Below are 72,089 nucleotides of genomic sequence, written 5' to 3' on the forward strand. Positions count from 1 at the left end.
AAATACTAAGGTGCCATCCTTTAGTGTTGCAGGTCCTGTGCTGGGAAGGGTGGGAATGAATAGTGGGCGAGTCAGGCGTTAAACAGCTGTGACTGTGTGTACAGCTCTACATATTATGCACCACACATGCTAGCCTCACACAGCCCTCAGATGAGTTGTGCGTTACCACACACACACTCACATAGTGGGGCCAGATCATGCTCTGACAAACCGTGACATAGGATAAAGAGTGAGAGAGAGTTTTGGTGGGGCAGGGAGGTGGGATTGGCGTCTCTATAGGGTTACCAGATGTTAGTGACTTTCTGGTTGCTATGATGTTTCAGCTCATGGTTTCAGAGAGTTCGGTCCAAAGTCTCTTAGCTCTGTGCACATGGGCTGATCATGGAGGGGGAAATGTGTACAGAAGGAAAAGCTACTCACATCACAGCAGACAGGAAGCAGATAGCAGCAAGCCCCAGAGGACTGCATCACTGTATTCAATGCCCTGCCTCTAGGGATCTGCTCCTTCAGGTAGGCTTTACCTCCTGCAGTTTCCACAACCTCCCGAAATAGTGCTACCAGCTGGAGGCCAAGCATTCAAAAAATGAGCCCATATTTATTCATATTTAAACCCATGATACTGGGGACACCTGTTGGATGAGCTGGCGTGAGTTGAGTCACAAGCAAAGAGCACAGTCTGGAAGGAAATGTAGGCTGTGCCCTGGACTTTGACAGAAGTGTGGGGGGGCAGGATTCACAGCAAAGGGGCTTTGCTAGAATCAAATTTTTAATAGAAGAGGAGTTTGGAGTTCAGTCCTAGGTCCATGTGATGTGAGGGAGGTGACGCTGTGATTATGTATAGAGGCATGAGGATAGCAACTTTAAGACCACTTGGGGCCCCACAGTGAGTATAAGGTAAGTCTGGGCAATTAGGTGAGACCCTGACCCAGTATCAAAAGTGAAAAGAGGGGTGGGGTAATAGCTCAATGGGAAGGTTCTTGCCTATCTAGCCCATGTAAGGCCCTAAATTCAATATTCAATACCACTTGAAACAGGCATCAAATGAAACAAAAAAAAAAAATTGGGAGATACTGAGTCCCATGGAGCATTATGAAGAAACCCCAGGAAATTCTATTGTTAGGGGCCAGACAATTTTTTCATAAAGAATGTCCTAAACAAATATTCAGAGCCATAAATATTTATTGATAAAGATGCTCACTATAGGATTAGTCAAAAGTGACAAAGGGACAGTGACATAAACAAAGACAGCTGGTCAGAGTGAGCCTGCCAGACTGTAGTGAAGTGGGTAAGCACAGCTTCTCTGGTTTTAACCCACCTACTTGCAAGACCCACCACACTACTCAGACCTGCGTGTGTCTTAGGGAGCAGCTCTCCCCACAGACACTGTATAGACGGGAATCTTGAGAAGGCACTCATGCGCGTGAACTTCTGGAGACTGATCGCTTCCTCAAAATCCCCACCACAGTTGAAGTGACCCCTCTGAAGACCTTTGGGTGACATGAGAAAGTGGAGGCTGTGGTGTCATATGCCTTCAATCCATGCACTCAGAAGACAGAGGCAGGAGTGCAAAGCCACCTTGCTCTACAAAGTGAGTTCCAGGTCAGCCAGGGCTATATATTGAGACCCTGTCCCCAAAACAAAACAAGGACAAAGAGAATTTCCATATATAATAATCCCATGATCTAAACATGAAAGACACTTGCTAAAATAAAAGTCTTCCTTTCTAGATGGTGTGGGGCCTATTCTTTTTTCTTTCTTGTTTTCAAACTGTGTAGAGCTGATCATTACTAACTTTTACTCCCCTCCCCAAGTAGACAATAATCAGTAACAAGATAACAGTGTCCCCCAAACCACATCTAGATATTGGTGGAAACAAACACAGACTGTGCCCTGAGCTCAGTCCTCAACCTACAATAGTACAAAGGAGGCATAAAACCCAAACCATGAGCCTTTTCTCGTGCACCATCCTCCCAAGGAAAGGGTAGGAAGTCCTCTGTTTCATTGCAGAACTACGTGTGTATGCCAGCAGATCTAAGTTCTCCTCAAATAATCCAATAGCGATTTTACAATCAGAAAATTAAAACACACATGTATTTAAGATGCGGGCAGTTTTATTGTCAGTCCTTTGAGGGGCAGGTTTGGGTTACATTCACTGTCATCCTGATCACCCTCAGGAGGCCAGGGAGCTTAGACAGTTACTAGGAGTGGTATCAGTTTGGGGATGGCTGCTGTAATATTGCATTTCTCACCCCTCTGCAGGCTTCCATCCTGATACCTCCACTGCTTTCCACTTCCTCAACTCTTTCGAAAATGCATTTAGTTTCCTTTTACTCTCCCTCTATCTCCTTCTTGCCCCACCCCCAACTTCTTTAGAATTTAGGTCAATTGCACAAAAAACAGGGAACCATGGGGCTCAACACTCATATTGGGTAATAACATAGAAGATTCATAAAATTAACTGGAAGCTGAGTCTCTCTGTGCAGTTTCCTATTTACTGAACTTGTGACTTTCGGATAAATCACTATTTTTTTTTTTTGTTGTTGTTGTTCCATGAATGGAAGCCAGGAAATTGTATGTTCCAGGAAAGTATTCTACCACTCTTGCTGAACCCCACCCCCCAAACGCTCTTGAGTTTCCATTTGCTCTAGGTGCAAAAAAGAAAGTGTTCTGTTGTATTTGATTCAAAGTGCTCAGGGATGTCTCTGTTCTGGACTCTTCTATCCCTGAAAACAGGGTAGAGAAATAACAGGGACTTGTGGCAGCATTTAGAACCAGCAGTCACAGGCTGACAGGGAGAGCTGACGAATGCCACAGGTGTACAGCATGGAATGGCAGTACTGTCTTGTCCTGCAGTCCTGTGCTGGACACAACATCAAGAGTCATCTTCAGACTTGAGCAGTCTGGTTTTCTGTGGAGCATATGCATGGCACAGGTTCAAGATCATAAAGACTGTTTTGGAACTCCTGGTTTTATGTAGCATCTAAGTGAGTCTGAGAATGCGTTTGTTTTGGTTCATTCTTCTGTTTCATGGGTCTACTCTTCCTTTCTAGTGTGGATGACACTATTGTGGTAGCAATGTCCCTGCACTAAAGCACTTTGAAGACTCCAGGATGTTGGGGATGTGCATGGAACATTTTGAGCCCAGGGATTGTCACGTGATCAGTGAGATTGAAAAGATCCAGGCCTTCACTTAATTATATAACAAACGGGAGACATACAGAGCCTTTGTTATGTGTCACATAGTCTTCTGAGTTCTGCCCACACAGTGAGAGAGATGTAACTACTGTCCCCAGTTTACAGGTGAGAAAACTACAAAGAGTGGCAGTAACTTGCCTCTGGTTGTTCAAATAGCCAGTGTCAAGGCCAGGATCTAGACCCAGGAAGTCTGTCTCTAGAGTCCACACTCATCACCCTTATGCCATAACATTTCTTCTTCATTTGTGATGCTTTACATAGTAAAGAAGAAATTGTGAGAATTGGGACAGACTAGGCATGGCTCTTAGACCCTGCCTCTTTATTGTGTAGTCTTGACATGGTTTATCAACTCCTCTGAGCCCTGATGTCTTTATCTATAATATGGGTCTAAAAATGCCCATGTCACACTGCTCCACAGAGGCATGCTGTGGTCTTCAGGGACACAGTGACTTGCATGCGGGATGTGAGTTAAATTTGTATGCTGGGCCTTACTGAAGCCAAGTCTCAGCCACTTTGTTTCTGGTTGATTTCAGACATCCCCACCCTCAGCTGTCCTTTTTTTTTTCTGAGCGACAGCCAGTGATGACACATGTTCCAAGTGGAAAAGGGCTCTTCATACACCCCGCCCCCCAGACACTAGGGTGCTTGCCTTATGGATTGGGGTCTGCAGGCTCCTGTTCACACATCCTGGCCAAGTCAACAATTAGTTTTTCAAGTCCCAAGGCGTTAGTTTTCAGACTCACATTTCCTTTTGGCCCCAACCAGCAAATGCAATCCCACACTTTTCTGTCTATTTCCCAAACCTTGCCAGCTAATTTTAGGGTTGAGGGGAGGTTCTGATGAGCCTCCTGCCCACGTGGAGTTAAAGTTACCAGTGGCCTCTGCCTCTGGTCAGACCCTCTGGGAACAGTAGCAATCACTTCCCGAAGCTTGGTGTGGGCAGGAACTGAGCCAGGCCAGTGGGCCACAGCTGGGCATAACATTTCCAAGACGATGGGAGCCTCGCCTCAACAGTCCGGACCCACAGCCCATGTTTTCACAGAAGAGGCATTGCCTCTAATTCAGTGTGGCCTGATGCGATCCTGATTTTCATGTCATTTTGGCACTAGAAAGGTCTGACATTTGCTACTGCGAGAAAAATCCTGACCATAGAGTCTGTCTTACTAGAGGCCCCTTTAAAGGATAAATGCTGACAGATGATTTCGACAATAAGGAAAGAGTCCAGCCAGAGTTCTTTACTCTCCACTAAAGACATCACAAACCACATATTGATTTTTTTGAAAGAAAAGAACTAGGAAGAAGCATTGGCCAATTAAGAATAAAACTAATAGTTTGTTACTCTCTGATCTTTCAAGCAAGTAGCAGTAGGAGCACATTTGCCTTCCCTTCCCCTGTAGAGTGTAGTAATAACCAGGCAAATATGTACATAACCTCACATTAAAACCCAGCCATAGCCATTTACTCAGATTTCTTCACTGGATCATAAAGATTGGCCCGCCCTTACTCTCTGATTTTGCAAACATTTCTTCCCTTTTCTGAATGGTTGTTAGAAAAAAACCCAAACAGTTCCTTTCTCCTCTCCTGCTTTCCTAGAGGCCCTAAGAAAGGCCATGTTCCTTCTTTCGTGTTGGCAGGTGGGTGAATCAGATCTTGACAGTCAATTCATTTATCAGCCCTTTCCACCCACCCCCATGGAGCAGACTGTGTCTGCTACTTTTTTGTAATAGATGGAGAACAATGTTACAGAGAACACTGAGCAGAAAAGCCGGCATGGAGGAATTGCCAGGACAGTCACTCTAAAACATTGGGGGTTTGTATGATATGTTGGGATCTGGAGAGGTTAATGAACACATTCAAATAACTCTTCATCTCACTTTGAAGGTGTCTTAGTTAAGGTTTCTATTGCTGTGAAGAGACACCATGAGCATAGCAACTCTTATGAGGAAAACATTTAATGGGTGGCTTACAGGTCAGAGGTTCAGTCCATTATCATCATGGTAGGGCATGGTGGCATGCAGGAAGACATGGTGCTGGACAAGGAGCTGAGAGTGCTACATCTTGCACAGGCGACAGGAAATGGTCTGTCTCACTGGATGTGGGTTAAGCATATATGAGACCTCAAAGCCTGCCTCCACAGTGACACACTTCCTTCAACAAGACAATATCCACTCTAACAAGGCCATCCCTCCTGATAGTGCCATTTTCTTTGGGGGCCGTTTCCTTTCAGACCTCTACAGAAGGCACACTGATGACGGAGTGGTGGAAATGTGATTTCAAAGTGTTGCCTTGGCTTGAATGTATATCAACACCAGAGACACCTGCATGGAGTGGAGTTTTGGGTATGCAAACTGTATTTTGTTAGAATTTGAGAACTTTTGTCCAACTTGGGGAAAAACACTACACTGTTCTCTTGAATGGTCTTTCCTGCTGTGGCTATCTGTCATTCTCTGGTGGCTGAGAAGACAGATGAGAAGGGAGTTGGGCTCATCACAGTTTTGATGCATCGAACTTCTGCTTGCTTACCAGATCTTGAGAACTCATCACAGCATTTTAAAGTACAATGCTATGAAGATTATAGTATCAGCTAATAATTTCACTCATAGACCTTAACCGTCTATCTACCCAGCTGAGTGCGTGCACATGCACGCGCACCATCAAGGGCCTTTCAGCTGAGCTGTGCTTGAAATTTCTGATGAACTCCACCTTGCATGTGTCCAGATGTTCGTAATTTAAAAATTCCTAAGTAGTTGTAATGTGCACCAAGAGCTGAGACTCAATGTTTCACAAGGGAAGGACAATGTCTCTTTTATTTGTGTCACATTTCCAGTGTCTTGGGTAGGGTCTGGCCATGAAGCAGTGCTCAGTAAATGTTGACAGACTTTTAATTATACACACATCAAACAATTAGTGTACATTGTCGGGTTTCCTTCAACTGCCAGTGAACGTTGATGTGTGCTTTCTGCAAATAACCATTGGGTACTATATTTCAGGATAATACTTATGACTGGACTATAGGCTGGAATGAGGAGGCAAGGTATGTTTTACTTTATGTTTCCAAGTGTATTCTCTTCAAGGACTATGTCCTATCTGTTGCCACCTAAGACCTCTGGGATACTCCTGATTAGGGACAGATCTTGACCGTACACAAAGAAAACACAGTGCCCCTTAATTGGGGGAACATGTGGGTAATTATGCTAAGACTCCACGTGACCCTTTGTGTGTCACATCTGGCTCTCTATCACTTAGTACTAAAGCTTGGGACACTGCTCTCAGATTCTGACCAGTGGCTGGCAGACCCATCTCCCTGTCCTGTCTCCTCTGGTCCGCCTGCCTCTGCAATGCTTTGCCTATACTGTGTCTAGTCCTTACTAACCCCTCTCCTCCTGTCTCAGTGACTGTGAACTCAGAACACGTGGAGGCTCACCCTTCCCACGTTATGGACAAGGCTGCCACAGCTCCCCTGACCCACGAGATTGCCTAGCTGATGTGGCAGGGGTTTATGTCACTTGACTCCAATTTAACTGTCCTAAGCCCCTTCCTTATATTGCCAAGAGATTTCCTAACAGATATGTAACCCAGTGATTCAGGCAATTATTCACGTATTCCCCCACATCATTAGTTTTATGGAACACTGCCAGGGGGCATATTTTTCTTCCCTAGGACTCTTGAGAATAAAGGAAATAGAACTCCTACCATGAAGTCATATTAAGAAGTTTATTGCTCAGAAAATACCCACCCCAATAGCACTTTTATAAAACCTTTCTTGGACTACATTTAGGGAAGGAATTATTTATATTTCACTTGCTGCTATGGGGATCACTGTGTAGACCTCCTGTCTTCTGGAACATGGATTAAAAATAATTTTGATATCATTGCCTGATCACAAAAGAGTGCCTATTGTTATTACAATAAAGACATGGTCCATGCTGGAGCTTGGCTTTAGGTAGGATGACTATAATTCAATCATCCAATTTATGACACATCTTGGGGAAAGGGTGCTGTTATTAGTTGTATTGGGTAGTATGTGTAACTTAGAACAACCTCCATTAGGACTTAGTGTTCTAAGATCCATGTAATGAAATTTCCCTGTATGCATCAGAATAGAACCAGAAAGAATTCAATTAAATTTGGTAAAATATAAACATAATATTGAAAATAATAGTTTCCTCTACTGAGCTGAAGAACAGAGAGGATAATGAGGTGTATTGGGTAGTTCTTGATATAATAAAGCTGTGTAACAACCATTCCCAAACTCAGAACGCTAAAAGGAAACTATTTATCCTAGCTTATCTATCTGTGAAACAGGTAATCTAGGCTGGGTTTGAATCCAAACTAAAAATTAGATATAATCATATGTCGTGTGTCATCTCTTTCTTCATGGACCACTGTGTAAATTAGGGCATACTTTATGCTTTTATCATGGTGACAGCATGAGCAGAAACATGAGCAGAAATACATGAGTGGAAACAGGGGTTGCTTCCCAACATCAAGGCTTGGATCTGGTCTGCATCCCTTCTACCCGCATTCTCTTGGCAAGAGAAAATCCTTTGGACAAGCCTAAATTATGCGTGGGCTATAGAGGCATACAAGTCCAAGGCACACAGACATAGGTTATATTCATAGATGAAGGGGCAAGGCTTGGTTAAAAAAATGTGAATGATGGCAGGGAATACTGGGCCAAAGAGGTTGTTCTTCTTTACTCCAGCCCTCTAGGCTAGGGCAGCACTGACTGAATTTATTCATTCATTTGTAGCCAAGGTAGTGAAGCAGAGTCCCAGGAGCTTCTCTGTCTGGACGAGGTGGGTTGCTATTCTCGCGATCTCACCACATAGCGGGTGGTGAGAAGTGAACTTACTCTGATGGAATTCGAATGTCCAAAGGGGAACGGATAGAAAAGGAAGATACTGACAGATTCAGGGTGGTTACTCCACCCCTGTAAGCAGGTGCACAGATGGGGAACTCTCCCAGTCGTCAATCAGATCCATTATGTATTGCCCCGCAGGATGGGGAAGTGAGGGGATGGACAGAGGAAGTGCCAGTTCACAAGCCCATGCTGCTCCTATCTGAGGAGAGAAAAACAGAAACCCTTTTCCTGTGGGGTCAAGAGGAGTTTCATTGGGCCATGCATGGGTCTGCAGAGCGCCACCCGGTGGACCTCTTGAGTGTTGCTGTTAAGAATGAACCCAATGGTTCCTTTTGTCCTTTCCTTTAAACAAGAGACCATGTGGGCTTGGTGGCCACCTTCATTCAGTCTCTTCCTGCAGCATCACCCTCCTCTGCTCACAGTGTTAGGTCTTCGTTCTTTGCCTACCTGCTGTCAGAACCCCATATGGCTTCCTGTCAGGTAGGTGCCTGTGTGCAGAGAGCTTGCTAATCAGACACACTAATCATGCTGATTGTGTCTAGTTCAATAATGGATCACCCCTCCCCAGGAATCTCCTGTTTAACATTTAAACCAATTATAAGGCTCTGGGGAAATGGCCTAGATTGGGGTTGATGATCAGAGAAAGACGGGCTAAAGAGAAGCATCTGAGGCAAGGCATTTCAGAGCCAAGCCTGTCTTACTCTAGAGATGATGGGGGCTCTGGTTTTTTTTTTTTTTTTTCTGCTCAAGAGTAGCTTTGGTCCATGGTGTCAACCACACATATGAATGGCTTAAAATTTGTGGAAGAGCCTGAGGAATGACCCATGGTCACGAGGACCTGTAGCTTCTATATCATCCACTACAGCATCGGTGTGAAATATCTCGTAAAGGCCTGTGTATTGAAGATTTAGTCTTCAGAATGGCACTATTGGAAGACAGTGCAATATTTAAGGGTTAGACTCTAGTTGGAGTTCTCCAGGTCATCGGAAGTGAGGCCTTGAAAGAGATTGTGGGACCCTACCCTTTCCTCTTTTGTGTTTCTTGACCATGGGTACAAAGTTCTGAGCCATTACACCTCCCCACTATGATGTACTATTATATCACAGACTGAAACAAGGGAGCCAGTTGATCATGAACTGAAATCTGCAGACTGTAAGCCAAAATAAACCTTTCATTTGTAGAAGTTGATTTTCTCAGGTATTTCTTAAAGTAGCAGAAAGCTAACTAACATACACTCCCATCCCTTTCTCTCTTTCCCTGCCTTCATCCTTCAAATTTGAACTCCATCTTTACTATCATGGGCTCTTTTAGTAACGTCCTGTCTGTAGTCTCTAACTCCCATATAGGGCAGCAAGAGTTTCATTTTCTGTTTTTTTTTATTATTATTTATGTAACTAAAACATGTTAAACAATACAGAAAAGTATAAAAATATTGTAGCTAATGCCTATGTTTTTGTCATCTCAATCTATGAGTGCTAACTTTCTTTTATGTGTCATTTGATAACATAAAATAGAGGGAAAATGCCACGTAATTGTACAGGTACTGGCTTTTCACAAAATGAACCCAGTCACATGACTGACACTACAAAAAGAAATAGAACCATACTAACCCATCTTTGTCCCCTTTCCATCTTCCTTCACTTCCAAAGGTAACTACACTCTGAATCTAGCAGCATATCCTTGTCATTTACTTTTGAATTTCATTTGTTCAATGTAAGCTTTATTTATTTGAGACTTCTTTTAAGAAACACAATTTAGAAGATAATGCAGCATGCCTATGTTCTAATTTTTTAAGTTCCTTCCCCTTGTTAAAGGAAGCCACACGTCCTCAGTGTGAAAGCACACTCAGCTCATGTCATGACAGGCTTGCATATGTGAACAGCTTTGCTTTGAGCATGTTTCTTTTTGTCGAAGCAAATGTTTTTACAACCCAAGGAGGTTCTGCCACTTGCTCATTTCACAGAATGAGCATTCTAAGCTACACAGACAGCTTATGTGACTCATTTTCCTCCTCCTTTTCCAAAACACTGTTTCCTGGAAGTAGCGACAATGGTCAAATGCTTTTCTGCATCCAGTGAGTCTGACACAGTGGCCGATTTTTAAAAAGACGTTTAAGAAATAAATGAATGGATCAACGGACAAGACAAAGTCCTTTTGTCTTGGAGAACCGCAGTCCCGCTGCTGCTGGCTCCCCTTTAGGAGGTGATGCTCCCCTTTGCTTTCATCCAGAGTCAGTGAGTCCCTCATCAACAAGCCCAGTGTGGGAATCTGATAGCAGAAGTGTCCCTTCAGAAGTAGCTGCCCCTGATCTTTGTGGCTTAGCTCCAGATGGACTTTTATAGGGGGAGGGGCAGTAGCATTTCTCTTTCCTTTCTTTCGTACACAGACTTACCTAGTGATCTCAGGCTGGAGGTCACAGCATGAAATTCATGTCTCAACAAATAAGTAAGCCAGTTAGCCTCCAAGTTTGCCATCCCCAGGGCTGCTGTTCTACTAGCCCTATCAGTTCTACTAGCCCCTGATATCTACTAGCTGGATATCAGGACCAGAAGGCAAGCTGCTGTTGTCATTATGAAGTGACATGCCATGCTGTATTGGATAGAAGAGAGCAGGCTTAATCAGTCTACCTTTCTAGCCTTATTAATGACAATTCAATTCAAAGATTCTGGAGCCTTAGCTTCCCTTAGGATTTAGGTTCCTGTGCGTGCGCACATTCTCTCTCTCTCTCTCTCTCTCTCTCTCTCTCTCTCTCTCTCTCTCTCTCTCTCTGTGTGTGTGTGTGTGGTGTGTGTGTGTGTGTGTGTGTGTGTGTGTGTGTATGTGTGTGTACATGAGTGTGGCGTGCATGTCAAAAACAGAGACAAATTTTAGTGGTCCTTTCTCAGGAGCCATCCACCTGTGTTTTGAGACAGGTCTCTAACTGCCCTGAAACTTGCTGAGAAGGCTATCATGTTTGGCCAGCAAGCCCAGGGATTCACTTGCCTCTTCCTCCCCAGTGCTGATATTACTCTGAAACATGATGCTTGCATGGATGCTGGGGCTTGAACTCAGATCTTATACTTGCAAGGCAAGTACTTGGCAGTCTGAGCCATCTTCTTGTCAGGCTTCTTCAAGGGCTGTCTCTGTTCCCATGCCATGTAATGAAAACATGCTTACTTTACATTTTGGTAGGGATCTTGGCTATGTCATTGACTAACTACGTGACCTAGAGTTTATGATTATTCTAATCCCAGCATACTTAAGTGATGGTGGGCAGAATGCTTATGGATTTGTTGGGAGAATTATACAATCACTGGTAAAAGATATGAAAATAGCACTCATGGCCTTTTTTCACTTGCGCATGCAGGTGGACAGAGGGCCAAAAAGAAATACAATAGGTGTGCAATGCACACACACACACACACACACACACACACACACACACACACACACACTTTGTTTTTTCAGTTTCTAGTGTTCTTTTTAAACATATTTATTTATTACTTATGTATTTTCAGACAGGATCTCACTATAATTAGTGAAGAGCATATTTATTGTTTCTCTGCCTTCTTTAGTTCTCAGCTTTGCGTCAACTTAAACTAAATTTCACTTCTACATCCTACTAATTTTTCACCTTTTTCTCTCTCTCTGAAGCTACACCTTCTTTCAGTTTATCGAGAAACATTTATATGCATATATTAATTTAATAATTTATGAACTTAATTAAGGGGATATATCATCCCCAGGCATGCACCATCAAATGACTTTATCAATGAGTGCACTTCAGTAGGTGATATAATCTCAGGGCCAGTGTCACTAATGTGGTCAGTCACTAACTGAACTGTCATTAGGCACATGACATTGTATGCTTGGTTCTGCTTCCTTCTAGCTCCTAAAAAACACATCCAGAGGCTTTTGTTTGTCTTTGTATTTTAAGCAAAGTGTAGTCAGACTAAACACGACCCTTTCACTTATTTTGTAAATAAGGTTTTACTCGAACAGGCCACATTCATTCTTATGTAGTCTATGGTAGCTCGCTTTTATACTGTACAGACTGACCTGCAAACCCTAAAATACTACTACCTGGACTTTTATGGAAAATCATTGTCTCCCTTTTTTCTCCTATGTTTGGTTGTTAAATGAAGGAAAACACCAGACTAAATCCCAGCATAGAAAAGACAGGTGGGCAGGAAGTCCCACCCTTAGCTGAGAACTATCTGGTGACTGATAGCTGTAAGAAGAAGGAGAATTACTATTTAATGATGTGGCTGCTGGTAGGGCCATGCTCCCATTGAGGGCCACACACCAAGGAAAAAATAGGTAACATAAATGGAAAAAAAAGAAAAGAAAAGGAACAAAGTTGAGCGGCGTGTGGAATGGGGGAGGGTGGATCTGGAAGGATTTGGAAAGGGGATGAGTATGATCACACTACAATAGACAATTCTCAAAGAGTTAACAACAACATCAAAGTTCCAAACCCATTGTTTGACACCATAGGGCTACAGACGCCACTGTTTCTGTAGGCATTGTTCAACTCACATCTCCTTTCTCTTACGTCAGAACAGGAGCTGATGTGTTTGGGTGCTCATGGGAAGCACCTACCATGTCCATGTTGGGTGATAAAGAAAAGATTTATTAAGAAATTATCTTGAGGAGCCGGGCGTTGGTGGTGCATGCCTTTAATCCTAGCACTCGGGAGGCAGAGGCAGGAGGATCTCTGAGTTCGAGGCCAGCCTGGTCTCCAGAGGGAGTGCCAGGATAGGCTCCAAAGCTACACAGAGAAACCCTGTCTCAAAAAACAAACAAGCAAAAAAGAAATTATCTTGAGGAACTCCACAAAGGGGTGGTACAGTACCCTGTGTTCCATAAAGATCTTTTATCGACTTTCAACCTGAAGGATCTAATGGGAGGATGAGTTATTAGATGTAGAAGGAATCACTTCATGGAAAGCTGCCTTACACGAGCTCTGGCTTTTAATGGAGGGTTCCACTCAATCACAATGACTGGGAGGGAGGAAGTCAGAGTGACACATGCCTCACCTCTGCTGTCCTAGAATGTCCTGCTTTGTCCCTCCAGCTGCTGAATTTGACCAGAACTAGAGGGCAAGTCTGTCTCCTTTTCTGCCTCCAATTCAAGCTGTAAGTGGGCTAGGATGAGTGATGAAAAGCACCCAGTACTTGGAGTTCGTGTTCAGAATTGCCCCACAGAACTAAGATGATGGAAATGTTCCTCTCTACTGTCTAGTATGCCACAGGTGGCTGCTGAGTCCTGGAAATGTGGGTTTAGACCTAGGAACTGGGTCTTTAATTTCATTCCATTTTAGTTTAATGTTAAATACCCACATAGAGGCAGTGCCTACCATATTGGAAGCATGGCTGTATGTGGATTCCCATTTTCCTTCATGTATTGACTACAGTGTATTTTGCTGGAGGGTCTGCTTTTGCTAGGTGAGACCTTTTGTTTAACAATTTGTTGAGTATGATACACATGATCCACTCTGGCCATCTGAGATAGTTCCTCTTGCCCTTCTTTGTCAAAATGTTTTCTGAAACCTTAAGGCCTCTGAGAGCACAGCTTCTAGGCTTCCTTTTATGCCTTTGTCTGCCTAGTTATGCCCCCCTTGGATCTTTTCTACTTCCTTGTACTATGAATTTGTAGTCAGATGACAGCTTGCAATCTGAAGAAGAACATTGCTGGTAGATTCAGGAAGGATGACTTCAGAGAGTTCATGACATCTTCTAGAAGGTATATGATGTTTTAATCAGCACATTTATCTAGGGTCGCTGTTTGGGATCTGGGGTTCAGCCATACTTGCTAGCCTTGACACCTGGCTTCAGAACGAATATATCATTAGGAGTGATTTAGTTTTGAGCTGGGAAGATGGCTTAGTTGTAAAGAACTTGCCATGCAAGCTTGAGGACCTCAGAGTCTGAGTATTTGTAATTCTAACACTGCAGAGGTGGAGACAGGAGGATCTCTGGGGCTCACTGACCAGCCAGTCAGGCTAATTCTATGTGCTCCAGGTCCAGTGGAAGACCTTGATTCAAAAAATTAGTATGAGGAGATGTAGAAGAAGACACTGGTGTGGACTTCTGGCCTCCACATGCATCTGCACACACACAGAACATGTGCATATATGCATACAAGTAAAAATAGTTCATTGTGTTTCTTAAAGCATTTGTGACTTATGCATATATTTTTGTGAAGCTGGGCCAGATCCTTTTAGAATGGCTATGTGGACTCCACTAACCTTAGAATCCTCCTCTTGTCATCCTTTCTTTTTGACAACCACTGTTGCTTCTGCGCTCAGGTCATGATTTTGAATGTGCATAATCTCAGGGCTGACACAGAATTAATACCTAGTGCTTGATTTTCACACTGAGACATTAATTACTATTTGTTTTACATTTGCATTCACAGGTATCTGTGAAGAAAAATTAGCATACTTTGTTGTTAGGCTATTATTAAAATGACAGTTGGGAAAATATTTGAAAAATATTGTCTTTCTCCCTGTTTCCCTTTTTGGCACAGCCATTATTATTTTTTCCTATCTTCTCTGTGAGTTATATTTGTTGCACAATTTTGAAATTCTGAATAAGGAATGGAGAGCATTTTGGAACATGGATACTGAGGACAAAATCAAAACTGTTAGAGCTCAGGTTTCCTAATGGCTTTGCATTTGTATATAAACAAGCTAAACTGGTCCAGCAATTCAAAGCTGGTGAGTCAGAGGTGCTATCACCTATGAAAAAAGTCTTTCATGGCTTTAACCCTTGCATGTGTGGAGTTTTAATAGCATGCACTATATTTAGTTGGGTTCTCTCCTCAGTTGAGATCTGCTCATGCTTGTGCCGAGGCGATGAAGGAAAAGGAAAATTATTGTCTTTTCTTGTCCCCAAAGTAGAGTCAGACACTCAATATTCATGGTCATTGGCACCACTGAGTACCTGATGGAACTAAAATGTGTCACTTTATCCTCTTAGTCGTGAAGATGGAGTTCACGTTATTGGCTCTGGCTTAGCTAGAAAATCATTCAGACCTGATTGGTAGTCATAGTTACATCTCTTGTTTTATCTTGTTCATTGGTTCAGTCTTTCTGGGAAAGAAGTAGCTTTCTTTGTTATTAATATCAGGAAACATTTGTGTTTGCCACACATCTGTCCTAGTAGTACAAGGTGTCTTTGGTTCTTTTGGGGACTAATATTCTGGGCAAGTTGGCAGAATATATGCAGTGTTTGATTGACTGACTCATTATTTATTAAACAACCACTTGTTAGACCTTCTATGTGCAAGGTTCCAAGTCAGGCATTTGAAGCAGAACAAGATAAGCTCCCAATTCTTGAAATGACCAAATTCTCCCCACGCTGTTCATGAATCTCGGGGTGGGTTTACTGTACCTTCCTACCTCCCAAGAGGTTCAGGTTGGGCATTTGGATTTTGATTTTACATTTTGTACAATCCACAGGATGGTAGAGAAAAGTCTGGAAAATGTGAATCAGGGAACACACACACAGAGACACAGACATACACACAGACACACATATATAGACATACATGGTCACACAGGTCACACAAGACACACATACACACAAGACACAATAAGACAAACACAGATACATAAGACACACACAGATACAAACAGACATACACAGACACATACACACACACACACTACTAGACAACTAGAAAGTATTCTTCAGTAGGGAACATCCTAACTTCCCCTACTTCTACCTAGCTACTGGGCCTCTCCTGTATTGTGTCAAGATTTTCCTATCAAGTGAGGCATATGCCTATGTCTCCAGAATTCAGGAGGCCAAGGCAGGAAGATTGTGAGTTCAAGGTCAGTCTGGGCTACATAGCAAAAGGAGCAAAAACAACCCCAAACTTCGGAATTTTCCTATCTCCAGTGGTGAGCATGATTATAGATTGGCTCTTCATAAACCTAGTTTGTGTAAGAAAATGCACATATTTTATATGGAAACAGACATACTTATAATTATGAATTAAACTGTAAGTTTTACCTTCTTATTAGAAAAAATCCTTTGGAAAGAAACCAGCTTCAGATGGCTGTATGAATTCATATAATTTTGGCATATTTCTATTTGTGTAGCTGTATATTATCTTTGGATATAATGAACAGTGAGGCTCAGTGGGTAAGGAAGCTTGCTGCCAAACCTGATGACCTGAGTTCAATCCCCAGAACCTAAGTGGTGGAGGGAGAGAATCAACTCCAGCAAGCTGTCTTCTCACCTTCCTGTGTGTCCTCTGGCCCATGTGTGCACATGCACATGTCACAACATGAAATAAGTATACAAAATTAAAATAAAACAAAAACAGCTTTAACAGTGATTATTGATTGAATCTTTACTTTGGAACAAATCTATCCAAAGAATTTTTTTATGCTTTATCTCATTTAATATTTGTGGAAAGTTCTAGAAGTTACTCTTCTCTCCATTTTTCCAGTTGATGTGACAGAGGCTTAGATACTATTTCTAATCTACAAAATGCCCATTCATTTTGGGCTGTGTACTCCACTGTTTCCTTATAGCTGTAACTCCGGGCTCCTTCCTGGGCAATGCTGCTCCCTGGCCTTTTCTCATATCTCAGCCTCCCTCATTGTCACAACACCCACAATTTTCAGTGTTCTACAGATGTCCAACACCCACCCCTCCCTAACTGTCTGCTTTTCCAGAATAGCTTTCCTGCTGATGTACAGGGAGTGAATCTGACCTCTAGGGACCAGTCCCTTCTCAGCCACCAATGTCCCCTGATGTGTCCTTGGGCAGCAACATGTAAAGGTCAATAAGATCAGGTTGTGGTGATGATGTGACAAGGTGTCAGCACCGATGGCCGTACCTGGGTTGTGACAAGCACCTGGGCAAATGTTCCTAGCGACCCCTGGATGGTGACTGACAAACAGCATCAGTCACCAGAACAGCAGGCCAAAACCAGGAGGAAATGGTAAAGTCAGCTGTAAGAAAGGCCCCCAGGGTGTCCTGCCATCATGGGCCCTGGGGACCCTGTCAGAGGGGAAATGTTCATAGGCAGAGGCAGTGAAAAGCCGGGGTGTCCTTACAGTGTAAGAGCTGAAGAAATGCTAACAGCTGTCCTGCCCTGCTGGGACCAAGGCCTCTCAGGATCCTTTGAGATTTGTAGGCAGTATGTCTCTGACTTTTGAAGGTCCAGTCCTACATCATCAAAAGTATTTTCCAGTACATTCACACCTCTAATTACATATGCATCATGTAGAGTTATACTCGATAGCCACCATATGCACGTTTTGCAGATATTTAATGGCCACATTTATTTCTACTGTGTATTTGTTTTCTAAAAATCTACCGAGCCCATATATTTAAAAGACATAATATTTTTGGAGGATCTTAAATAAGCTTTAAGCACTTGGTCTGTGGTGCCTCATGGTTAAAACAGCACTGCCTCCTCATGAGCCATGAAGGAGATGGTCGATAGCATATATCTCTATAATAACTTACAATGGTCTCTGCCCAGCCCTTACCTCAGCTTACCTGCCCCTCTTTTCAGTGCTTCAGTGACATTCGAGTCCATCGCAGCTATGGTTTAGATGCCACTGCTGCCAAAGGTGCCCTGCCCCACTGTGATATGAGCTAGGATGCCTTTTTAGGTTTGGATCCACAAGGGCTGACCAATCATAAGGAGAAGCCCAGCTGGTCCTCAACAAAGGCCCAGGAGATATAAGAGAACCTAAATACTCCAAGGCCTTCGAGATGTTCTTAGACTAGAGATACTTGAAGTGCAAATTCTTGGGCTACCCACATCCGTCTAAAGACTCAGAAGTACTCACTTCCCTGCAAACCAAATGTTCTCTGAAGACAGAGAGCCTACGTTCCAGAGAAGAGCATCTCAGACCACAAATATGCTAAGGACTTCTTTAAAATTGAGGATTCTGCCACATCACTTAGGCAGGACCAAGGCCCCCTCACTGTATCTAGGTTGAGCAACGTATCTCGCCTAGGGAATGGGCTCCAAAACGTCAGCCCATGGAAGACCTCAACCTTTCTGATTGGTTGGGGGGTTGGGATGGGGTGAAGGTGGGGGAGAGTGAGAGGATGGGAAGGAGAGGGAACTGGGATTGGTACGGTAAAATAAGATTGCTTTAACAATAAAAAATAAATAAAACAAAACATGAGGATTCTGAATCAGTGAGTCTTCAGTGAGACCTGCAATTCTGCATTTCTAACAAACTTCCATAGGCTGCCAAAGCTCATGGACCATACTTTGAGTAGCAAGACACTAGGCTACCCAGCATATCACTGAGCAGACAGAAAGAAATCAATGCCTGGTGAGTGATGTCAGTTCCACGCTTCTCAGCTTCTCCGTGTGTCCCAAGAGGAGAATAATACTTCATGAAGTTGTCATGGATGAATGAAACAGTGTAAGCAAAGCACAGTGCATGGAGCATGACGGATGAGCAATGGGTTTCCCCCACTTTCTCATCTTCTGTGTAAAATTCATGAAATTTTCTTTCCTCTAATTCAGGTGTGATGTCTCTTAATTCTAAGGTAGCCAGTGAAGGTGATATTTGAATGAAATTAAATAAGGAGACAAGGTTTTAATATGTCCCCTACCTTTTCTTGTGCCTGTCTAGGATTTGACAAAAGAATAATAAAGGGTGGGAAGGATTCACAGCAGGTAGGAATTAGAAGTGGCAGGAAAAGTCCTCTCCAGGAAGTGGGGCCCAGGCAGGCAGAATGAGAGGATGTTCGTGTTTGGGAACTGACCGGCATTTACTTAGTACTTGTTGCCTGCTAATGTGCCTGGCATTTGGGTCTAGCCCTGTGAGGGAGGAATGGAATGTGCCCACCTCTTGTCTCAATCCCTCCTTTGGACTGGTTGGGGACTGTGCAGAAAAGAGAGAGCCTAAGTGTGTGTGGGGGGGTGAAAGTTAGGGTGAAATTAATTTTCTGCCCTCCTTTCTGGAATGTCAATAATGTGCTGAGGAGAGTATAGGGCAGCTGGCTGCCTGCTCTCTCCTCATCTTGGTCCAGTCTCCCAGCTTCCCGGCAGCTCAAGGGTCTTCTAGGTGCTCAGTCCCGTGACATCTTGTTTCTTAGATGTCACTTCCTTTTAGAGAATCTGTTCACTTTTCCTGCTTCCCCCATCTGCCAGGAAGAGGTCTGATGTAACTGCTACTAGAATTTCCCTCCGCAAGGATCCCTAGGCAGCCATCTGTGACAGAGTCCAGCTGGGCCAATCTAGAGGCCAGGAACATGGACACCGCCCACAGCTCATCTGTCTTACATCACTGGCTATCTTGTGTTAGCCCGAACCGAACATCTCACTGTTTCTACTGTTGTCCAGGCAGATGGGCCCAGGTTTGTCATACACCTGAACTCTCTTTATCAATATTCCACGTTCACATTTATCCCAATTCCCTCAGAGCTTATGTTCGTACAGTCTACGGGCAGAAAAGGAGCCCTGCTGTGTTCCGGTGAGTGAGGTAACAGTGCTGTGGATAGTCTGGTGACTCCCCAAGATAGATCACAGTTAGGTGACCAGTATAGAACTAGTATAGTCAATTAGGGCTGCGCCTCATCAACTTCATCCTTAGCTCTGTTCCCTTTGTTCCCTTTGTTCTCCTTGAAGTAATTAAAGCCAGGTTGTAGCTCCACAAACAAACGACCTCTGGTGACTCCCCATTGGCTAGTACTGAGACAGAAAAATACACAAGACATGTCACTGTGAGGAACAATGTTCTGATGCTTTGTTCCAGGACCTCCATGGGGACAGCCTAGCAAGAGATGTGCTCGTGAGAATGACGGGGCCTTCCTGGGATTGTGGGAACCACAGATGGGATGGCAAGTTGGGAATGAAGAGGGCTTTCCCTTTCTATTTTGTGTCTATTATTGTCTATAGCTGAGACAGTGATGGTTCCTTTAAATTTATAGTCATTAAGTACCACAGTCAAGGACCTGGTCCATCACTCAATCCATATATGTATGTGTGTTTTCATACAATTTTTCTATTCAAAAGTAACCCATACTGGCAGAATGAAGAATGAAGGAGAGGAACACCCATGTATTGGACACAGAGAACTTAACATTTGTATCCTGAGAGTTGCATACCCAGGGTATTTGTCACACTGCTTTACCCAGGAAGTTCACCATGAGTCTATTCTTCTATATCTTGCTTATCTCCAGGAATAAGTGAATTTTCCATGTTATGACAAACTCCTTACTTACTGCCCCCTGTTGGCAGCTGAGACAATCTTACCACTGCCTGTTTAACCACTTGGTGAGTATTCCCTACATTGGGTTTTTTACTAAGTCCCCATGGTAATGTGGTAATAAAAGTCATCCCTATATGCAAATATTTATTTATCAACATCTAAGCCAATGGCATGTTTAGTAGCTATCAGATATGTAATGCCCCCCCTTTTTTACCCAGAAGAGATTCCTAAAAACACAGGATAATTTGATGGACATTTGATGGTGGTTTTGATGTGTTATCAAATTATTCGAAAACATTGTTACCAGATTCCATCCACTGCCCTGTTTGAGAGATATGGGGAGCAGGTATTGAAGAGATGGTAGAGCCCAGAGATCAGGATGGAAGCTCAGTGATTTGATTGTTCAGGTTTGGACTCAACATTCTAGCCTTACCAGTTGCAAACCTAAGGCAGGCCTTTTAGCCTCTTTGTCCCTTCATTTTCTCTTTTATTCCGTGAGGTGTTCAAGCACCCTCTTACAGGTGCTTCATGAATCAAATGAGTGGCTGCGTGTGAAGCTTAGAATGCTTCACACAGGGAACGCTCAGAACCAAAACTGAACGGACGTAACTATTAAGGTTTTGAGAAACCATGTTTTTGGTTCATGCTCCTGACAGCCATGTGGAAGAGGGCTGACCCTGGACTCAGACAGAGTCGGAGTACACGCCCTCTCCTTGTACATCCTGCTGAGCAAATTCTTATAATTTAATCATGACTTTTAATGTTTGAAATGGTGCCTTTTACATTTTACTGAAGCACCGTTGCCGGCTGCTCTGTATTATGCTCCCTGTTTATATTGCAATGCAAATTATTCCTGGTGGAGAGTTTACAAACTGCACTTCCATTATTAATAGGGTTATGATTTTCCCCATTCCGCTCTTATCTCTGTTGCCTGCCTGATGCATAATTCATGCTTACTACCCTGTGCTGGTCTCAGTGCCAGGGCACAGCAGTCTCCCTCTCTCTCTTTCTCCCTGATGACAGTAATTGGTATTCAGTGAGAGTAAAGTGACCATGTCCCTACCTTCTGCCTCTCTCGAAGGGCAGTCTCTGGAAAGGCTCACACTCAGGGATAATAGAAGCTCGAGGCCATTTACTGCCAAGGCTTGAGTTCCAGTTTGATTTCAGCTCTGGATCCCAGGCAGGCACACACAGGGCTTTCCAGGGTCCAGAAACTATTTGTCAGTCAGGAGGAAGTGGTATTTCATTGGGATTGGGATAAAGGACCACAGGGAGGGTTGGGTAGCAGGGGAAAGACCATCTCAGGCTGTATCAGCAGGCTTCCCTCTAGCGTGGTCCAAGTGGGCTCGTGGAGATGTCAGAGCCTATACACTCACCTCTTCCCACTAGATATGAAACATGTTATGAAGCACCTTGAAGGCTGAGCCTCTGCTTTTGCCTTTCCCACCAATGCAGAGTCTCACAACAAACTCCCAAATAGGATCTGGCAGCTCTTGTATTGGGATGGTGTTCTCTGTTGATGTTTGAATGTGGGAGCTAAAGGCTGGGACACCTCTGCCTTTGGAAGCTTTGTATGTGTGCTGGGATAGGGTTGGTGGGAGGACGATGTCCCCACAGACTTAGGAAGATCTCAGAAGAAAGTGGCACAGGAAATAGAGGTCACAGCACAAGACTGCTCTGTCCTTAAGACAGGAGCAACTGGTGTTCAGGGTACTATCCTTATGAACTGCTTTGCCAGCCCATCCTAGCTTGGGAGACAAGCGCAGGACAACAGCTATTATTGAAGTGGAAATGAAATATTCTTTGATCTAATTTGTGTGAACTTTGGAAGTCATTTCCCTGGAGGGGATTATCCTGTGGAGTCTGCACAATGACTGGGTTAATATTCTTTCTCTTGCCCTTGTCCTCTTGACACTGACCATCGGCTGCCTTGTCACTGTTCTCAGACAATCTAATGCCATTGTTCTCAAAAGGTAGTCTGTTCAGGTAGCTTTGTTTCCTTCACCAAGGCTGGCTCCTCCAACCAGTGTTTCCTTCCTGTGTGTGACTACATCATTCTCCTTTGTCACTCTGGGCCTGGCTCCCTGGGGTGGGTGGGAGGGTACCAACAGGCAGATGCAAAGCCTCATCCACAAAGCTTTCCTTACTGAGAAGGAACTGTTGGTCTGCCTGGGGGTGTCTCACAGATTCTCACTTTTCTTTAGGGGCATCCGCTGGAGGTCTGAAGTCCCCGATCGGGAGCTGTCCTGTGTTCATAAGTCCCTTTTGTGTTTGTCCCCTTACTATTCAGCCCCATGTGCAGGAGTTGGTGGACCAGCTCACTGAGTAGGGCTGCAGCAGAACCCCTGAGGTCTTGGTGGATCTGGGTATGTCCACAGAGCCTGACTGATTTCCTGAGGTCAGAATGGTCTGGAGAGGTCACGTCTGAAGGTCAAAGCTAGCCACTCTCTCTACACTTCCTTGCCACATCCCTGATAGGAACTTGTACTATCTCTCTTAACACCTGCCTCCTTTTTTCTCTCTTTTGGAAGATTCAGAAGATTCTTTTCCTCTCCTGGATCAGGGTTTCTCCTTATTGTATCTACTTCCCATCTCCTCTCCTGCTCATCAAGCAGGGGTTCTGAGTTACTCAAGCACACTTATACTGAAACACACAAATAAAGGAACACAAGCTCCCTTCCTATGCGGAATGCACTGAGAAACTCCTATCTTCAGTCTCACACACAGACACATATAATCTCGAATTCTCACAGGGGATATACATATGAACTCACGTGCATATGCATACACAAATATATAGAGGAACATGCAATCACAGATACCAGGGACCTGGGTGTAAACATTACACACACACACACACACACACACACACACACACACACACACACACACACACTCACACACATACACATACACTTTTTATGTCCTGCCAGCCAGCTCCCAAATCATGACACAGAGACTTATTATTAGTTATGAAAGGTTGGCCACCAATAGCTTAGGTATGTTCCTAACTAGTTCTTATAACTTAAATTAACCCATATCTATCAATCTTCATGTTGCCACATAGCTCATGGCTATTACCTGTCCTCTAGCATGTCTTGCTCCCACTGCATCTGCTGGAGACTCTGCCCTTTTACTTCCCAGCGTCCTCTGTGCCTAGAAATCCTGCCTGGCTATTGGCTGTCCAGCTCTTTATTAAACCAACCAGTGTGGCACTTCTTTACAGTATACAAAAAGATTATTCCACAACAACCACCCCTGCCACACACACATACACATACCACAGGCTACACTTACTGTCAGGAATCCTGGCTTCTTCTGTGTACTCAGGATTCATGGGAAGGAAAGCCACTGCTTACATATTCTGACCCATTCAAGGGCCCTGTGTTGCCCACTGAATCATGAAGTACTTTCCTGCATAAGTTTGTTTTCTTCTGGCCAAAGAGCGCTGCTTATTTCCAAGAAACAGAGCCAGTGGATTCTGCTGAGCCCACACTGTGGTTGGGGACACACATTTTGGCGTCCAGTCCTGTCCTCCCACGGATCTTTGTTTACACAGATCCTATTTCTTTCAACTTTAAGACCTTGAGAGGAACTGCCACTGTTCCCTACCACAGTGATCTGTGCAGAATGCAGCTGCCACTGACGAGGCCTCATGTGTGGGATATCTACTATTCTTGTGCTCTTGTCTGCTGCCTTTTGGAGGGGTCTCCTCACCCAAATCCAGGTCTCTTCTTAGAGCCTCATTTGACCAACTGGAGCAATGGCTTTGTGCTCTGGACTCTACTTTCTGTGAATTAGCATCCCGAGGACAGGCCGGCTGACTTTCACCACCTCAAACAGTGCTGTTGCACACAAGATGGTCCTGCATATTTACTGAATGGATTGCTTAACCTGACACAGAGAGGCTCTGAGCTAGGTGTTACTGTTTTTCTCCATTTACAGATGCAGCCACTGAGGCTCACCAGAGTGACAACTTCCAACCACAACAAACACCCCAACAAGTTGAATCCAGGTCTCGGCTGGTCCTTCATGGCATAGTTGTAAAACCTCTTCTATACTGCTGGGATGTTTTGAACTTCTGGGCCTTAGGAGTCCTTGATCTTGGGAACCATAGAGCTTATGACTTACGCCATGGTTCCTTTAAGGTTAATAAAAAGAGCTCTCAGCTCATGGAAAACAAACTGCATAATCTGGGTTATTGGGTCATTCCTTCTCCAGCTGGTTCCACTAGCTTTTGGGTTTTCCCTATTGTCTGGCCAAGCCTGGCTCATCTCCACTCAAAGCTGACTGGGATCCTAGCTTAAACTCCTCAGAATGGTGTAAACGAACCTGAATCAGGTCCTGATATGTGTCTACAAATGGGTCCCCCATAGAAATCTCATTCTTGGGAACCTAAGAGCCCTGTGATGGTTGAGATTCATTCATTCATACATTCATTTAACCCAACCCATTTATTGAACATTTTATGTCACTGGTCCTAAGTTAAACTGGAAACAGCCAGAGACATCCAGGGTCTTATAAATAATCTGGTGGAGGGGACAACAAACATAAAATCAAACAATCCTCTACAGGTAAAGGAGGCCAGGTTGCTAAAAAATGAGAGAAAGAGAGAGAGAGAGAGAGAGAGAGAGAGAGAGAGAGAGAGAGAGAGAGAGAGAGGTTCACCATTGCCCATTGCGCCTGAAATGATCCAGCTGCAAAGAGCAATACAGAATCATGCAGACTCATAGATACTAGATATTATACTTCCCAAGTCTGGGAAGGGTCCAGGAGGAGGGGTCCAGGAATGAAGACACTTAATCACTTTCCCAAGTGATTCTGGGACTAAGTCATCTGAGGGAAATCTGTAGAAAGAGGTCAGAGAAAATGCTGCAAGGAAAAAGTCATCACTTTAAGGAATTTTAAGGATTTGTCAGCAAGCAAAAGGATTAAAGGGGCTTTAAAGGTTATAATTTAAAAATGTTGGTTATGGAAATGATCAAATGTCAATGAAATAAATAAACCAAAAAGCAAAAATGACTCACCCGGGGGTGGGGGGTAACCATGGCATTTAGTTTTGTATGCAACTTGTCAGAAAGTTTTCTGTTAACAACAAATATATATCCAAAATTCCCAGGATATGATTGTTCTGTACCTGTACACACAGTCCATCCATAACTCCCTGGTATTTAAATAGTGGCACATGGGCAAAATCAATACCATGGCCTCCTCTGGTGCTGAGATCTGTGATCCTCCAGGATATCAAAGTGATGTCCATCCTGTTCAAAGGATCCTCCCCCCAATACTAATATTTTAAAACTGATATACATCTTTACATTTGACTTTATAAATAATTTTTTATTGAGTAATGTAGACACATATGTGCCTATCTTAAATATATAACTGCTGGTGGATCTCCTCAAACTGAATACATTTTGGGGACCAGCACCCAGAATCAAGATAAAGAATGTGACCAACAATCCATACTTTCTCACACCTCACCTGTTCTTCCCAATACGCAGTCATGAGAGCTAGGGGTGGCACTAAGGGTACATGTTAATTCTAGTATTTGGCTTTCATTTCTCTCTTGAGACCTTTGCCCTACACATACTTTTGGTGGATGCTTCCACTGGGTCACCCAAGAAGGGCTTTGTTTTTGGCAAGATCCTAGATGTACCAGGCTCACGCTCTTAGTGACAGCCAGACAATGGGTGCCAGAAGACAGTGGTCCTGAGGACTCCTGATAGAGTCCTGCAGTCTGTTCACATTTTGATGTCAGTTCTTAGGACGGCTTCTCTCACTAGTTCCTTGTGCAAACACCTTCCTGAAAGGCACACTATACAGATTCTATTGAATCTGAGGTCTGGGGCCAGGGCTTCCTGCTCCCACCTCTCTCTATTCTGATCTGAATCATCCTAGCTCAGATCTTAGGGATCACTTTTCCATGTTCTTCGAGGCTGGATTTTTCTTGAACCATTAGCAGCAATAACCTCTGCTAACTCTTTGCCCGAGGACACTCAAAAAATTAGAAATAAGTTTTTATTATGTATGACTTCTTTTAATTTCAAAAAGGGCATACTTTTATGGAAAATATGTGAATCATACAGTTACTTACTATGTAAAAAGTGAAAGCCTTTTGTATCATCTGAGGTTCTCCCTCCCACTGCAGGGGCGGTGGTGGGGGAAACCCCCCTGAGCAAAAAAGATGAGTGTGTCAGATTTCTTTCTATATTACTCTCTGGATTTCTGCCAAAACTGGGATCATATTATCCCATTTTACAACTTTATCTTGGCTTTAACAGCATAGCACACACATCTTAACAAAGCAGCCTCTGCACCTCTACTTCACTGTAGCAGCTTCGCAGAAGTGTTGTATTGTGCTGTAAACGACTTAGCTGTATTTTTTTTTAGGGGTGGCCATGAAAGGGGTGCATAGCATTTAAATTATCTCCTCGTTTTGCTATGACAAATAAGTCTGCCGCAAACATGTTTTCCTCTTCTTTTCGGAGACAAGGTCTCACGTATCCTGGCTGACTGGAATTCTCTGTGAAGCCTGAGGATGACCTTAAACTCTTAATCCTCCTTCCTTCACCTCCTGGTGCTAAGATTGCAGCCCAGTGCCACCCTGCCCAGTTTGGGAGCTGACATGTTTTATGTGTATATTTGTCCTGCTGCTTAGTCAGGAAGGACTCCTGGAGGTTTTCTGACTAAAGCAAAGAACATCAGCCTTCTAAATGTTGGTGTGTCACTATTTCTACTTTGGCCAACAGACTAAGGTATAGTCTTCTCTAACCTAAAGCACTGGAAACTATTAAGCTTTAAAAAAACCACTTCACAAGTCGAAAGGGACATTTTATTCCCCTGAACACTGATATGTCTTAGCATCCACATATGTTTTCCTTTTAAGTATGAACTGGCCCTTTCAGGCAAAGAGTCAGGGATGACGTTGGGGGCCTGGTGTGTGTGGTGCCAGTGGAGCTTTGTCACAGAAGACGCTGCCTGAGAATAATCACTTGGTGAAGGTGGCATGAGGTCCATAAGCATAAACAATGTCAGCTTCTGGATATGGCCATCCAGATGTTGGAAATGGTGACTCTGGTCTTGTGATGCCAACAAAATGGGAGGTTGGACTTTTTTCTCTCCTGTCAATGGCTGGGCCCAGGTTGTCCCCTACTGGACTCCAATCTGAGCTCACATAACTGCTATTCTGAAATCCCTGAAGCAAAGTGTGTCCCAAGCCATCAATTTAGCTGCATACCACTTTGGGAAGCATGGTTCTGGAATCTTACTAGTTAATCCATTCCTTTAAAGAGCTTGAAGTCAAACTTTGCCCATGAAATAGACAGCTTCTGACTCCATAGCTGCAAAAAGACAATACCCATAAATCCCTATGCATGAGTGATGTGGTTTGGGCCTATGAACAAGTGCATGGAGACAGATATTTCACAGCTACTAACTAGTGTCTCCAGGCTGCTTCCAGTTTGATGTTTCCCACTTCTGAGACATCTACAACTTAATGGGTAAGGCAAGACCATAACCTTAGCCTAAGCTTTCCTAGGCTTACCCATTTTAGTGCCTAGCATCACCTATTAGGCCTATTTGGCTCAAGCAGAAAGCCAATAGTCTGTGACCATTTTTTATTAGCACCCCAATGCATGTCTATACTTAAAGCATGGAGCAGTCTGCTATCACAGGCTTCCATTCTTGGCCCCTAAAATTCACTTCCATACAGCAGCTGTGTGACCCTAGAAAAAAAGCATAATGTATCATGCCTCTCATGTGCTCAGCCCTTCTATGGCTTCCCATTTCAATGAGAAAAATAACTCCAAACTCTTGCCCAAGAGGGTTTGTTTGATCTGGCCCCTGATAACCTTCTCAACTCCTCTGAGGCCAGTCCCCATAGCTTGCTGTTTTCACTTCCCCAAATAAGTCAGGGTCCTTCCCTGTCCTTAGACTGTTCTTCCTTGTGTCTGAAGGTCTCTTCCACGTGTTTGGCTCCTGCGTGAGAGCTCCATTCCATTTCAGATTTCAACGAAGTATCTCAAGACCACCAGAAGAAGGGGTCCTAACATCCCTTGATCTTAACTTCATGTTTTCCTTCATATTGTTTTGCTTTCAGCTTTACTGATGTATAGCATGTATGTAGTTAAGGATTTTTAAGTATGCTAATTTTAAAGGTATGGCTCAGTGTTTTTATACACACACACACACACACACACACACACACACACACACACACACACGTATCAAACCACCAGATCTTTCATGACATCTGTATGTATATTGTTACTTGTCCGACTTGCAAGGATAAGAGACTTGATAACATCAACACAGCAAACAGGAACTGACTGCTAGTGGTGGTGGGGGGGATAGATTCCTGAAAGCTCTGTTCAGGCAATTCATAGCTTAAAATTTTTTATAATGCAGGTACTCCATGAAGCATGAAACCCTCCCCCAGGACTGGCTTTCATGGACACCCTTTACATGTGTGTGAAGGTAAGTGTACAATACACCAATTGTAAATGGTTTTAGCAAGAAAGTTTTAGAAACATCCCAATGGTTATTCTGTGGAGGCCTAGCTAGAGATGTATAATTAGCACATGTGGAAAGATGATTTGGGGAGCTGTCATAAACATGAACACTCTTAGGACAAAATTATTAAGCTGCATCAAATGGAAAAAAAGGTACAGAATGATGCCTATGGGACATCATTCTTGTTTATATGAAAGAAATGTGTTTATTTGGTTCTACACCCTTATATAGAGACCCCTTATAAGGAAACTCAAAGTTATTGCTCTCTGGGTGTTCTGGACTCAAGCAGGGGATGCTTCAATTTTTTTTAACTTGAATATATGTCATATGTTGTAAAATAAATAAGTAAATAATTACAATAAACTCTAGGCTCTAGAGGGAGAGTTCAAAACAGGAACAGGCTCTGACAGGCCAGGTGAGGGCTATGTAGGTAGCTTGGCCTGCCTTCGGCTTCAAAGGCATGGAGGGAACTGGTTGGCTTAGAATTTTGTTTTCAGGACTCTTCATGAAACTCTCAGGAGAGAGCAGCTGTCCACTCTCGCAGCAGAAGCCGGTGGACATTCTGTTGTTAGTTTAGGAAAACACAGGCTCAACACTGTACTCAAGGGCTTATTTTTGTGGGGTGCTGATATGTTCCTTTCAGTTCACCTCACCTCTGCTTTCATATAGAGATGCAAGGACATGAGAGGCTCACCAGGGAACAGTCCTTTCCTAGCTCCTGCTATCTGTTGGCTTCCTCATCTTCTTTTAAATAGAGAGGTCAGAGCTGTAGAATATACACCTGCCCCAACAAGCAATCAGCTGTCCCTTTCCTCAGGCTTCAGCAATCCTAGTGAGGATCACAGGCTTGGAAATGAGCCAAGGACAGGCTTGAGTCATCCCTTTACCATTCCTCAGCTTTGTATCCTTGGGCAAGTCAAGGGTCTGCATTGGGCCTAAGTTTCCATGTGGGTAAGGTAGCATCAGCATATGTGCCCCAACTCCCAAGGTCCTGAGGAACAAGTTGCAGTGGCTGTCCACAGTGTAAAAGCAAAGGGTCATGTGGACAAAGTCATCTGTGTTGTAAAATGTTCATGTGTGTGTTTCCTGGGACTGCCATAGCAAATGAGCACAGATTTGGCTTACAACAGGAGCAATTCACTCTCCCACAGTTTGGGAACACAGAAGCCTGGAATAAAGCTTTGACCAGAGAATATATACTGAAGGTTCCAGGAAAGGATCCATCATTGCTTCTTGTAGCTCTAAGATGCCATCTACATTCCTTGTGGATCGAATCACTCTGATCAGCTTGCTTGCACACGGTCTTTTCCTGTGTCTCTCCTCTGGAGGTCTCTTGTGATGTTATCACTCAAGTGGATGATTCAAGATGGTTTCATCTCAGTATCCTGGCCTTCATTCCAACTGCTAAAACACAGCACCTTCCCAAATAAGATCACACACTTCTGGGTGGATGGGGCAGGATGTGAACCTATCTTTCTGTGGGTTACCATTCAGCCACAATACATAGACCAAGCAGAGGCAGTAGTCATGAAAGTCCCCAGGTATGTGCCCATGCTGTGAGAGTTCATGAGAGGTTCCAGGTCATGGTCTTCTGATTCTGAGAAACACGGAGTCCTGTTTTCTATCCCAGAGAGACTGCTGCCCACATCTGCTTTTCTCTCTCGAGCCCTCTTGGTGTCTTTCTCTACCTTCCAGTTGAGCTGACACCAACCTGATTTCACAGGCCTGGAAGGTTGTGTAGTCCAGAGACAAGGCCCCACAAATGTAAATGCAAACATTTTCATTTAAAGCTTCATGGGCAGTTTGCAAACCAAATAAGGACTACAGCTTAGTTCCCAATGTTTTACTAATGTCTTCTGGTTTTGACTTGACATTATAAGAAGTCACCATGAGAGGAAGTGGACAAAGGGAAGCAAGTCTTTGTGCTATTATTGCAAATTCCAGTGAGTCTGTAATCATTTCACATTAAAAAAAAAGGTAACCCCAGCCCCATGAATACCTAAAATTCATACAAGAATACAAACAATCAAACAAACACACAAAACAACCCCACACACAAATTCCTGTAGATCTATTTAGAGCAGAGGGTAGAAGAAAGCTAATCTTCAACTCCTAGTTGGATATTTGCTGAGTCATCATCCTAGGATGGCTCCCATTCTCAGGGGCTGTTGGGAAAAGGGCCTTACTCTGGTCTAGCCCCGTCTTCATTTCAGACTTCCTGGGATGCTATCACAGGTAGCCAACTCCCTGAAAAAGGGAGTTCTGCCAGGCCCGCCCCAAGCCTCTGCTGGCTAGGGTTGGTCTGCAGACACATGGCTGGGTTGGGCCAGCACACCTCGCCCTGGGGCCCAGGCTGAACCTGTTGCTGCTATACACACACAGCCTTGGCTCCCGGTGGCCTTCTCTCCTGTACTTTCCTGGTAGACACATGGCCTCAGTAACCCTACCTTGAGTCAGAGAGATGCATTGAGCACCTAGGAGGTGCCACTTTGGCTTGGGGCCAGCTCTCCCTACCCTGGCTTTGATTGTCATCTAGGCTGCATCCTCCTCCTCTTCCCTGGGGCAGGGTGTCAGCTTCTCTCCCGTGCAGACTCCAGCTGCCACTAGTCTGGGCAAGTCAGAGGTACCCTCCCTGGGCCACTTGTCTGGTCTTTTCTCTTATTCTTCCTCACCCATGTGGAGGCGGTGAGTGAGTTCTATATACTATAGCTTAGTAGTTTGGTGTCCCAAGGCTTATAAACTTGAAGTTCATGTTTAGACTTTGGGAGGGGGGTGGGTGTTCTGGGAACTAATGAGTCCATGCATAGAATGTTTGAATATTTTTCAGGCAGAGAGTAATCCTAAGAAGGACAGGGCTCAGAGGACAAGAAGAAGCTGTAGCTTACATTTTGGAATAAACATTAAATACTTTGTTTCTGGCATCAAGTTGGTGGCTATACAATTTCACATCCTTACCTCAGTTTCCTCCCGTGTAAAAGTAATTAAATGATTGCATCATCTCACGTATCACAATTGCTTGGCACTGTGCTGCAAAGAATAAATGAGAAAGTTCTTGGCACAAGCCAGTAAGAGCCCAACAGAGATTAGCTGTTATTGTCATTACCTGCCCTGAGCACAGATGAACTCACTTTGTGCTCCCAGCAGCCGTGGGACATGGGGAGTGTCAGAAGGGAAAAAGGACTGGGAAAAGAAAAGTGTTGGCTCTGTTAAAATCCCTTCGAGGGTGCATCTGCAAAATCTTTTCTGATCTATCTTCTGGCATGTAGGAGGAAGTACAGAGCTTGTACGTGGTGGTTGCACTGGAGGAAAATTCCAGAAGGACTTGGGTGTAAAGGCAAGATTGTGGTCATGTAGAAAGCCCCTCTGCTTTTGCAGATGCTGCTGTTTGCTTGGGTCATCTGTCAGAACCTGCCTCACAGGACACAAACCTGGGGAGTACCATCCCTAAGTAACCCCCTGTAGGTGTTGCATTTCATCTTTGAGCTCTCTGCACACCTTTACGGCTTGTGTTAACTGCACAGCAGCATCCTTGCATATATGGTGCTGCTTTCTTTTAAAGAGGTATTCAGCGATGTTCATAGCAGCATTATTTGTAATAGCCAGAACCTGGAAGCAACCTAGATGCCCTTCAACTGAAGAATGGATGGAGAAAATGTGGTACATTTACACAGTGGAGTACTACTCTGGGGGGGGGGGTGGAATCTTGAAATTTGCAGGAAAATGGGTGGAACTAGAAGAAACCATACTGAGTGAGGTAACCCAGTCACAAAAAGACTAACATAGTATGTACTCACTCATATGTGGATTTTAGACATAGAGTAAAGGATTACCAGCCTACAATCCACACTGCCAGAGAAGCTAGTAAACAAAGAGGACTCTAAGAGAGACATACATGGTCCCCTGGAGAAGGGGAAAAGGACAAGATCTCCTGAGCAAATTGGGAGCATGGAGGGAGGGGAGGGGGGACTAGGGGAATGAGAAGGGGAGAAGAGGAGGGGTGAGGAGGACATGATGGGACAGGGAGGTTGAGTTGGGAGAAGAACAGAAGAGAGCAAGATAAGAGATACTATAATAGAGGGAAACATTATAGGTTTTAAGAGAAATCAGACACTAGGGAAATGTCTGGAGAGCTACAAAGATGACACCAACTAGCAATCTAAGCAACAGAGGAGAGACTGACTACCTTAAATGCCCTCCCCTGGTAATAAGATTGATAACTAATTTATATGCCATCCTATAGCCTTTATCCAGCAGCTGGTGGAAGTAGAAGCAGACACTCACACTAAACCTTGAACTGAACTGAAATTCAGTTGCAGAGAAGGAGGAGTGATGAGCAAAGGGGTCAAGACCAGGCTGGTGAAACCCACAGAAACAGCTGACCTGAACAAGGGAGAGCTATTGGTCCCCAGACTGATAGCTGGGAAACCAGCATGGGACTGATCCAGACTCTCTGAATGTGGGTGTCAGTGAGGAGACCTTGATAAATCTATGGGACCCCTTGTAGTGGATCAGTACTTATCCCTAGCATGGGAATGGACTTTGGGAGCCCATCCCACATGGAGGGATACTCCCTGAGCCAAGACACACGGGGGTGGGCCTAGGCCCTATCCCAAAGGATATGACAGACTCTGAAGACCTCCTATGAAAGGCCTCACCCTCCCTGGGAAGCAGAAAAGGTATGGGATAGGTGGGGTGTTATTTGTGGGGGGCAGGGGAGGAGGGGAGGGAGAGGGAACTGGGATTGACCTGTAAAATAATCTTCTTTCTAATTAAAATAAAAAATTTAAAAAATAAATAAAAAAGAGATAAGGCCTTTGTCTAAGGCATGTGCTCAGCTATATGTCTGCTGACAAGGATGTCTTCTCTCTACTCCTTCTTCCTCAACAATTTCCTGTCCATCTGAGGGATATGGAGAGGAGTGACCTTTGTCTTCAAGGCACCCAAAACCAGAGATGGAGTAATAGCATATCCCCTAGGAAGTCATCCAGTTTTCTCTGGGCATTTTATTAAAACTCTCAGTCCTGGAAATCCTGAGGAGTCAAATCATCCTGTATCCAACAGGCATTAGGAATGAGTTGAGGGCCAGGGCAATGAGACATGGATAATTGGCTGTTTCCCTGGGGACTCTGTGTGACGGCAAGGGAGAGGCTCAGCTTTCTAGGACTTGTCTGATGCCTGGGAGTACCCAAGCCAGTCTGCCCATCACACAGGTATGGCCTCCAGTGAGGTACTTTGGATATGATGTATTCTTTTTCTCAGAGCCTCAGAGGGCTGTTGAGCTGGGGATACAGGCTCCCAGCTCTTCCAGAGGTGGACAGAGGTGCTTATTGGAAAGATACAACAACAAAGCTCCAGGTAATCACAGAGCAGTGACCTGTAGTAGGCATTCTGGACTCCTGTGGACACTTGTGGGGAAGTTGGTTGTTGACTAGGAAGGCATCTGGAGAAGGCTGGGAATTCACCACTAGTGATTTTCTAACTGAAGTCTGCAACTAAGTGTCCACGTACAGGTTCATGACTCAACCTTGCTACTGAATTCTGACTCAACTCAGAAAATGGCTTCCCTGTCCATTCTGCAGGCAGAAGTCAATTGGACTCTTTCTGTTTTTCACTGCCTCAAACAAAGGCTGTTATCTACTTCTATTATTTTGGCTTCTAAAACATCCCTTGAATCTCTCTTCTTCTTTCTGTCCCTGGGGCTACCCCATAAGGCCCTCACCACTTTTCTCTAAATTATTTCATTGCTCTGACTCCCCCAGTTTCTTTTATCAATTTCCTCTCATTCCCCAGCCATTAGTTGGTCCAGAAGATAGAGAGGGAAAAAGCTTGCCAAGTTAATTGTATGATTAAAAATCCTTTAATGTTTCTTGAACAATGTTCTTAAAATTTGTGACTTCATGCCATTCAAACATTTCTTTAAAAACTATAGAAATATGGAACTCTATGATATGCAGGTTGCAAAGTTTGGAGGCAGGTGTCATAGTGACTATTGCCACTATCAGAGTTGAGTGACCACTTACCTGTGTGATATGGAGATAAATGGCCCATGTCAACATCAAAAACTCACATGGTAAATAGATAGGCCCAAGTTATGGAGCAAATATAATAATATCATTTGTAGAATCTAGGGAGTGAGCATGCGGGGATTTCTCTCTCTCTCTCTTTTGGTTTGCTTTGGAAAAATTTCATTTCAGACTCCTGGGAAAAGTTTCTCTCACAACTCCCATTACGTCAGAGTCAAACCCAAAGTCATTGCCTTGGTCTGCCAACCCTGCCTGAATGCCCTGGCCTCTGCAATGGATATATCATGAGCCAATTCTACTACTTCTGTGCTCTAGTCATCAGTCTGGTCTTTCCGTTTTCAGTATAACATCTTTCTAGTTGGGGATAAGTAATAAATCTAATCACAATTTAACACAGCCCACTGTGTAATAATATGAACAATATGAAATGCCTTTTCTGTAAGGGAGGTAGTTAAACAGTGGCATTTTATATGGCTCTAATAAATAATTGTTTATGATCACTCATGCCAAAACTCTAAGGCCAGCCTTTCTATGGGATGTGTTTTCACTCAACCTCTGGATTTGAGTGCATTGAGGATATGTGTCACTCCTGTTCATATGCACAGACAGGCAGGAAATGATTAAGGAAGAAGGAACAGAGAGAGGACATTTTCAGTGACACATATTGTATTCCAGTGTGGTGCTATGGGTTTTCTTTTGAAAATTAAATAAATTGATTTATCAATGTCATCTACCCACATTTGTATCATCTGATCATCTGATTCCTTGGTTGCACATGTACCAGTATGGAGTGTTGTATAAGCATGCAGAACTCCATGGTTTACTTTGATTTAAGATAGCTTTTTGTTACAAAGTGAAAGAAAGAATTTTGAAGAAAACCCAGATATTACCAAAGAGCATATTAACTTCCCCAATTGTCCTCCCTACTCAGTGGATCTAAGCTTCAACTTTAGTTTTCATGAACCTGGCAAAAGAGGAAAATGGATGATAATCAGAGTCCAGGGACACCCTAGCATGCCTACTACCAAGAGATACAGATAAGTCTTTGGCTCTGTGATGGGCTGTTTTGAATGGCCAAGGCATTGTCTCTCTGATTCCTGTTTTTCCCCTTGGAAAGTACACAAAGTTATGCAGGTCAAGGGCCAAATAAGTTGGCTGTTCATTTATTGCCTTTAATCCCTCTTCAACCACAGTGGTCATGGACAGGAAAGAAAGTAGATTTGACCTTTAGTATATTGTGGAGACACGGTGGAGATGTAGCATCATGTGTTGACCTTGACCTCTGCCTATGTGTCCTGATGTTTCAGTTGCTGTCTGAGACAGTTAAGCTGGGGGTGGGAGCTCACAGGGTGCTTCGTTTCTAGAAGTGGGCAATATCATGTGTTACGTTGTGTGTTCTGGATGGTTTGAGGCAGCATCAAGAAAGGAGAGCCATGGGACTCTGTAGATTAGATTCAAAGACTGACCAGGTGTCTGTTTGGGAGAGTCTGAGTTCTTTATTGTTACACTCAAATTACAACAGCAAATAGAAGGCACCAAGGTCTTGATATATGTGGGTTCAAAGTATGAAGAAATAAGCAGAAATTCTTTGAGGACATAGATGCATCCATTTGTTGGTCTATGTATGGTATGAGCTTCTCCAGGGAGCACACTTTAACTACTAGATGCATGATTATGTGCTCAATCTAAAATTGGAAGCTTTTGTTCTAAACACAAGTATCCTCATCAATTGATTAGAGAAACAAACTCAAACAAAGGCCCCCCAAAATATTGTACAAATTTCTCAATCTGTCTGTGGGAAACAATAGCTTTGTTGGGGACGTGTGAAACAGACATTTTTGAACAAAGTACTGGGGGAGTTTAGTCATTGTCTACCATATCCAGAAACCACCCTGAAATAGTTAGATTCTGAAGGTAGTAGGTGTGGCCTTTGAATCTCCTTGCTAATAAATCTATCCTGGTGATTCAGACAAAAACAACCCAGGAACCACAGGTAAGGAGTTGTTGGCTTAGTGACTATAATAATAAAAAGAATGACTTCTAAAGCTGTCCACATTCTAATATCAGAATCTATGAAAATGTTGGAAAAAGAGAAAAAAGGTTGTAGATTCAAAAGTTTGCTAATTGGTTGACTGAGATGAGAAGACTCTCCAAGTTATCCCAGCGAATCTAGTGTGATAGAGCAATGGGAAAAAGAGAAGCCTTCTTGGCTGTGGCTGGAAAGAGAAACGAGGCAGTCAGGCTGCAGGAGATGCAGGGTGGCTGGGTATGGAGCCGGAGGAAGTGTGAAGCTGTAGACAAGACACGAGGGTGACAAGAATCTGGAAAAGAGTAGGGAATGGATTCTCTTTATTACTATGGAGCTTCCAGAAAGGAGCACAGCCCTGTTTGTACCTCCATCTCAGCCCAGTGGGGACCATCCTGGGCTTGAACTGTGTTATTAATTGGCGTATTTGAACTTGCTCTGACTGCAAAGGAACACTAACCCTGGGGTTCTCTGGTCTGATCATTTCTTTTTTTTTTTTTCTCCCCACTTCCTCCTCCTCTTTCTGCTTTCTTTAGTTTTGTGGCTATGCTCTGTTGAACTCCAGAGTGTGTCTGCCCAGATGATCCACATTTCCTCACAGGGGATGGGCCAACAGTATTTATTTGGGGTAGCTTCATGGTTTATATAGGTATACAGGGCATTCTCTCATTGTGGCTGCCTTCTCTCACTGAATGTTTAGTACAAACATGTGAGCTCATCGTTTTTGCCTCCAATCACTGAGACAGTAAGGAATGGGTGGGGATGCTAGCTGCTGGCCACACTTCAGAATGCAGTAGAAGTCTATAGTCATTCCTGGTTGACTGGAGTCATAATTAAATGGGGATTAAAGAGTGGGGATTCAAGGATGAGTAAGACATAGGAACTGAATGCATACCTTACTGTAGATGGCTTCCTGTAGATGACACCTCCCTATTCTTTCTGTGGAATGAACTACACCAGTTCCCTTAGTTACAAAAGCCCAGGCTTGATAAGGCAAAGAGATAAGAACACAAGACAGTTTGGTTTACTGTGACGCAGGAAAAGCCCTAAGTATTTAGTGGTCAGTTATCTCTTGCCTCAAAGTGGATCTGGGAGGCAACATTTATTATCTGACTTCATCATCATAAGCACTGAGATAGTAACCATCATTTTTCTCTTAGAGATGTGACTTTCATTAAAATTCAGGAAACTTGCTTCATTGTCATGTGTTTGATCAGAGCTAGCAGTGGTATTGAAACTCATCTTCATCACTGGGACACACATGATATTTTTTGGTCTCTTTTTACCAACTCTCTGTGTGAGAGGCATTGAAATGAATAAATAATGGATCACAACCGTACGGCCTGATGCCTAGACTACACCCAGATAAATGATGCACCATCCTCAGTAGCAATTAGCCTCAGCGAAAGGTTATCCAGATTAATAACAATATCACCAACTGCTATTTATAGATGGCTGTCCTCCAAAGAGGCCAGAGTAGATAAACACTGCCTAATGTGGTCTTGTGTTACTGTACATTCGGTCTGGGCCTGAGGATTCTTTGTGTTTTGAAAAGGGGAATGGATCTTGATATCATTCATGCAAAGAGTCGATTTCCTCCCACTGGTGGTACCAGCTTAGTGAGAATTTGTTCTTCATGGCAATTTGTCCTTATGCATTCTGTTTGCCCGGGGTCTCTGGCATTGCTCATACCACAGGGGCCAGACAATTGTTACTGATTTCTCCTGGTAATCAATTGTATAGTCATCCTTACTGTTGCCTCTTCCAGACCCTTCTCTTCTTATCCCTTTGGCCACCGTCTTTGGCCACCGTCACTACCAGTCACCACCACTCCTACCACCACCATTCATTACACCTGCCCTCACCATCACCACAGCAGCCGTCACTGTCACAACAACCACTACCACTACAACTGCCACTACCACCGCCGTCACCACAAACACCACCACAACTACCACCACAACTACCGCCACAACTACCACCACAACTACCGCCACAACTACCACCACAACTACCGCCACAACTACCACCACAACTACCGCCACAACTACCGCCACAACTACCGTCACAACTACCAGCAGAACCACCATTCCATAATCACCATGACTACCGCTACAACTACCGCCACTACTACAGCCAATATCACCACTACAGCTACCATCCTCATCACTAGGATAACAACCAACATCCCTTACTGCCTCTGCCATCCACCACCACCACCACCACCATCACAGACTCCAGTAGCAGCAGCGGCAGTAATTGCAGAAATAATTATTCTATATCACCTGTATTTCCTGTCTGACAGGAAGCACTTTATAGGTGCTGCCTGACACAGTATCTACCAATGTCGAGTTATCATTGCAAATCCTGTCTGATACAGCAGAAAATTAAGACCTGGTGGATAAATGATTTATTCCCTCCCGGTTATTGGCAACCTAAGACAACTGTCTAGGATCATCTTGAAAGACTGAGACTTCAACATTGGTGGTTATGCCTGAGATATCGGCGAGGGGATGCTTGTTAAAACAACAGATTCACTACCATCTATTAAATACAGAGATTGTACGTCAAAACTGTGTAATAAGCCTATGAAGTAGGTATTTGTTTTTCTATTTACAGGAAATGAACTGGGATTCAGAAATAATTTGCAAACTAACACAGTTCAGTAAAAAAAAAAAAAAAACAGTGTGTCACTTTAGATGTGAATTCTCTCCCATAGGTTCATGTGGTTAGACACTTGGTCCCTACCTGATGGTGTTTGGGGGGAAGGCTTGGAGCCTTTGGGGTTGAAAGCATAGTTTATGGAAGTGGATCACTGGGGGCAGACTTTTTTTTTACTTTGGTGATAACAGATTCTTTTTAAAATTTTTTTATTAATTTATTTTTCACATTCCAATCCCAGTTCCCTCTCCCTCCACTCCTCTTGTTTCTCCACTTCTCCCTTCCTCCCATCAACTCCACAGAGAGGGTAAGGCCTCCACTAAGAAGTCTCTAAGTCTGTCTTATCATCTAATTGAGGCAGGAACAAGGCACCTCTCCACCCCCACACCCCTGTGTCTAGGCTGAGCAAGGTATCGCTCCATATAGAACGGGCTCCACTAAGTCAGTTTGTGCATTAGAGTTAGATCTTGGCCCCACTGCTAGTTGCCTCGTATATTGTCCCAGTCACACCATTGTCACCTATATTAAAGGAGTCTAGTTCTGGGGGCAGACTTTTGGTGGCATCCTGGTCTTGCTTCTGGCCTTAGCTCCCTGCTTTCTGTCTGCCTCCATGATGTGAACAGCTATCCTATGTTCTTGTCACTGTGGACCAAGCCCAGTTCTACAGCTGCGCATTCCCTACCATGATGGAATGATAGTTTCTGGAACTACAATCCAGAACAAACACTTTTCCTCTAAGTTTTGTCAGGTATTTGATCTTAGTGACAAGGAAAACAACTAAAACAAGTGGTAAAGTGTACTTTAATTCCCCTTCCCATGTTTCCAATAAAAAACAAACATCAGCCAGCATTTAATCTATAAGCTCATTAGTACAACAAGGGATTAGATGGAGGATGATGGAAAGATGGATGATTGGATGGAAAAGGGACAAATGGTAGGACTTCCCTTCTATGCCCAATGATAGCAAAGTCAAATGCATATGTGGCATTGACCCCAAACCCCCAGGGGCCTAGCTGTGTAAATGGACCTGGAGTTGCTTAGGCACAGAAGAAATCTATACTCTAAAATAGGACATTTTAGGAAGCTACGTGAGTACTGGCCTAAGCAACTCAGAGCCAAGCTCCATTGACTTCATGGCTGGAACTGTGAATGAAAAAAACACTCAGCTGCAACAAGCTGAAGAAAAACAGATTGAAAAAGAACTTTGCACCACAAGCTATCGTAACAGCTTTAAAATGCATGCATGGGAAGGGATCAATTAGGAAAAGAAAATGGTGGCAACTACATGAATCTTGGTGCCAGAACACCAGGGACATGACATCACTCATTTAGATGTGACATGCAAAAGGGGTGCGGCAGAGTTGATCCTGGGTACCTGGGCATGAGGGTCACTGTGTGCCAGTGGGAGCCATGGAAGTGTGGCAGTCGCTGCTGAAAAGGAAGAGAGATGGAGAAAGTCTCTAGTGTCTTCCTTTCTCTCCTTTCCCAATTAGAAGCCAGTCCTGGGGGATCTGGGAGACATAACTTAAAATATGCAGCCTTATGCAGATAGAGCCAAGCAGAGGAGCACCAGAGTGTGCCTAAGAACAAACAGGCAACTGAGGGACCCAGCTGCGGCTCTATAGCATTTATTTGTTTCTCAGCCTAGAATCAGGGCCAGGTGGATTCTTAGGTTCCATTTGAAGCTTTGGAAGTTTGAGACCCTGAAGAGGGTCTGTTTTATTAGGTTTTAATCGGGACTCAAGGACAGGAAGCAAGCCATCATTCAGATAGCATCTTTCACAGGGATGCCATCTCAGGGCCGGAGTCCAGCACCCTTTGGTTGAATGTTTCTGGCAGCAGGTCACCAGGGAACTAGCTCACCTGGAGGCCAAGGCCAGGGGATTTATGCTGCACAGAGCAGCTGGGCAGCCCCTATATCATCTTCACCATTCGGTGACATGGTGATTGAAATTCCAAAATGGATGAAAAAATTCCTTAGGGTTAAAGTGACAAGTTTTAAAATGTCTTTGACAGAATGAATAAATACACAAGGAAATGCATAAACAAAGGGCTCCTCTTTTGCTCTAGACATTGCTCTTGCAGATGTCTGAAAAAGTGACAGCTTCCAGCAGGGATTGCTACCTGCCTTTCTTTCTTCCTTCCTTTCTTTTTCTTCCTTCCTTCCTTCCTTCCTTCCTTCCTTCCTTCCTTCCTTCCTTCCTTGCTTCCTTCTTTCCTTCCTTCCTTCCTTCCTTCCTTCCTTTCTTCCTTCCTTCCTTTCTTCCTTCCTTTCCTCCCCCTCCCCCTTTCCTCCCTCCTCTCTCTCTCTCTCTAAAACATTCTCATCTTTCTGATAACAAGGAGCGCAGCTCCTGGGAGACTTATGCAGGGCCACTCCAGTGACCTTGCCCAGGAGGTCCCAGAGGCCTCTAGATCAGGGTATACTAGTTCATTAGGAAAGTTTTCCTTATTTATGCTGTTACCTCCATGGGAGGAAAGGGCACGTCCTTTTTCTTCTTTTCCCTCTCTCTCTACCTAGGTCTCTTTCCCATCTCTTTCTTAATCCGTTTACAACAAAAGGGACCCACAGCAAGGCTTGGTGGCTCAGGCCTATAACTCCAGCTACTAAGGAGGCCACTGCAGGGAGATTGAAAGTTCAAGACCTGATCTATTTACTCTTGAAAAAGGTCAGAGTTAAACTGGGGGAACTTAGTGAGACTTTGCCTCAAACTAAAAGCAAGAAAATGGAAAATGAAGTGGTAGAATGTGTGTCTAGCATGCACAAACCCTCAGATTCAATTTTTAGTAGCAAGAAAAAAAGAGAGAGAATTAATACCCTGGCTTCTGGTTGTGTATTTCCACACAGCGGACCACACCAAACTCAGGGACTTAAGGGAATGGCAATCTTCATTCTATTCACAAACCAGCAGATGAGTCAAAGCTCAGAAAGCCATTTTGTCTCTGCTCCATGCTTTCAGCTCAGGTGGCTCTTTTGAGGCCAGTGGATTTAATTCCAAGATGGTTTCCTCACAGGGCTGATTTGTTGTTCCTGGGAGTTCACCATGGTCTGCCAGTTGGGACTGTCTAAACTTCCTCAGAGTAGAGCGATGCAGTTCTGGGTAGAAGTTCATGCTGGGACTTCTGTGGTATTCATGGGGCACCCAGATGACTAGGAGTTCATTCCTACAGCACTCTGCTGGCTTAGCAAATTCCTAAGGCCAGCACAGATTTAGACCGTGAGGAATTGGTTCCCATCTACAAATGGGAGAAGTAGCAAAAATCTCAAAGCTTTCTTTGAGTCTCTTACCTACACTTTTTGCAAAGTGGGTGTCCAAGCTGGGTAGATGTGACCACAAGCAGGCCTGCACATTCAGGAATGCATATAATTTTGTTACGCAGGATGAAGTTCTGAGAATGGGTGGTAGAGTTCTGGCTGGACCAGTGATTGGGGCTTCTCCTTGTGTCATCCAGGGGTGGTGAATTCCTGACAGGCCAACTTTGTCATTGACCAGCATCACTGACTCTTATCAGCTAAGTCATCTTGGGAGTGTTGATTTAAATAGATCCCAACTTCCTCCATTGTGAAGTGCACACAATCATACCTAGCTTGATTGCTTGTCAAGTAGTGAAGACTCCAGCAGCCTCTGAAGGAGACAGTGATGCTTATTAAAATGGACATTCAATAAATTGAAGTTTGATATTCCTTTCAGTGATCAAGCTAATTTCCTGTGACACTTTCAAAATCTACTAAAATCCAGGGTTGTTAGAATTATTTTTTATCATTTTCTGTTTCTTCTGATTTTTGTTAATTGTTTTTTTTAAACAAGAGCATGACTTAAATGTACAACTTAAATATTTAAAAAATTAGAAAAAAATGAGAAACCGTGTTCTAATGCAACACAGAAGTTGAAACTTTGGGATACTAATTAAGAAATTCATTAAGTGGCTAATGCCAGAAGCCCAGTGACACTCCAGTCTTTCTCCCTCACGTCTTCTGCTGCATTAGAGGCAGCTGGCAGTTAACTGGTCATCACTGGACTCTGTGGGACAACACTTCTTTGTTCCATATGTAGACTATTCTTCTCCTGGGAACAAAAGCCAACTCTTCTATTTTTCTCACAGAGATGCATGGCAGGAAGTGAAAATGTTTGAGGGCCTTTATGGCCTAGGCTTAGGCTAGGCACACTTTGCCTCATTTTGTTGGTCAAGTCTAATCTCTTCAAAGTCCAGGCAAAAGCTATAGACTCAGGGAGGCATCAAGAGCTAGGATCAATACGGTACAACACAATCTATCATACTGGAAACTTTTGGTGGGGAAGAGGCCATAACTGACTGAAAGTATATATTCCTTTATGTTGTTAACATTCTTTCACTTAATAAGTAGTGGAAATTTTCTGACCTAGTCACTTAGCTTTCTGCATGACCATTTTTAAAAGTCCCTCTTTTAGTCCATAAAATGGACGCTCCACAATTGTTGAGCTAGCTTCCTCTTACCATTCATTTGGGAAGAATCATTCCTTCCAGATTGCTTGTGTCATTATGATCATAGCTCTGGATTCATATGTAGTCAAGATCATATTCTGTGCTGCGGGGTCAATGTTAGATGGCTCTGTATATATTGCTAAATTGTTCACATTTAGAAAATGCATTCTCATTGAAGTAATGGAGAGTGGTTGTGGGAAGCCTAGTTCTTCACTCTATGGAGTGTCATTCCTCCTAGGATCTCCAAACTTATACACCACTCTCTCACTCTTGTATTTTTTAAATTTCTTGCATCATGATGAGGGACCTAGCTCTGAATATGCTGATATATGTGAAAGGCATGCCTATGTTGTCTCCAAGTAAGGCATAGCATTTAATCTTTACCTTTAGTGTTTTATTTTTTGAAACCCTGATCAAGTCTTGGATATGTTTTTTATCAAGTTGGCAAAGTTATATAAAGAAACCTTTTCTCTTCTCTCCAATTCATTCATTCACTCATTTGTTCATTTCTTATTCACAGTATCACTGACATACAGCTTCTTCTTTACTAGGTTATAATAGAGTTTTGAAGCTCAAATCATTTCCAATATTGCAAGTAGAAATCACTTTAAATGGGATCCTGGGGCTACATGTCCCCATCATTCTTTGAACATTTTCTGATCTATTGTAGTACCCTGGGTTTATCTTCTATTTTCACTGCTCCATTACTGATGTGCTCATTCATTTATCAGAGAAAGGTATTAGGAAGCCAAGATGTTTGTGCTATGGGAGTGTCATGCCTCCTAGGGCCACTAAGTGTATATGTACCACTCTCTCACTCTTTCAACTAAAGTGCTTCCTCCCTGCCCCCATTTGTTCTGAACTTCCTCATTTCGTGTTTGAAGAGCCAACTACTCTTCTGTTACATATACAAATAGTATGGTGTTTCCTCTAAGTTTGTCATTTGATTTCGGACTTTAATTCTGTTTTCATTTCAACTAAAGAAACATAGCTTCTTTTCTTTCTATTTCCCTTTCTTTTTGGATCTCACTGGCCCGCAAGCCTAGTGAGATTCAGTGAGAGCCACTGTCTCAAAAGTTGAGGTGAACAATACTAGAGGAAGAAACGCAACCCAACCCACTCCTCTGGCCTCTGTATACGTGTGCATTCACACATATGTACATACATACCACAAATCTCCACACACAAAATATAAAAAACCATAAGTAGAACCAGCATGCAGGATAGTGTGTGTGTGTGTGTGTGTGTGTGTGTGTGTGTGTTTGCATAATCATACTATTTTACTGATGTATTTTCTCTCTGAGGGATTTTTGAGTAGTTTTCAAGTTTTTGCCGCTGTGAATTTGAATAGCACAGCTTTGAACATGTTGATGCCTGTGTATGATTACACCTGTGAGTGGAATCACTGGACTGCAGAGTATATACCTTGTGAATATTAGAAAGCACTATTAATTATTTTCCAGGGTGGAAATGCTATGTTATGCCCACTGAGAAATTTTATGGAACAACAACAAAAACTCTTCAAAATCTAGTATATATGATTTTTATCTCACTTCAATGAATGTAAAACTGTCCCTCACACTTGTCATACTTTATATTTTCCTCATCATAAACACTGTTTAGCTTCCCAAAGATTTAAAGACACTCATCCTTCTGGGATATGCCCATTTTTTGTCTTTGCTCCTTTTTAATTAGGTTATTTATGGTTTTATTATCACTATCTAAAATATTATTATTTTGGTTTTGTTGAAGCAAGGTGTTGCTATGTAGCCCAAGCTCCAGATTTAGGATAACGGACAAATTCCATTATTCTGAGCCACTATTTTATTTTGATATGAAGGATTATCCTGCATATTTGATGAAATAAATTCTATCATTGCTTTTATGCTTTCTGACTTAGTTTCTAATCTAGCAATGTTTCCCACCATACACATATTTAAATATTAATCTGTTTTTTTTGTTTCCACTTTGCTATTTCCATCATTAGCAGGCCCACCCAAGTCACATTCCCGAGCTGACAGTTTGCTACCTGGGACATGGAACTTTGTACTACAAAAGCAGGTACCCAGGCTTCTCTAGGTCTCCACTCTGCTCCCTTTGAGGCTCCACCCAAGCTTGGCTGTGGCCTGGCCCAACCTGAGGAGCTACCTGGATCACCTCGTCTATTTCCAGCATATCTGAGTCAGTTTCCTTTCCAAGAAACCCAGGAGTACAACATTTACTGGCTTCTCTGGAAGATTCAACTAAATTACTTTACAAATGAATGCACTTCTGAGAGGCGATATATTTTGCCCAAGACTTCACAGCCAGAATATGAGAAAGGCATGGAGGCCCAAGTGTTCCCTTTAGACAAGTGGTTCAACATTTGAGAACTTGGCAGTGGCTTTAGTGAGTGTGAACTTAATCCTTCTCTTGCCCCTGAGTTCCCATGAAAGGATGCTAAGGAGCCCACATAGCTTTTCAACTCTTCTCTCTTTGCTGATAACCCAACTCTCCAGCCTCTCTTCATACAGTAACTCAGAAGAAAATCTTCACTGAAGTCAGACCATGCCTCTCTGTGACTTCCAAGGCTTTAATTGTTCTCCTTTGCACTTGCACTGAAGTCTAGGTTTGCTATCTGTCTGTTCTTCTGCTTCATCTCCCACACTCATTCTTGCTCAACTCCTCTGGCCACACAGACCTCCTTTGTGTTCCTTGAATGTGATGGGTTCTTAAGGTATTTGCTGCTTTTTCTATTCTTTCTGGAAATAATTTTGTAAATGAAAGACACACAGAGGTGTGTAGAAAGGAAACTGAGGCAAAATTACCCTCCAGAACAACTTTACTAGGAGAGTTATCTGCTCATGGCCATAGACAGCCGTGATGGGGCCCTGAGGAGCACAGTCCTTCATGCAGTGGCAGTTTATGACTTTTACAGGAGCGTGAAGGATGAGCATGCCCCACACCACATGACCTAGCCTACATGCTAATTTTGGATGTTTTATACTATTAAGTTTTTTTGTTTGTTTGTTTTTGTTTTTTTGAGACAGGGTTTCTCTGTGGCTTTGGAGGCTGTCCTGAACTAGCTCTTGTAGACCAGGCTGGTCTCGAACTCACAGAGATCCGCCTGCCTCTGCTTCCTGAGTGCTGGGATTAAAGGCGTGCACCACCAGCGCCCGGCTAAGTTTTAATCCTCTTTTAGACAAAAAGGGGAATTGTAGGGAGACACTGTAGCCCCGCCTCCTAGGAGCCTCTACAGGTGTGCCTGGCTACACCAATGAGGGCGTGGTCAGGGGAGGTTCAGGATGATGCCGGGGGAATTCTTAAGGGGCAGCAGACACGTGGGGAGCCCCTTCGCTCTGGCCTCCCTAGCTGGCTGCCTCTGGGCACGTTCTGGCTTGTGCTTGGCCGGTATCACTTAAATAAAGATATTTTAACCTGTAACTTCACGATATACATGGGTATGTTCTTTATATGGTCTAGTTAAGTATTAGCTTAATATTTCACCTTGAAGAAGCCTTTCCCATTCCTCCTGTGAAAACCAGAACCACTATTCCTCAGTAGTGCATCCCAGTACTTTGTTTCTTTCCTGGGCAGTTTAGAAGCTTATCCCAGTTATGTGGTTATATTCTTTGTTTATTACTTCTCTCTGTCCCATCCCTGAGAGGAGCTGCACACTCTAAAATTTTGTCCCATTCGTTTGTATCCCCAGAGGCTGGATCAAGGCCTGATGCTCCTTTAGTCAACATTTGTTGAAGCAGTTGAGTGAATCCATTGGCCATTCAATACAATATGAGTGGTTTAGTGGTTTCCATCTCTGTCCACACACACACACACAACACACACACACACACACACACACACACACACACACACACACACACACACACACACACGAAGAAACTCACAACCTGAAGGAACTTGAAGAAGACAATGGAAATAACAGCTCAGTGACTGGGTCTGGTGTGTCTCAGAATAACTGGCTGAACCAGTTGAGGGAGCTACTGTTTTCTGTTTTAATTTTAATTTCATCAGGTTCCTTGAGCTCTGGCACTCTGACCTGGGTCTACATATTCATGGAGAAAAGGAGTATTCTATTATGAATATGACCTTAATGAGCATAATGTTTGGATAAATCACTACTCAAATGTAATTAATTGATTATAGCATCAAAAATCTTAAAGTAACATATAGAATATATATTTATATATTAAAAGTTCTATATATATAATTTTTAATATATAAATATGTATATTAAAAATATATAAAACTTTTAATAGAGAGCTCAGAGGATTAGAGTCTGTGACTATCATGGTGTGGAGCATTGGAGCAGGCAGGCAGGCATGGTGCTGGAGCAATAGCTGAGAGTTTACATCTTCCACAGCAGGACACACACACACACACAGACAGAGAGAGAAGAGAGAGAGAGAGAGAGAGAGAGAGAGAGAGAGTTTTCTTATGGCTCCTATGTGCTCAGAAGTTGTGTTGGCAGTCCTAATTTGGATTTGGGGGTGTGGTTTCAATGATGGCCTTCCTTGTTCTATCCTCTGGGCTGGAGTTTGACAGGTCAGGGGCTGCTGTTTAAAGCCCTCTTGGGAACTGGGTGTGAAGAAGGCTAATTTTCTAGAGATATTTAGAAGTCTTCCTGCTCCATATATGAGCTGCAGATGATCGCGGGTGATGATAAAGCCAATTCTATTGCATTTGGAGAGAGAAAGCAGTTGTCTCCCTTCTCATCTTTCCCCCTTCTCTGTCTCTCTCCCTTTTTTCTTCAGTCCTTTCTTCCCACACCTTTGCTCTTCCTTTCCTTCCATGCATGGGCTAGATGCTGTAGCATACGTAAGTGATGACTGATAAAAGGTCTTACCTTCTAAAAGTTCATGACTAAGTGGAGGAAAAACAAGCTCAACATTGTAGCCTGTGATAATAGGAGCTGCAGAAGGGCATGCACAGACTTTTAGCAGCTTAAGCGTGCTATGCCAGATGCTGTGCAGCCAGCCTGCCTTGGGAAGATAACTTGATTTAAAGGGCTTGCTGCTTCCCAAGGTATAAAAACTGCCACCCTGAACATTTCAGGTTCCCAGCCTGATGATGCTGCCACTCAGACCTGGGAGAAGATGTACATACTCTTCCCTCTCTAGTTTTAACTCTGGGAGCCCATCCCACATGGAGGGATACTGCCTGAGCCTAGACACAAGGGGGTGGGCCTAGGCCCTATCCCAAAGGATATGACAGACTTTGAAGACCTCCTACGGAAGGCCTCACCCTCCCTGGGGAGCAGATAGGGTATGGGATAGGTAGGGTATAAGTTGGTGGGGCAGGGGAGTAGGGAAGGGAGAGGAATCTGGGATTAATATGTAAAATATTCTTTTTTCTAATTAAAAAATGTTTTCATAAGATAAAACAATAAAAAGCTGCCTGGGTATATCTGGGGAAGGGTACATAATGGGGGTCTATTTAGGGTGGGTGTTTAATGTCAGAGGGATCTTCTAGAAAATGTAGGGAGACCTGAATTATTTTATCTTATTTGGGAACATGGACAGTTAGGTAGGGAAGAAAACATGTATTTTGAAAGTATACATAAACCAAAAGAAGAAAAAAATTAAAACTGTATTACACACTTACCATATAACTTCTATGGTTATTATATATACATATATATAATCATATATATATATGGATATATATATATATATATAACTTCTATGGTTATTATATGGTTATTATATATATTATATATATATTTCACTTTTCTGTGAACCATATAACTTCTATGGTTATTATATATATATATATATATATATATATATATATATTCACTTTTCTGTATGTTGAACTTTTGTCACTTTCAAGTGGGTTTTCTGTGTTTACGGTGACAGTATTCACAATAGCTAGATCAGGGGATCTACCCAGGTGGATGAATAGCTGAACCAAATGAAGTATGTCTATGCAATGGAATATGATTCAGCTGTTAAGTGATCTGAGTGAACACACAGAGTTATGCTGTTTGTAGAAGGGTGAATGGAACTGGAGATCATTGTGTTAAGTGAAAAAAGTCAGGAAGCAAAAGACAAGTCTCACCTGCTTCTTTCCAAATGTAGCATCGGAACACAAAGGACAAGAAGGTAGAAGGGTTTTCCATAAGACAGGAAGGCAGGTGAGTGTGTGGTTGTGGTAGTGGGGGTGGCGAGTAAAATGAACTTACTCTGTATACATGCAGGAAAATGTGACACTGAAGCTGAGTATCTTTAATTTGTATACACGATTTAACAAAGAAGATTCTGCATTAAGAAAACCCCACTTCTCCATCCCTGTAACTCTCTGTCATAACGTTGTAAATATTGTTTACTTTTCAGCGGGGTTCTGACTGATGACCCACTTGTGAGGAATTTGGATGACCTTAACTTTGGATTTGGATGAAATATCAGAACCTTTGCCTTCGATGCATTTTAAAATTTTATGTCTTATTATGTATTCATATTCTAATTTTAAAACTCATTTTTAATCCATTGTTGCTCTTTTCTTCTTCTTTTGGTGATGTTGGTGATCTTTAACATCTCTGTGCTCTCTCTCTTTGATTTACTCGCCATGTGTACTGCACTTGAGATCTTTCTGTTTGAATAATGGACTCCACTGTGCCCGCTTTCTTCTCCACCACATTTCTACTCTTCTTCTACTTTGAAATTCTAACAGGCTCTGGAATATCATATACAATTACTGCTAGAGAATTGTTGTCATAGTTTTTACCTTCTTAATGTAGCTTACTATAAGTATCCAGACAAAGATAGTTTTGACTTTGCTATGGGATGTTATTACTGAGTGTGCATATGATTTGCCCTTGACTGTTTCTTGTCTAGTCTTAGTGAGAATAAAGAACCAGAGAGCCTTCATTGGTCTGGTACTAGTTTGGTCTTTCAGTTGGGCTTCCCACAAGGGGCATATTCTATTGCTGACCCATTGGATATGTGAAATGAATGTGGTTCTCTTAACAGATCTCATGCATTATAATTCAACATCTCGGGGCTTAAAAATATCTCATTTAGTTAAGAATCATAGAAGAAAGCCTTGACTATGAGGCACTTGGCTGGGCATTACTGTTTCTGAAAACTCAGGTCCTTCTTTCTGTCCCAGTTTGTGTGAGTGTTTGTGTGTGTGTGTGTGTGTGTGTGTGTGTGTGTGTGTGTGTATGTGTGTTTGCATTCCTCCTAGCTATACTGGGTTGCACCCTGTTCATCATGGCCACCTGCCACAAGTCACCAAAATGAAGCCATTTATATCAACTGCACACTAAAACAATGCTACCTCTGTGCTCCTAATGCTCACTGGACAAAATCAGGGTTGTATGATGCTGGGTACAGCTAGTTTGAGTGGTGCAATGACAGCTGTTCCCTCGGGTGTCAGTCCCCAAGAACCTTCTAGCCTGTTTTCTTAACTCCACTAAAGTCTAGCTTTGTCTGGTTGTACCTTCTCCCTCGTGTCTGTGATAGGGCAAGCCTATAATTAGCACACCCACCTCCCACCCCTGCCCCCGCAAGGTGTGACCTGTGTGATGAATTGCTTTAACCCCAGATGGCTTCATGCTAATAATCCTCAGGGCTTGGGTATTCAACCCACACTTTAAGACAGGATTTATCATGCTCTTCCCTCAACTATCCTCCACATCAGGTTAGTGGTTTCCCATTGATAGTTACAGACATTTTTCTTCCCATGTCACTATCCTCACATGTATGTGGGGAAGCAAGCTGAGAGAGGTCAAGCCACCTACTCAGAGCCCTGGGTTGGGCAGCAGCAGAGCCCACATCAAGGCATAGCACCTTTTCTCTGTAGCTTCTCCCGGCTTCACTGTTGTGGAATATTCCTTTACACTGTGCGAATATATGTTGCTATGATTGCTTTAATAAAGAAGCTGACAGGCCAATAGCTGGACAGGATAAGGTTAGGGTTAGAGGAGAGCCAAACAGAGAATGCTGGGAAGAAGAAGGATGGAGTCAGAGAAGTAGCGAGCAGACACAGAGAGAAGCAAGATGTACATGCTGTACTGAGCAAAGGTACCAAGCAACACGGCAAAGACTAGATAAATATACGGGCTCATTGAAAATACATGAGTTAGCTAGTAACAAGCCTGAGCTATTGACTGAGCACTTATAATTAATATTAAGCCTCTGTGTGGTAACTTGGGAGTGGCTTGGGGGCAGAACCTTCTGCCTATACATTGTACTTACTTCTTCAGAATAGATTCTGGCTATGGGGCCTCCCAGAGACACTGCTGCCCCCAGCTTCTCCAAGATGACCACCCCCTTGGGCTTCTACTGAGCAGTAAGAGTTTTAGACTTCCCAGTCTCCTAGCAGCTACAGCCCACTGTGTCCTCTCAACTCCGGCCTTTGGAAAAAGATGAGGTGGGGAGGGACCGTCATGACCTCAGGCTGGGGCAGATCCACCCCACTCCAGGGTCACGGGGTTCACATCTTTAAGGTTTTATTGTCTTGGAAAGAAGGGCTGAGGGGTGGGGGATGGAGAGATGGGACAGCAGTTAAGAGCACTGTTCTTCCAGAGGACCCAGGTTCAATCCCCAGCATCCACATGGCAGCTCTCAACTGTCTGTAACTCCAGTTCCAGCAGTTTCAGGGAATCTGACACCCTCACACCAATGCACATAAAATAAAATAAATTATTTTGGAAAACAAAGAAGGGCTGAGGGGAACCACTTGTAGGCCTAGAGGAATAGTAAAAGTTTGCAAGTGAATAGCCTCCTAATAAACCTCATGCTCTTTACTTACCCATTCACATATATTTTAAAAAGCCAATGAACCTGAAGAAACCTTACAGAAAAGAGGGGTTAGTGAAGTAGAGTTGGACTCAGATTCCAGGACTGTCTCAGAGGTCTTTAAAGAGCCGGAGAGAGTGCTGTAGGCAGGCATCTCTATGTATCCTAGCTTAAGCCAGGGTTCTACAGAGGGTCCTTGATGGCTTCACTCGACCAGTAGGCTGCAACTAGGCCACAGGCTTGCTCAGCCAGTCTCCAAGAGAGAAAACAACCATAGCAATCCTCCCACCTCAGCCTCTTTAGTGTTCAGATTATAGCCGGCAGCCACCATGTCCAGGTTTCAGCTGTGGAAATGAATATATAGATATAATATGTATGTATACATAATATATGCATATAATATATACAAAAATATATTATATACATATATTACATGTATGTGCACATATAATATATATAGCAATAAGGGGAGGGAGGAGAAAGAGGCGGGATACTCTAGGTCAAGCAGTGAGTGCAAATCAGAACTGGCCTGATGGTGGAAACAGGGAGGGGTGATTTTGAGGACTCTGCTTCACAGCCTGGTGGGGCAGTGCTCAGGAGCCTGAGGCACTGAGTTAGGCTCTGTGGTACCAGGCAGCAGTGAATTCACTTAACAAAGCAGGCGATGGAGGGGAAGGAGCTAACATCCTTGAGCTCCTTGAGTGCCTATGTGTCAGGACTGAGCCTTTCCAACACTTAGAGTTCATTTGTTTGAGGTTCTAGGAAGGCCTCTAGGCAAGATTCCATCACTGAGCTGAGAGCCAGGCTCATAGTATTCTTCAAAGTGAAGGTTATAATCCCCTTTATTCAGATGGGGAAGAGAGTTAGGAGGGTTTCAAGCCATTTACTAGTAAATGACAAAAACTAGAATTTGTGGAGCCGCATTATCTAAAAAGCTGTAGCATTATGCTGTGTCCAGGGGAGATTCATTTTCCACCTATAGCAGATGAGGAAACTACTAGTGAGCATCTCTCTCATTATTGATTCTGAAGTTAGGATGTTCAAAACCCCAAAGCTACAGAGATGTATGCAACTGGGTGTTTTCTCATTGGCATGCACTAATTGTACAGACAATTGACTCTCGATGTAATGTCTTCATACATACACATATGTCTACTCCCACGCTGCCATCACCCTCTCTTCTAGTTCCCTTCCTTTCCCTTGGTAGCATCTCTTCTACCTAAAATAGAATCTAAAATTGGACCAGTCTTGACCCAGGTGAATTCTGATCTCCGGCCCTGGAGAACCCTTGTGCATGCCTTTAGATGCTCCCAACAGGCTGTGATTCCATGGTCTTTGAGAGCCACAGCTCCTGATCCTTGTTCCTTCCCATGTTGGACACCATCAGACTTGGAAACTTGAGTTTGGCCTTCACCATGAGATCATTCTTATACTTATGTGGAAATGTGTGTGGGAGACTCATCTTTGTAGGGAGGAATAAATCATGTTAGAAGAATCAGTCTGTCAACTAACTGAGAAAATACAAAAGGTAACTTAAACCCATTTGCATGGATAGCATCACGGGATCCATGTGAAGATTGTGAGCCCAGAGACTGCAGGAATAGGAGAGGCTGGGAATGCACCCAGGACCAGGGAGGTCTGTGGGAATAGAATGACTGTTTTGCCTTTCTTTGACCCTTTGAACTTGGCAGCCTTCCTTGTGGTAAGTTGTCTGCTCTTGTTATGGCTTCAACCTGTTCAAAGTCCTGAGGGTGATGCCAACATCTGCTCCCAGAAGTGACTAGGACAAGGTCATGGCAAGCACGTGTTACTGTCATGGCTGCTGAAATGGGGAGCTGGTCCCTTCAAGGGGCCCCTTGAGCCTGAACATAAGGGCAAAATAAGACTCTTCATACCATCGAAAAAGGTCATGCAAGAAATGACATTGGGCACAAAAAGAGCTTAAGTGGAGGTGGACTGATCTGTTGGACTTTGGGTTAAAACAGCTTCATGTGATAATCCAATTAAAGCTAGTTTTTTCTTATTAAGAAAAGCAATGGTTCTCAACCTCTGGGTCAGGACCCCATTGTGGGGGCCACTTATCAGATATGCTGCATATCAGATTTTACATTACAATTCATAACACTCATTTTGAAAACACTCACAAAACAGAACACACATTCAAAATTATAGTTATGAAGTAGCAACAAAATAATTTTATGGTTTGGGGTTAGGAAGGTTGAGAACCACTAGGCTAAAGAGATTGCTCAGTGGTTAAGAGTACTTCCTATTCTTCCAGGAGACCTAAGTTTCTCAGTATCCATGTCAGGTGGTTCATAACTGCTTGTAACTCCAACCAATGGATCTGACATCCTCTTCTGGTCTTCAAAGGTACCCTGTGCTATACATTCAAGTCATATGTGTGCACACACACTCTCGTGCGTGAGTGAACACACACACACACCACACACACACACACACACACACACACACACACAAATAAAAATAAGATCTCAAAAAGAAAGATTCTTCCCAAGATGCAATTGTCTTGTGTGAACAAATTAAGGGAAATAATGATACAATGTGGGATAGCCTATTGGTGAGAGAATACACACCCTTAGCCCTTTCCTGTACATTATTAGTGTGGCTCTTTCCATATACTCAGATTATAAAGGTAAGTTCCTGAATTATCTATGAGGAATAGTACAGGGTGTTGATAGAGGATGCTGGCTCAAGATCTACTGAGTCTGTATCTTGGATCTTCTAGTCTTCAGTTGCACAGCGTTAGGCAAATGAGCTCAGCCTTCTGAGCCTGTGTTCTCATGTGTAAACTAAAAGAATGCTAGAATCTCTGGGGAATTTCGCAGTGTTTACATCCCAACCTTACCCTCTTCTCAGACATTCAAGTCGTCTGTTTTGTGAATCCTTTCGTCAAGGATCTGCCAAAGGTTAAAATTTCAGAGTATCGGACTCAGAGATGACTCTGAAGATAAGGATAGTCCCGTATCTCTTATTATAAAGACAAAGATGCAGGGTTAGTCTGTGTTCTTGAGAATACAGAACCCAAGGGAAGGGCTGGAGGCCCACCGCTGCTGAATTGGAAGGCACATACTAGAGCAAGAAGAATGAGAGAAGAAAGACAAGACCCCTGTGCAACTCTGAACAGTAACCAACCAGCAGAAGGGGCACTGACATTCCCATAGGAAGAGCTTCTGTAGACTGGCCATGGTAGAGAGGGAGTGATGCCCAGAAGATGGAAAAAATGGCTGTTTACCTGTGTGCTTATGTATTAGTTACTTACTCATCACTGTGATAAGATGCTTATGATGGTTAATGTGGATTGTCAGTCTAACAGCATCTAGAATTATCAAAGAGATGAACCTGTGAGCATGTCTGTCAGGGTTTATCAAGATTAGATGACAAGAAGTGGCCATAAAACACTAAATTTTCCTTATTTTTTCTGTTCTTGAACTCAACTATGTAGCCTAGGCTGACCTTGAGTTTGCTGAACTTGCAAAAGTTCCCTTGCTCCAGGCTCCCATGTGCCAGAATAACAAGTATATGTCACCACTTCCTGCCCATGTATAAAGTGTTTGATGCAATTGGATGGTAATTTGAATTAGTATCAAGATTTAAAAATGAAGTTTCTGATTTATTGTTCTAATCCATATGACTATTTATTTCTTTAGATTTTTTTGCTTATTGATGTCAGTGAAAGAGGCTCCTGAGAAGTGGCCAGGAGACCAAGCTCAGGGACCAGAAGTTTCCTATGCCTGTGATCTTGGGGATAGATTTTATTTTTAGAATATTATTTCTATGTCTACACATTGTGATCATAATTGTGTCTACCTTATGGAAATGCTGTGAAGTTTAAGTGAGACAGTAAATGTAAAGTATTTATCAGAATATCTAGGAGAAGTGGGAAGGTGTTCAGCTTCCAAACACATAGTAGGTAGACAAAGGGAAAAGGTATTGACTGACACTGTCTAAGTCCAGGGATCAATGTGATGCTTGGGGGCCAGGAAGTACCCTTTTTTTCTGCAAAATTTCTATGCGCTCAAGTCTGCCTGTCATCAGAGACTGTCTAGGTATTATTAGGAGTGACTTCGTGGTGCTGCAGTGGATGAGCTTTGTGGAAGGGCTGTCTCTTCTTGTTTCAAGTAGTCTCAGTGCCCTGTGTCTGTGCTTGTTCCAGTGGCTCCTGGGAGTGGACAGAGTGCATGTTTTCTCTCCAGTGCATGACTTCTCCTCCCTTCTGAGAATGGGAATTGACATTATTCTGTTTCTACTCTACTGTTTGATAGGTGTGTGTGTGTGTGTGTGTGTGTGTGTGTGTGTGTGTGCACATGTGGAGGATGTGGGAGATAAATACTCTTTCCTTTGGATCATCAGATCATTAGAGCTTGCATCTGGTTCTGATTCACAGGCAATTCATGACACAGAGATGCTGGATAGCAATCTAACTGAGTGGATGCCAAGGCAGCTTCATATGGCTCATTACTCTCAGGGCTACTGTCCTACTGCTTCCCAAGGTATAGGTGTGACCTTCACCTTCACTGATCCAAAATTTCAAATAGTTCCTAATGGCAAAGTCTGAAATGGAGAAAAAGAACTATCATAGGGCTTTTATGAAACACCATGACTATTTTAGGAATTTTATTGCTGTGAAGAGACACCATGGCCACAGAAACTCTTATAAAGAAAGCATTCAATTGGGTGGCTGGCTTACAGTTTCAGAAGTTCAGTCCATTATCATCATGATGGGGAGCATGGTAGCATGCATGCAGACGTGGTGCTGGAGCTGAGAGTACACAGGAAGTCAACTGACTCACTGGGTGGTATTCTGAGCATAGAAAACCTCAACACCTGTCCCCACAGTGGCACACTTCCTCTAACAAAGCCACTCCTCCTAACAGTGCCCCTGTGAAATTACGGGGGCCAATTACATTCAAACTACCACATTGCACTCTCTGACCCCCATAAGCTTGTAACAATGTCACAATGCAAACTGCATTTAGTCCAACTTCAAAAGTCCCCGTAGTCTATCACAGTCTCAACAGTGTTTAAAAGCTCAAAGTTCAAAATCCCTTCTGAGATTCATGCAATCTCTTAACTGTAATCCCCTATAAAATCAAAATAAGAAACAGGTCACATACTTCCACCATATAATGGCACAGAATATACATTTCCATTCCAAAGGGAGGAAAGGAAGCACAGTGAGGAAATACTGGGCCAAAGCAAGACTGAAAACCAGCTGGGCAAACTCCAAACTCTGCATCTCTATGTCTGATGTCAAAAGTCTCTTCAGATACCCAATTCCATTCAGCTTTTTGACTGCGACACACTTCTTTCTGTTAGGCTGTTTCCATTCCCTGTTAACAACTCTCCTCAGCAAGTATCCCATGACTCTGGCATCTCTAACATCTTGAATTCTCCAAGGCAATTCAGGCTTCAACTTCACAGCTTCAAGCAATGTCCATTCAGGGACATCCCTGACACATGTCTGACCTCAGTGGCTTTCTTAAGTTGAGGAGGCAAATTCTGTAACCCGTTTCTTCTGTCCTTAACTTTAAAGTCAGAACCATGTGGCTGAAGCTGCCAAGTTCTGTTGCTTACTGGGGCTATAACGTGGCTGCTTTATTCAATTACATCTCCACCAGCTTTCTGTCTTTCTCTGCCTAAGCTTGGCTGTGTTGAAACTTGCTCTTAGACCAGGCTGCCCTCAGACCCAGAGAATGGCCAGTGTCTGTGTTCCCAGTTCTGGGACTAAAGGTGTGCCCTAATCACACCTAGCTCTAATCTTTTCTTTAGTTTCTTTCCACAAGTTGGATATTTAGCTGGATAGGATCTTACCCTGAGGCCACCACTCCCTTTATTCCATTTCTTAATCCATTTATCTCCTCGAACACAGGATTTAGCTCCATTCCACATCATGGTGCTTTCTTTCTCCTCAAAATTTACTTTTTGTAATTTACCCTGCTCAACTTGCTCTTTTTTGTTATAAATCTTCATTAGAGTTACCACTAGCATCCACATGGCAGAGTCTATATATAATATGAGGCTATTTTAAGATTTGAGTTAAATCCAAAACTCTTCACTTTAGCCTCAGGTAGACTCTTTGGACAAGGACAAAAGGCAGCCACTTTCTTTTACCAAAATATCACAAGAATAATCTCTAAGTAATGTACTAAAATTTTCTCCTCTGAAACATCTTGAGTAAGGCCCTGACAGTTCAAATAACTCTTAGCACCTCTGTCTTCTGTAGTGATATTTTGTTTGTGATCTAACAAATAAAGCGAGCCTGAAGATCAGAGTGCAGAGCTAACCACACTAGTTAGCCATAGAGGCTGGGCGGTGGTGGCTCACATCTTTGATCCTAGCACTTGGGAGTCACAAGCCTTTAATTCTAGTACTAGGGAGGTGGAGACATGAGTGAAATGGCTAGGTGAAGACAGGAGTGAAATGGCTGGGTAGAGAGAGGAATAAAAGGTAGGAAGAGACAGATGCTCATTGCATTCAGTCTGAGGATTCATAGAGACAGGATTGCCCCTTTAGTCTGAGGATTCAGTAGAGGTAAGAGGTCTCTCGTAGCTAGCTCCTTTACTTTTTTGACCTTTTAGCATTTAACCCTATATCTGACTCTAGGCTTTTATTTTTAAAACCTATTAGAACTTGTGCTACAGTCTTCTGTGCTCCTACTAGCATGACCCTTTAAGCAGTGCTTAAAGCGTTACACCACTTCCATAACCCAAAGTAATTTGGACTCAAATTCCTCTAAACAAACACATGGTCAGGTCTATCACAGAAACCCCCTAGTCCCTGGTACCAATTTCTGTCTTAGAGTTCTTATTATTGTAAAGGGCTACCATGACCATGACAACATTTTAGAAAGAAAAGATTTAATTGGGCTGGCTTGTTTACAATTTCAGAGGTTCAGTCCATATTCATCATGATGGTGAGCATGGCAGTGTGCAGGCAGATGTGGTGCTGCAGGCAACAGGAAGTCAACTGACTCACTAGGAAACCTCAAAGCCCACTACCACAGTGGCACACTTCCTCCAACAAAGCCATACTTCCTAAGAGTGCCACTCCTTATGAGATTATGGGAGCCAATTACATTCATACTACCGCAATGACCAAGGGAAAGCATTTCCCTGGGGGATTTCCTACAGTTTAAGAAGGTGAGTCCATGACTGTTATGTCAGAGAACATGGTGGCAGGCCGGCAGGGTGCTGTATCAGTAGCTGAGAGTTCACATCTGATTCAAAAGTTGCAGGGAGAAAGAGAGGAGGATGGGGGAGGAAGAGAGGAAGAGGGATAGAGAAAAGGAGAGAGAGGAGAGAGAGAGAGAGAAAGAGAAAGATGGTAGGAAGGAGGGAGGAAGGGAAGGAGGCAGGGAGGGAGGGAAGAAGAAGGAGAGAGATACAGAGAGAAATTCTGTGCCTGGAAAGGACTTTTGAAACCTCACCCCCCCCACCCCGCCCCCCGTGACACATCTACTTCAGCAAAGTCACACTATCCAAATCGATGCTGCTAACTGGGAAGCAAGCAGGCAAACATGAGCCTATGGCGCCATTCTTGTCCAAGCCACCACAAAGACCTTCATTCCCTTACTATTGTGTCCATGACAGACATTTCTAATCAGCTCCCCTGTTAATCCCCTAATTAATTAACTCATGATACTTTTGGACTTCATGGGATGAAGACCAATGAATAACAGCTTATAACACAAGCCTGCCAGACAAAACCAAGGCCCAGAGAGCTGCTGCCTGGTCTATAACCCATAAGCCCAAAGAGGTATCCCAATTCTACTCCTTAATTTTCTCACTTGCACCTATCAGGCATTTCAGTCTCTCCCAGAGCACCTGCATTGTCAGAAATACTTATTTCCCTATTATAAAGTCTATTATAAAACCTACAGATCCAAATTCTATCTCCCACATTTCAACCCAATCTTAGAGATGGGAAGCTGTCCTCAGTTTCCTTGTGTTCTTATAATACTGTATGCCAGTCTTTTTTTTTTTTTTTTTGATTTGCTATCGTTGCCTGAGTCCAGCATTTAAAAATAATCTTAGTAATTCTTTAAGAACTCCACAAATGTACTTTGGTCACCTTCACCTCTGTGCTCCATCATTCCAAGATCCATTTGACCTCCTCTACCCACCCAACTTTGTGTCCTTTCTCTCTGAACTCATCAAGTCAAATTTGTGCTACCCTTATACTCTATGGTATGGAGCCATTGGTTGATTTGTGGTTGGCCTACCAGGGTTCACACCCTTAAAGAAAACTGATACTTTTTCTAGTATTTGTCAATGGCCATTAGATCTTCAGGTAAGGGATGGGATTTCATGCCCACTTCCCCTTCCATTCTGGGACTAGTGTCTGCTGGAGCTTAAACAGGTCTTGTACATGCTGTCACAATTGGTGTGATTGCCAGCATGGTGTCTGGGTTCATTGGGACTCAACCGAGATGGAAGGGAAGGGGATTAGATGGTAGGTAGGAAGATTTCAGAGTCCAGAAAGGTCTTTTAAAGGTTATAGAAATGCTCATAGGTTAAACAAAAGTAAAGCTACAGAGCTGGGGACTTTGTGCTGACAAAATGATACAGAATACAAGGAAGTAGCATTCAATGGACAAAATGATACAGAATACAAGGAGAAAGCATTCAATGGGAGAAAGTCCATGAGCTCAATTTTGCACTCCAGAAGTCCAAGGAACTGTTATTATAGTCAACCATGTTTGAAGCAGAGGAAAAATTATCAGCCCCTGCCCTTCCTGTAATTTCTGAACTTCTAATTAATTTTTTTCTTTATTGAAACTCCACAGTAATAGCTAGCTTGTATATAAGTAGGACGGGAATACTGATTTTTAAGGGAATGCTTTTGATGTGATGCTATAAATGATTTTGTCATCAGTAAATGGCAATTTTTGTCTTTAATAGAGAAAGCCCAGAACATAGCTTGAGCATGTGTCTGGGGCCATCTTGTGTACCTTACAAAACTTGCTGATTCTAAAGTTTTTTTTTTTTTTCCTTCTTCTTTCTTTGTGTCGCAATTTGAGTTTCTTTTGATGTTTGCCTCTTCGAATATTACTTAAATAATTAAAGCAGTTACTTTTGACCTACTTTACATAAGGAGTGCTTGATTTCTATCATTGAATTAGAAAATTATATTGTGCTGTTTTACTAAACAGGGAGTAAGTAGAGATAAAGGTGATCCTGGATTCTTAAATTAAAAATGTAGATACCACAAAATTGAATGGACTCACAAGCATGTTGTGATTTTCTGTAGCCTCCAGATGCTGCCTTCCCTAACTTCAAAGGGAATTGAGGAGGAAGAAAGCATACTAGGGGATGCACCCCAGGCCTTTGCTACCTGGTGGGAAGCAGGCTGCAAAGCCCATGTAGTTTTTTTTTTTTTCCTACCTCAGGACATACGGAATAATTTGTCTGCATTCCTGTGCTCATCCCAGATGCAGTTCTTTCCATTAATGGAGAATGTCCCCAACCACAGGCCAGGGAACCTTTGCTTTCTCATTTAGCAATTGTGGAGCCCTGGGTGACACACAGATCTCTCTGAACTCCTATTTTCTTGTTTATAAGACAGAGATAAGAAAAGTAAACTTCTAGAACAGTTTGGGAGACTGAAAGAAGTTTTTAAAGTATATGACCTTTGCTCAATAAGCAATATTTGGTGTCTCTATGATAGGTACACATGATCTGGATTTTTAAAAATCTACTCACATAACCTGAAATCACCCTGAAATCCTCTTCAGTTTTCCACCCCAGGAAGCATGTTCTGCTGGACTATGCTATTCCAAATGTGGGCCTCAGACTTCCTCTTCTTATTTATGGCTCATCCACCAACAGTATTAAAGAGCTACTTGATGCCCTGCACAATTCTAGGCTCTAAAGGAATCAGTGAAGAGAGGGAAATGATGAAAGGGGCTATAAAAGGCAACATCCATGCCCTCATGGGAGAGGCAGGTGTTCATCAAATGAATTACCCTCTAGCTGTGTTTAAGTATTATGGATAAGAGTAAAAAAAACATAGATACAATTAAGGTAAGTAATAAAGTTATATATCCTGGTCCAGGATATAAAGGAATGCATGTCCAAGGCAATGACATCAGTGCTTTGATCTGACCATTGAATGCTTTTATAAAGAGGCAAAGGCAGGGATGGAAGATTATTCCAGTTAAGGGAAAAAGCACCTTGGAAGATATAAGAGAAAAGGATTCATGGAGTATGCGATTGTATCCCAGAAGACAGAAGAGCTGTAGGACAGGAAGAAGCATCTATGTTATATGAGGCTTTGTAGGAACTCGAGTGTTTCTGCCTTCTGCCAAGAGTAACAGGAAGCCACTGCAGTGATGTAAAGGGGTTGGAAGGGAACACCATCAAATTTGCACTTGCAGAAAGATGTTATTGGGTCTTTTGCTAATTGAGTGCAAGCTATCTTTACATCTTTACTTCCAAGGCCACCCCTTCAGCTGGCTCTAAGGCGGGGGAGCCGGAAGCAGGCATTAGTCTGGGGCTCCTCAGGAGCCAGGCCTTGAGTCTCCAACATCCTTTGGTGGCAACCTCAGCACACCATGTTTTCATCACCTTCCTTATCTTAGCTTCTGGTGCTGGGGAGCTTTCAGCAGCTTCCAGTTCCCTCTGCCTGGAAGGCAGGAGAAGCACCATGTCCAGCGCCAGAGCTCCCACCCTGGCAAAGGGATTGCAGTGCTGAGATTTAGCCTCATTAAAGGTCAAGCCTGTCGATGAGTTAATCCCTATTAAAAACTTGGATCATTTTAAATTTTATTCTCCCTTGCATTTATTGCCAATAAACAACTTTCTAGTAATTAAACCATAAGGTCTTTGAAAAAAGGGGCCTCGTTATACACTATTCTACTTTCAGCTTGCTGTGCAGTAGTGGCTCAATAAATATTTGTTGCACTAAATGAACCTTAAAAATTAATAAGAAAAGATAAAATTAAAAAATCAGTCATCCTTTTGCCACCCTGGAACAACTCTTTCCTTCCATTCCTCCCTGCCCCCATCTCAGTCTTTTTCTTGTCTTCACTTTGTCTCTTTTCTGTCAATAGTCTTATATACTATATACTTTAATACTGTATTCTATATATACAAGGTACATTTTTATTAATTAACTTTTTAGTGTATAATCCTACTTCATATGTGATTTATTCTTGCCAACATATTCTTACATAGTATGTGAGTCAAGTTCTGAATTTCTGCCTTGATCTTCCTGGATTGTGTACTGATAGACTTAGTTATATGCACAGCATGCATGAATAGGAACTGGGCTTGACTTCGATAGAACCAGGACTGTTTTACCTAAAGCAATGAAAATTAAGCACACGCCATAGAAAAGGAAGGAAAAAGAAACTGAGTTTTATGAATTTAAACAGAAATGGATTGTAAAATTATTAAAAGCTTTGAGGTCATTAGGGAGACAAAGAATACAAGGTACTAATATTTGTAGCTGGTTTAATAGAAAAAAGTGTCTTTAGTATTCATGGCAAAGACTTGGGGGAAGGCTCAGTCTTGCATGGAGGAGGCAAATCCCCTACAGAAAGGACTTGTCTTTTCAGCGTGAAGAGCATTGATAACATGTCAGCTCCTAAATTATTGTTGACTGAAGCTGTTACTGAGAAATACATTTTCCATTTGTGAATCTTGATACACACAATTTGTGTATGTGTAGGGATGGGTAGATAGATAATTGATGCATAGATAGGAAGGTAGGTAAATGAGAGATATACAAATGGCTTGATGAACCTTATGGTATTTTTATTTTGTATTTCATAAAACAGCAGCAGCAATAACAACAAACCCGACCATCAATCCAGAGAAGTATCACAGTAACAACCACCCACAGTTTATAAACACTGAGGTAAGGTGCCAGTGTGGCCACATGTTGCAGAGACTCTTCAAAACCAGTGACTGAGACAAGATGGAGCCCTGTCTCAGTCTAAGCCCAGGTCTAGTGTATGCACTTCAGATCCAGTGTGTAGCTCTAGATACTGAGAGGTCCTGGAGTTTTCCCTATGCTTGTTTTGACTGTGGCTTGGTGGTTGAACATCACCAAGATCGCCATTAAAATGTACCTCCTGCTGTGAGGGATGGAGAGGTGGGATCTGGTGGGATTTTTAAGAGGTGATTAGGTCATGATAAATGGAATGATCATCCGTCAGGCTAATGAGTTATCACAGGAGTGGCTATGATACAGAAATAAACTCTCTTTGGCAGGCTTGCTTAGTCTTGATTGCAATGCCCTCTACCATGTCATCACTCAGCAGAGTGACCCTTGCCAGATGCTGGTACCATGTTCTTGGACTTCCAAAAACAGTGAATTAGACAAACCACTTTACCTTATAAAGTCCATTCAGTTGTAGCAATAGAAATGACTAAGACAATATTTGCTCCAATTTGTCCCAAGATGCTTTGCTTGTACACTCACATCCTATTATACAGACAAGGGGAGAGGCCAACATGGCTTTATTTCTGGGCACACAGCCTTGTATGTATAACATTTGCCTTTGTATCTCATGGGCCAGAAGTCAGACACGTGCCTCTAGGGCTGGAAGAAGGGAGGGGGAAATGTTATACCCTAGGTAAATGTGTCTAAATAGGAAGAAAAAGTCCTATGGAACTTGGAAATAAAGCACTAGGAGGAATGTAGTTATGTGTACTCAAGAATAGTGATGATGGGCACAGCTTTACTGGGACCATCTCTCAGCTCTGGTACTTACGAAGTATCAGACATATAAGTGCCAGATACTAAGTTAGCTTTCATATTCCTGACCTGTAAAATGGAGATAACATTGTCTACTCATGTTATAAAGATGAACTGTTTCATGGTGCTTATGACAATGCACATCACAGAGTACATGCTGTGTGTTTTCACTTTTAAAGAGAAAGTGAGGTGAGGGGCTGGAGGGATGACTCAGCGCTCTCTCCTGATCTATCCCCTCCCTCTGAGAGCTTGCTACCTGAGTTGGGTTCCCAGCACCTACATCTAGTTTCTCATAACCATCTATAACTCCAACTCCTGGATAGCCGACGCCCTCTGCTGGCCTCCCCAGACACCTGCACTTGCATGTACATTTTTCACATGAGACACACACTTGTATAAGAAATTGAAAAACAAAATAAAACCTTTTCAGAAGTTGAAATAAAATTACTAGGAAGGCAAGAGTGAAGCCATCTATTAGGAGATAAGTAGAAGGGAGCCTGCAAAGCACTCAGAGGGAGGGGAGAGACCAGGAGAGAGAGCTTGTCCATCTGGCTTGAGGCAATGTATGAGTAGAGATGGAGTAATACAGGGAGGCGTGAGGGGTTCTGAGATACTGGGAATGGGTGTGGGTGTGCAGGTATTGGGTGCATAATGAGTTCCATTCTTGCTGTTGAAGGAAAGACATTCAGACTCTGGGTTCGGGGCTCCCAGGGCTGTCTGTACTGGGAAGGCACATGCTGAGAAAAACTGTTGATGGCAATAAAGCAGAGCCCAAGCCCATCATACCAGTGTGGCCTCCACTAGCCAAGGTATTGCTAGCTGCCATAGTGGGAGGAAACATGGAGTCCTGGTGCTGTGGTCTACTAGAAATGTATTTACAAATACAAATGTATATATGAATAAGGCCTCAGATGGAAGAAGTGGGCTCAGTGGTTGAGATACATGGGTTCATGGTTAATTACGTCACTTGGAAATAAACCCTAGTTATCAGTTTGGAGGAAAGAGCACTTAAGATGCTTAGGACAGTAGATGAGGTTCCTGTGGGATGGATGGGGAGTTAATTTTATCCTTCTTGTTCACATTTGATAATGTGCTGACATTCCTGAGCAGAAGTGGATCCGAGAAAGGGTGTCTCTTGCTGGGAGCCCTGGTTAATCATAACTGGCAAGTTGACACAGCCTCACATCATCTGACTGGAGAGCCTCACTCAACTGAGTAATTGCCTAGCTCATATTGTCCTGTGTGCCCTTCTGTGGGAGACTCTTTCAATTGTTAATTGGTATAGGCAGAGCCAGCCCACTGTGCATGGTACTATCCCGAGGCAGGTAGTCTTAAACTGTATAAGAAAACCAGTTGATTCCCAAACCCAGAGAAGCTAAGAAGCAGAAGGACCTTAAGAGAGACATATATCAACCCCTGGAGAAGGGGAAAGAGACAAGATCTCTGGAACAAATTGGGAGCACAGGGGGTGGGGGAAGAGGGGAGAGGTAGAAGGAAGGTGGAGGGTTGGAGGAGAACATGAGGGATCAGGAAGATTGAGTCGGGGGAAGAATAGAAAAAAAGAACAAGAAAATAGATACCTGAATAGAGTGAGCGATAAAAGGTTTAAAGAGAAATCTGGCACTAGGGAAATGTCCAGGGATCCACAAGGATTACCCCAACTAAGAATCTAAGCAACAGTGGAGAGGTTACCTTAAATGCCATCCCAGAGCCTTCACCCAGTAGCTGATGGAAGCAGAAGCAGAGATTCACAGTTAAGCACTGAGCTGAACTCCTGGAATCCAGTCGTAGAGAGGGAGGAGTGATGAGCAAAGGGGTCAAGACCATGCTGGGGAAATCCACAGAAACAGCTGACCTGACCAAGTAGGAGCACATGGACACCAGTCTGACAGCTGGGGAACCAGCATAGGACTGAACCAGGCTCCCTGATTGTGGGTGTCAGTTAGGAGGCCTGGGCAGTCTATGGGGCCTCTGGCATTGGAACCAGTATTTATCCCTAGTGTACAAATGGACTTTGGGAGCACATTCCCTATGGAGGGATACTCTCTCAGCCTAGATACACTGGGAGTGCCTAGGCCCTGCCCCAAATGATGTGACAGACTTTTATGACCTCCCATGGGAGGCCTCACCTTCCCTGGGGAGTGGATGGGGGTGGGATGGGGGCTGGTGGGAAGGGCATGGGAGGATAGGAGGGAGAGGGAACTGGGATTGGTATGTAAAATAAGATTGTTTTTAATTTAAATAAATAAAAAACCCGGAAAACCAGCTGAGTGAGCCAGCTAGCAAAGTAGCACCTTCCCTGGTTCCTGCTTTATTTGGCTGTGAAGTGAGTTTTTCTGTTTGCTACGTGGAATAGCAGACGGGATATCTTCAACCTTCTATCCCCAGTCCCTGCATTGACTACCCTTAGTGAAGGACTGTGATACGGAATTGCAAGCCAAATTTACCCTCTCTTCCTCAAACTTGCTTGTGGTCAGAGTCTTTGTCACAGCAGCAGACTGGAAACTAAACATTGAGTAACCACTTCTCAGCTGCCACTGATCCAGATGGAAGAGGAGGATGGTCCTTCACTGGATGACTGAATTCTTTCACTCCTGCTGGCTCATGGGACTCTAGTTTTAAGCCTGTCCGGTGCTCAGAAAGGAGGTCACTGTTCATTAGTTAAGGTCACAACACAGTTTGTTCCTTTTGTCTCATCCACCCCCTCCTCTTTTAGACTGGCGGTCCTTTAGCACTGTGCTTCTTTTAGAACTGACATTGGCCTTAACATTTGTATTCATCATGGTTCTCTAGAGTCTAAGAACTTACGGAATGAATCTGTCTGTCTATCATCTATCTATCTATCTATCTATCTATCTATCTATCTATCTATCTACCTATCATCATCTATCATCTATCTATCTATCTAAGCAATTTATTGGAATGACTTACTAGCTGCAGTCTAGCTAATCAAATAATAGCTAGCTGTGAATGGAAAGTCTAAGAATCTAGTAGTTGCTTAGTCCCACAGGACTGGATGGCTCAGCTGGTTTTCTGTATATGCTGGAATCCTGAAGAAGTAGATTCCAATGTCAGTGAAGGAATGGATGTGTTAGCAAGGAGAGGACAAGCAGGCAAAGAGTGAAAGCTTCCTTCTTCTAAGTCCTTATATAGACTTTGAGTAGAAGGTACAGCCCGCATTAAATGAGAGTCTTCCTGCTTCAATATGCAGATCAAAGGTGTGTGTCTTCCTACCTCAAATGTCCAGACTAAAAATGGATTCACCCACTTCATACCAAGCAGAAAATCTCTCACAGTGTGCCCTCCATTTCTGGGTTGTATGTCATCTCAAATGTAGTCAAGTTGACAACAAAGAATAGCCATCAAAATACTCATCTGGGAAATAAGTGTGGTCAGGAAGTAAAGGATGGAGTGTTACTTCTAGTAATTCATCTGGATCTTTCATCCCTGGACCTCTTTGGGTTCCGAGCTGGAATCAGAGAGAATATAACATAGTGATAAAATGTGTTGAATTCAGGGTCCAAAAGTCTTTAGTTCAAGTATCAATCATTTACCCTGCTGTCCCAAAGGCTTAGGACAGTTGCTAATGCAATCTTAGGCTTCAAGTCTCTCATCTTTAAGATATAGATAAACATTCCACCCTCTGAGGTTGTCATAGGATTAAATAAGATTAAATGTATAAGCATGTGGTGAAGCACCTAACTCATTAGTATCTTGTAATTATTATTGCTCAGATTCCCACTGTCTACTTGGTGTCAAGGTGGATAGGAGCCTTACACGATACATAAAGAGAGGAAAAACATGACACAAGATGTTTGGGAAGAAACTTGCTTTCTGAATTCCTGATACAGGACTGATCTAACTCCAGATTAGGAGCAAAATGTGACTTTCCTGAATGGTCCTAAGTCTGGCATGGCATACTGGAAGGTTCTTCTCTTGGGAGCAGGGGGATTATTGTCTATGGAGGTTTTTCAAAAAGTGGGAGCTTTCACGTGGGGATGAAGTCTTACTCACTAAGAAGAGATCCCTGCAAACCAGAAGGCTGGAAGGAAGGTAGGCTAGCTAAGGAGCTCGGCATCCTTTTCTGTTTGATGCATTTTTAATCTGTTGCTTTCTCGCCCTCTTCCAGGCAGTTATTAGGAAGGGAAGGGACAAAGAATGCTCAGTTGATCCGGAAGCCAACATGCTGGGAGGCAGAATGTTAGCTAAATTGGATTAGGGGAGACTATTTGGCTGATAGTGGCATTGTGAGAGCTTTTCTCCAAAGACAGGCTCCACCTTCACAATCTCTTTTGTATGAAGCAAGTTTTCCAGACAAATTCTGCAGAAAATGAGATTCTCATTTTGTACCAGCCAGGTCACCAGCACCATTTGGCAAGTCTGAGTCTTGTGCTGGGGTTCTTTTCCCAGCTGATGGCCCTCTCCCAGGGTCTTTGGGCTTTGTTCATGCATCTCATTCTCTAACCAGTGTACCCCCTCTCTCTTTCTCTCTCATTTGAGGATGATGGGTGATGATTTTCTGGCATATAGACTGAGCTGTGGACTAGTTCTGCAGAGTGAAGCTATGCATTGGCTCATGTTAATAAATTACACAACAAGGAATCAAACCTGATCCACTACAAATAAATTTGAAAAACACAGTTCCATACAATAGTCATTCAATGTAAGCCTCTCCTCTAAAAACATGGAAAGAAAAATATTCAATTATTTACTTCTTGGATGAAAAATCGAATTCTCGAACCCTATTTTGTATCTTACAAATTCATGTCACCCAGCACACTGGAATTCTAAAATATTCTCCATGAAACTAACTCCTTTATATTTATCATGTCCTTCCATTCAAGGTTCTGGGATCTATGTGGAAGAGGAGGAGGAAAGACTGCAGGAGCCAGAGGTGGTGGACAACTTCAAAGAAATAGCGTTTTCCAGACACAACAGGGCTGATGCATGTATGGACTCACAGACTATGCCAGCACAGACTATGCCAGCATGCTCAAGGGCTGCACAAGCTCACACCAGCCAAAATCCCAGCACAGAGCCAAGGAAGTGGACACAAAATACCACCCCTAGCCAAACCTAGCTGCTGGGTGAGGGAGAATCTATTGTGTTCAATGGAGTGACTCTAGACACATCAACACACCTCCAGGCAGGAGTAGTTGGCCAACACAAAATGGACTCCATTTTTTTTTTTTTTTTTGATTTTTGTTTTCCTTAAAAGAGAAAGAATATGAAGTTTGGGCTTGAGGATCTGGGGCAGGGAAGGAATATGATCAAAATGTATCGTATGCAATTCTCATAAAACAAACAAAACTTTTTTAAAAAAGGCAGTTACTGCTTTACTTTTGCTAAGTCAGTGTCTCTGCCCTTGAGTTTGACTAAGAATCTTTTCTCCCTAAATGCCTCCTGCAGCGTGAGAGGAGGAGAGGAGGAACTCACTAACAGTGGAGTGGCAGGCAGCTTGCAGTCTGCCATTCGCATTCCACATCCCCAAGAGTAGAACATCTGGTTTACCTAGTTGGGTTGTGAAATTACACTACCACCTTCAGGCTCCTTCTGTTAGCACTCCTGTGAGACCCCAGATTCCAGAACTAATGGAGGGAGGTGGAAACAGTACTTCATCCCTACTGAGGTTTTCAGAATTGGAAAGCAGACAGCTCAGACTTCATGGCAAGAAGATTCTAGAATGAGGCTGGTGGAACTTTGAGAAGAGGAGGAGGCACATGGTACTCTTTCTTGGGTGTCTTAACTATTCATCTTCCTTCTTGTCTTCCCATGATCCTCTACGTGTTTAAAGGTACAGTTGAAAACAAAAGAGTCAATCTCCACTCCACTGTGATCTTCTGCAGACATAGATGAGCAATCCGGCTATCTTTAATCATAAATTAACTGCATCATAGAAGGAAAAGTGGCTAAAAGTGTGGCAAAAGCCAAGAGGAGTGCCCACATAACCTTCCTAAAGAAAGACACCTCAGTGCTGAGGATGGAGAGAGAGGAGCTCGGGCAAGCCCAAGTGGAGGAAATAACAGGTGTTCAGGACAGGCCATTTACTTGTGATTTCCTGGAAAACTTCAATGAGGCAATCACAGCCTGGATCTGAGGAGTTAACTCTGGTTCAGGTGGGATCAGTTTCTCGTTGCTTCTCCAGCTCTTACAGAAACCTCAGTTTTTCTGTTTTAGGTGCCAGGCTTACAGAGTCCCTTGTAGCCCATTTCTAGTTAGGTCCCTGCTGAGAGCAGCAATAACCTTTTAAATGCAACTATCTTCAAGGGCAGGGTCAAAGACACCCAGCTCTTTTCTTGTGTAAAATTAATTGAGCTCCAAGGTCAGGAGGTGATGAGTGGGGCTCATTAGAACAAATGCGTTCCTATTTGAGTAAAAAGACCTTTGGGGTCCTTTCAAGAGCTTGCCTAAATTCAGTAATTATATCTGTCCCACAGTTTAAGCCTACAGAGCAGTGCAATAAGGGCACCCACAGTTTGGAGGGAGGAATGCAAGCAGATTCAACTGAGCCTGTCTAGGTTTCTGTTTTAGATGGAGTCTTGGAGGAGAGCTAGGCTCTTAATCTGGCTGGGCTCCTTGGGAACAGCCTATGAGCAGAAGTACATTCATCATCCATCATGAGCTACTGAAGCTCTTAGTAAGATCTTCTGCATAGATGGGTGAATTCAGTAAGTAGTTGGTCTCATCATCG

Source organism: Cricetulus griseus, chromosome 6 (genome assembly GCF_003668045.3).
Source record: "Cricetulus griseus strain 17A/GY chromosome 6, alternate assembly CriGri-PICRH-1.0, whole genome shotgun sequence".
Classification (NCBI taxonomy): Eukaryota; Metazoa; Chordata; class Mammalia; order Rodentia; family Cricetidae; genus Cricetulus; species Cricetulus griseus.